The sequence below is a fragment of the Pinus tabuliformis genome, chromosome 4_1 (genome assembly GCF_031772625.1).
Source record: "Pinus tabuliformis cultivar Carrire ecotype Pingquan chromosome 4_1, CPIR1, whole genome shotgun sequence".
Taxonomy (NCBI): Eukaryota; Viridiplantae; Streptophyta; class Pinopsida; order Pinales; family Pinaceae; genus Pinus; species Pinus tabuliformis.
Window position 1 is genome coordinate 518,193,146 of NC_142303.1, and position 72,089 is coordinate 518,265,234.

The window sequence follows — 72,089 nt, forward strand, 5'->3', positions numbered from 1 at the left end:
ACTGCCAAAGATTAAAGCCATGGGCCCCCCCGAAAGCCTTTGCTTTATCCCCCGTGCAATTCCCTCACTCGACTCCCGTTTGATCATCACCCCCCTCATCCGACAACCTACAACCATATCAGCTGAACCCGATCGCTGACCTTTATCCGCCTGATAAAGCAGTTTTCCCCGACCCCTCTACTGCTACGTGTCGCGCTCTAAATCACATTGGATGACCCCTCCCAAATATTTCCCCCTCCATAAAAGTGGTGCTATGGCCAAGAAAAATTGCTTCCCCGCTTAACCGAAAAAACCGCCAACTATTCATTCATAAATGAACCTAGCAAAAATAATCGTTTTCTTTTATAAAATTCCGCAAAGCCCTCTTTTCCCCCTTTTCACTCATTTTTCTCTGTAAACTCTGAAAACCTTTGTGACTCCTGCAAACGCCGAACTTGCCAACAGACCTCCAAATTCACTCCAAAAGATGTTGCAGACAACCTAACTAACCTCTCATTCTGTACCAGAACCGTACAAACCTCTACAACTACCGTGAACCATCAACTTGAAGCCAATTCGCCCAATTCCAGGTATTTCACCATAGAACATAACTCCCCATTCAAAATTGAAAATGTTCAGCCTGTCAAGTATTTTCATTAAGTAAAATTAATTGAAAAATAGCTTAAATTTGAAAACCTGCGGCCAAACCCTTTGATAGTTTCCAACTTCCATTTAAAACCTTTGAATAAACGCCCAGTGCCTAATTCAAATCCAAAAGAATTGAATAATGGCTGCCCCTATTGACTTGGACATTAGACCTATCACAACTCCCCATTTGGACCTTGACCACCTTCCCTTGGCTGACAGGGACTTCCAAATTAAGGATACATCTACCCAGGGCCACCTGCTTAAAATCCATTGTCTAAGTAGGGACAGATACCTCAATCATGCTAATGATATTGGCCTTTGGGAGTCAAATTTTCCCAAATATCAGTTCCCCCAAGTACATATCTTCCCAGAAATTGTTCATATGTGCCATGCATGCTACATTCCTAGCCATAGAGCCATAATGTCTCATGACCAAAAGGTGTTGTTTACTATCACAGCTGAATCCATCAATGAAATGTTACAACTCCAACCAGGACCAAACCTGACTCCACTCTCAATTGGAGATTTGTTAGATCAATATTCCAAATTAAGTCCCTCTAGACTGGCCCAATTGTTCCAAGATTTCATTGTTGAGGAGCAGTACATTCCTAAATTCCCCCCCATATCTTTATGCCATGTTCTCTGAAAGGGGAAAACAAATCATCACCATGATATCATGTGTCCTAGGCTGTTCCGCTGATGAATTTGTTAATGAACTTGTCCTAGATGTCATGTCAATATATACCCCAGGACAACCTCCTGCTATTGTGTACAATTATGTTGAGTTCATAGCTAAGAGAATGCATGAATAGTTCACCAGGAGGAACAATGAAAGAGTGTTGAAATACTCATATGTCCTCTACCATATGTTCTTATATTATCAGCTAGACAGATTTCCTTTTCCCCTCCAGATACCAAAGGCCAGCCCAGGTCTATCCTTTTTTGGACCCCACTGTTCCATAAGTATGACTCACCATATACCTATTCAAATCTCATAGATTCTTTTGTTCATCGAGTCATGACTATGCTAAAAGGATGCCCTCCACCCAGGATAAGTCCAAAGATCAAAAGGGTCCTTCAGTTGTCTAAACAGAGCAAAGTGGGAGATTGATACCTTTACCAAAACCACACAGAGATAAGGATTTATGGTTGCTAGTTTGCACCATATAAACTACCCAAGTACCTCCCCATGAGGTTATTTGCTCTAGAGTACTATAGACAAATAATTAACTTTGATGAGATAAATTTTTTCTTGGCCAAGAAAAGATCACAATTCAAAGTAAAAAACTAGTTAGGCCCCTTCATCTGCAATTCTAAAGAGGCAGGGAAGAAGGCAAACCAAATTTTGCAGCAAATGAAGTTCCAAATGAGTTTCATGTGGAGGTATGACCCTCAAGAAATTATGACCAGATTGAGAAAAAAGGCCATGTTGGGACCTTATATTCACCACCCCATACCAGAGATAGAAAGATATGCAAATCAATCCGAGTGGGTGGAAAACACTCTTGTAGACAGAGACAGTACAAAGGTAGATGTAGAGAATGTCTTATCTGACTTAGAAATACAGTTTGATGAGAGCTCATTTCTGCAGGTACCTGAACAGCAAGAGCCAGCCATGAACACCCCTCCTATCATGTAGAGTCCCCAGAATGAGGAAAATAACCCCAAAAGGACCAGGGAGGAACTCTCAAGTTCAGGATTGGGCACATCAAATATACAGTATGAGACCAGTCAGAGCAAAATGCCAAGGCTAAATCCTGTTACAGAACAGTAAGACACAGAAGGCTCAATAGAAATAACTGATACTGAGCTAGACAGAAGTAAAGGCACAGCTCTATCTGAGGAAACACATGGGCCATCTATATCACAGACCCAAATCTTGGAAAGACAGCTAAGTGTAGAGGTATCCTCATTCAGTAGGCCTGCTGATAAGGATGAGGATATAAAAGATAGGCACAAAGACATTAAAATGAGGAATGAGAAGCTCAAAGCTCATACATATGCTTAATATCTAAAAATCACTCCCACAAATCAAATAAGGCTTATGTCAGCTTTTGACATCAAGGAGGGAAAGCTTCAAATGTCCTTTATTAGAGCTACAGCTCAGCAGCCCAAGACATCATCAGACTTCAAGAGGGTTAACTTTGAAGTATTGGCATGGGATATTCATCCCATAGACCAAATAGAACTACATAAACAGACTGGAGAGATGATATACTCCACAATTACAGGTAAAGCCATAACTTCCCATCAGCTACAAAACTCATCAAATAATATCTCGGCACAGTTTCAGTTGGAGAAGGCCTTCCCACAGGCCAAGGATACTAGGATTAAGTCTTTGGAAGACTTAGCTATTGATTTGGGACATGATCCCAAAGATATTAAAGCTACAGAGCAGCTCATAAAGAAGAAAAACGATGATATTGTTGCACTTAAGAAGCAATTGAAAATACCCCAGCTGCAACATCCTCAAACACAGGAGATATTAGAAATCCAAACCGGACATGGAGAGTTGATGGATTTGGTATTAAAGCTTAATGATCAGTTAAGGGAGACATAGAAGGAATTAGACACTTTAATTCAATTGAAGAAAAGTGATATTGCCACTACATTGGCAAATGTCATCCCAACAAAATCTACAGTAGCCCCTTCCACACTAGCAGCTTCACTAGCACCTACAGCTCCACTGCCACAACATTTCCACTCACAGCAGAATCTACAATAGAAGGTACATCAGAAGAAGAGGCAAACAAATTAATCAGAGCCATGAATGAAATGTCAATCCAGGCTACAGAAATGAACAAACTAAGAGAAAAGGTGGCAAGTTTAGAAACTGACTGCAAACTTGCCCAAATAATGCAAAAGGAAGAGGCACAAAAGGCCATTAGAATGAGTGAAAGAGTCAAAGCAATGGAGAAAGACCTAACATTGGAGAAACCCCTTGGACAAGCCAAGGAGCTATTATGGGCCAATATCATTGACTCTGTCAAGGATATTTGGCCATCTATTCAAGTTATTTTTATGCAGATAGAATTGATAAAGATAGCTACAGAAGCTATCCAAAAAGTCAAGGAGGAATTGGGAGACATGCCTGAGGATGCTAATAAACTCATCCACTTCCTTAACAGCAAAAACAGGTATGAGCTTCATGAGCTGGATATAGAAGACAGAACTGAAACCATTTTGGAAATAAGGAAGGTCCTTTCCAAGAGAAACCTAATGCTAAACTTGGAAGAAAAGTGCCAGAACATGTAGGTAGCCATTGATAGATTCATGGCTAAGTTCCAAATTTTGAGGGAGAAAGGATTGCCCATTCCATTGGTCATTAATGACAAACTTATGACATAACAGGACTATGATAAGAGACTCAGGAAGTTGGCTAAAGAACAAGCTAGCACTTTAGCAATAAAAGCACTGCCAACAGGCAAAGTTTTGTATAATACATTTGAGAATTTGTTTTTTCTCCAGCATGAGATAAAACACTTGTTCATCACCAAGCCCAATTTTTCCAAGTATACCGAGGCTGATGAGATATATAGGCGAATGATGAATTTCAAGTTACCTGATAATAAATGGTGGGAAAAGATGACTGATTTACTATAAGAAATTTACAGTAAAAAGGTTATTGTACAGTAAAAGTAGAATAGCTAGGTAAAAGATGAAAATAGGTCAGCATGCCAAAGTGTATCAGTGTCAAAGAGTATCAAGTGAAAGTTAAAAGTTAAAGAAGATTCTAGCATAAAAGACCACAACAACAAGCTATCATAAAGGGCTGCAAACCTAACTATAAAGGCCAGTTGTGCCAAAATAAAAGGGACAACATGAAAACAGTTCAATAGCTGTCTCTATCTTCTTGCAAGAAGATATTTGTATTTCCTAGATTAAATCTCAAGTTAGTTTGAGATATTTTGTAATAAACTTTTGTATAAATACTTCACAATTCGAAGTATGTAGGGTGGATTCTTAGACATTTCTATAGAACTTTTTGATCAAAAGACTGTAAAGCTATTGTATCACTAACTGGACCAGCAAGCTGGATTGATGAATAAAGATAAGATATTTCACAGGATTCATGTGTAGAGCGAAGTGCAGACAAGTATTTTCTCATGTTGTTGTCATTTTTCTTAAAAGTTTTTCCACAATCTTTAATGTATATCTGAATCTGAATGCTATAACATGGAATGATACCTCAGAATTTGCTTAATTGCACTCTGTTTTAACTGTTATACATTTAAATGTTTTCTATTGATTATCTAAGTTAAGGAATTCTTAATTGCTCCTTACTTTAGGTTGTCTCTCTGTAATCTATAGCAAAGGATTCTTAATTGCTCTTTGTTTCTGATTATCCCCTGTTCCTCGTTTTAATCCTGGTCTGAGAATTCTTAATTTCTCTCTCACCCTGGTTAAGAACATTTCACCCCTCTAGCCCAAAGACCTGCACTGTACTCTACTATCTTGCCCTTTGAACACTCCCTTTAGTGAGTTAATTCCAATTTTTCTACCCTTCTGTTGACTCCATTGCCCAATGGTCCAAAGACATCATTCCATCCTTCTATTTTATGGATTCCACCATCCAATCTTCAATACAAATAAAAAAAAAAACCCAAACCTTCAGAACTAGCCTGAAATCCTACAAAACAAAGCTAGACCATATAGAGAGAGCCTTCTCTGAGCCATAGGTTGGTTAGATCCTATGCTTAAAAGTTGGTTTGTGGTTACCTCGGTCATTTTCTTTCTTCTGATAACTTCTAGAGAAAATTCTAAGTGATAACAATATCAACCAGCATTGTTACATAGCAAGGCCTTGACTAAGAGCTCCTTATCTCCACAAGATCTGAGCTCAATACTAGCGAGACTGATGACTTATAGACACCCTCATCATTTTCTCACTCAGAACATCCTTGCTTGAGTACTCAAGGTGTGTTGCATGAGTACTATTCTTACCTTGGACTCCTCAGCCCTCAAAGAATATCGGTCCTCCATGACTACTCTTCCAGTGGATTACCTAGTTCATCCCCAAAGAGTATCAGATGCCAAATGATTACCCTATCCTCCATTTTATCTTCCCAGGCGAAGAGAAGAATGGCATGTCTATCTCTCCCTCTCAAATAGGGAGGATAGTATTCCAATAAAGGAATGTACTCATTCCTACCGAAAAGGAATGTACCTAAGTTCCCACTTGGCTTAGGAATTTCCAAGTTTCTTCAAAGTAAGAAATTTCTTTTCCAGGCTCCCTCTTAACTAGGGACCTATAGTAGCTCCTCATGTGGAACAACCAACTGCCTGAAGAACTCCTCTCTTCTTTGATGTCATCAATTTCTTTAGTCATGGAGTCTTCATCTTTTGGGGACTTCTTCATAGGGCACATACAATCCATCACTTTCATCCATGAGTTAGTCATGCCCTTATCTCATCAAAAAGTGATCCATCAAATTTCCATCTGGATTTGCTTCATCTCATTTAATTTCATGCCATATTTTCTAGAAGGATCTTACATCCTTTAATATTGTCCTCTTGGAAGTCATCTACAGATATTCCCTTTGGCATTCCTACGTAAGCCCATCCAAATATTAGTTCAAAAGTAAGAAATGAACATTTAAATCAAAATTACCTTAGTGATGGTCTTTCATCATGACATATTCCTGTAGGTATCAGCATCCTGCATACATGTTGACACATCTCCCAAAGATATTCAATGTCAAGGGTCTCCATCTTTTTCCGACTCCTATCAGAGTCTTCATATCTTTCTGGGAGATATTCTATACAACTCTTCTTGGTCTCGGATGTTAAATACCTTTACCATTGTTGCATATCTCATGATCTCTTCCTTCCTTTCTTCATACTTTTCTTTCCCTGGAGCTTCCAGTCAGAGTTTCTCAATTATAGTCAACCACCTAATACTTCATATGAGGACATATTATTTTGATTTCATCTAGTGTGACTCATGCCTTCCGACATTATTTCATAGCAGGATATTCCTTTTCTTTGATCATGCTTCTAAAAATAGAAGTAGTGATCCATGTTACCTGCAACAATATGACATGACATTATAACATTAAATACAAGCATACATACCTCATTTACCTTTAGGTCATATAGGCTTCTTTTAGCGGCTTCCTTGATTTAAAAGATCTTCAACCCCTTGATTTGCTTCATCTCTCATGTCATCATGCCATCATCCCATGAACTCCACAAGTTGGAGTTCTTTATGAAACACTTGCTTCCTCTCTATATCAGCGAATCCTCCAATGAGGATTCCATCTCGCATATCCTTATTCTGCATATATTTCCCTTTTTAAATTGATGTGTGATGAGACTTGTCGTGGATGACTTCTTCCTTTGATCTTTCAATGAGGTCACAAAGAGTTATATCCTTCAAAGTTTACTATTAGATGTCCGTCATGTTTCCTAGGGTGATGTCACAAGATCTTGTTTCTAATGCTTCCATGATGCCACGATGCATCTTATTATTTATTATAGCCATATCCTATAACATAAGATTTAGAAGCTATGTCAAGCCCCTTTTTGAGGGAGACTATCTGAGACATAGTAGAGATCTCTTACTTCCTCTTTTCTTGGACTTCTTATTTTGAGCTTCCTCCACTTCTTCCATGATATGGGCTTCTTCTATTCTTTTTATTTATTCCCTTTAAGACAAACTTTTCTGAATGTCCATAATTTTACATTCATAGCATTGAATCTCAGTTATGCCCTTCTTTCTTTTTCCAAGGAACAAATTTTCCAAAATTCCCTTTTCTTTCTGCAAATGTTTGAGTCCTTTAACCTTCAACATTTTTCCCCTCAACTGGTCTTCTTCTATCTTGCATAGAAACCACAATTTTTTGAATGAGGTAACTTTCTTATCCTCGTGGATATTTGTTACCTTGTTCATCAATTAGTGCATTTAGAACAATGATGATTATCTTCTTATCATCTCATCCGGATCTTGTAGTTGAGACCTTATGAAGATATCCTTCATTCTTTGATACCTCCAATTTTGTGTAGATCAAATCTAATTCATGTGACCTTATTTATCATATTTTCAAAGGATATTCTTACGAGCTTCTATATACATCTCTTTGATGTCTCCAATATTGCTATATGAGGGGACCTTTAATAAGAATCCATTTCCATCAATTCAGAGGAGAGATTTTGATGTGTTCAATGACTTCACCTTCTTTGAGGACTATGTCTATACTCCTTTTCATGCAAGGAATTTCGATGACCCAACCAACTTATAGATCTCCTTGCAAATACGAAGTCATTTTACCAAATTTAATTAAATAATGAAAGATACTTAGTTGAAAAGTGAAGATGAAATATTCATCTTAATCACTTTGGTGATGGTTGAAGAAGATATATTGGTTCTCCTTTTGGATGATCTTCTTCCAAATGAAAAATCATTTCTTCAATAAAGAAGACAATGCCTTTTGATCTAGATCCTTTTGATGATGGTGATTGATGAGGATTTCTTTGTTGCTTCCTTGGATGATCTTCTTCAAGGGAAAGGATATCATCCTTGCTTCAATGAGAGGGAACTTGCCTCATAGCTTTGAATATGATGATAATGTCGTCTTTCTTTCAAGATACTTCAACTACTTTGGTAGTGAATGAATGCAAATTAGAATTACTTCGAGGGTTTCGATTTTCTTCCAAATGATGTGATCTTCATATTTAAATTCCTTCGAGCTACCTTGCTTTGTAGATAACTTGATGAGGGTTTTTGTGGTCTTTTGATGATTATTATAAGATCCAAAACTTTTGTTGTTGTAGACTACTTCTTCGATCTAAGGTTTTATCCTTCAATGTAGATCTTGATATTTTGCTTTGATAACCTTCGACTTGCTTTGATTCCTTTCTTGAAACTCAATCCTTGAGTGTCTCTTTGATTAGATGCCCTTCCTTTGACTTCAGCACCTTAGCTCGGATACCATGATTAGAAATCTAGGGCATTAGCATTAGGAGATTTCTCTAGTATTAGTGACTACTTGTGAATGTTTTTTCCTTGTTTGTATTAGGATCTTATTTATGTTAGTTCTAAGTGTTCTTATTCATCAAATAATAACCAATGCATGAACATAAAATACAAGAGACACAACATGTAGGCTATGAGCCAAGGCCAAAACCTCCCACTCTTTGAGAGGAAAACCCACACAAATCATTCTTATAGAGATTCCAATTGATAAATACCAAGACCAACACCCTTGAGCTAGTAGCATCTCCAATATCAAGACACAAGTCCTCTTGACATTCCTTGTCATATACTATTGATCTTCTTCCAAGATCATCATTGTGGTATAGCATCGAGACAGTGAGGGGATGTCACTATGATATCATGAAAATATTTCCAAGTTTCTCTGCTTCAACCTGAAATATGACCTCTGCAATTACACTGAAATAGAGAGAGACCCTTCTTGTATTTATATCGAACTGTGATTATTGTAGTCTTCCCCGAATTTACTCCTTGTTATATCGAGAAAGAGTTTCACCTTTGTCACTGTAATATGAACTTGTTGTTCTTCTTTGTCACTGTGATGTATCAATCCGAACTTGAAAAAAAGGACCCAAACTTCTGTTGACTGAGATTAGTCTTCTTCATCTCTTTGTTGTCCCTTTCATCGAACCTGTCTTTTGTGCTACCCATTGGAAAAACTCAAAGACATGACCGAAATTTTGTCCTTTTGAGCTGGGTCGAGGTTGTTATTTATAGTGGTTTGTCTATCATATATAAGCCGACATGAGATAGTTAACCGTTGTGTCTGACATGAGTTAGTTTCTATGACTTGAAGCCGACATGAAGTGAAGAGGATTGTGCTTGTCTTTGGAGGGATTTCTAGACACTTAATTGACTCATATACATTTTACACATGCTCAAGTTGATCTGGATTTAAACAGGAATGCAACAAATTACAGATATAACCATAAATACAGAGGTGTAGTAGAAATAATACTTCATTTCATTACTGTAAAATGCGGAAATATGCTTACAAACAGAAATGGAAATAAACCAACTACGGCAATGATAGCTTATCTCTGAGAAGAGATGTGGTGGCTACATGCCTCTGAACTATGTTACAATGAGGCTCGAAGGCCTATTTATTGTTGAGAAACAATGGAAAACCCTTAACATCCCAAAACCTAACCGTAGAAGATGAAACACCAAATTGTGGGCCCCATTTGGGTAAGTTGGTACATCAACTTCCCGGGTTAGTAACTTTGGCACTCGATCTTTGTTTGACGCGTACAATAGCTCGTTAGAAAAATCTATCCGAGCACTACAACTTTGGGAAGATTTCCCATGTTGCTCCCAGATTTCCCAAAAAACATCGTTTAGGGCCTCAAAACGGCTCCAAAAGTTCAGGACCCAAAAAACTGTTAAAAATAGTAAATTGTGCTACAATTACGGAAACTGAAAAACTGAAAGAGACAGTTGTGGGGGTCCAAGTGGGATAGGTGGGTGGCCACCAACATCCACCTGGATCATTCTGGATCACAAGTAGATCTCTTCATACATGACATTAACTATTTGGCCTTAATGACAAATCCTAAGACTCTTAATGGGAGCCATCTAAAATAAAATTCACTTGCTCATGAAACCCATGAAGAAAGGCTTACAAAAATAAATTGATTTTCTTCATTACATCATTTACAAAAGTCACAATAACATGTCACTATGTAGACCAAACCTAGTTACACTTTTCAACAATTTTATCATATTTCCAAGTTAACTTCTATTAGATTTCTTTTATCTATTTCTACAATGTTTGATTTTGAAGTAGAGCATATGGGTGTGAAGACAACATTCCTACATGGGGATCTTAAATAAGAAATCTTTACATGAAGAAGCCAAATGGATTTATGGTGAAGGGAAAGAAACAACTATCATATAGGTTAAAAAAATCCCTATATGGCTTAAAGCAATCACCAAGGATGTGTATCAAAAAATTGATACTTGTATATTGGAACTTGGCTTCACAAGGAGCAAAGAAAATCGTTGTGTATATTTCAGATTAGTTGGTGATCGTATTATTTATTTATCTTGTATGTGGATAATATGTTATAGGTTGGAAATGATGAGGAAATCATCAAAGAAGTGAAAACTTAATTGTCCTCTAATCTTGACATAAAGGATCTTGGTGCTGCAAATTTACTTTTGGACATGGAGATTAAATAAGATTGGGAAAACAGGAAACTCTAGTTAAATTGGAGAAAATATGTTGAGATAATATTTCTTAGGTTTAATATGAAGGAATATAAACCAGCAATGGTCACTATTATTGTTGGTTTAAATTTATTTGTAGAACAATGTCCCAAGCCACGGGAATAGGAAGATGACATGTTTCGTTCTCCATATACTAGTGTGGTTAGAATTTTGATGTATACAATGCTTTGTACTAAACTAAACATTACACATGCAGTGTGAGTATTGAGCAAGTTTATGTTAAAACTATGGAAGGAGAATTGAACAATAGTCAAGAGGGTTTTTAGGTATTTGCATGGCACTATTAGTTATGGATTGTGCTACCAAGGAACACCATGATTTTATAGTGTTGGACATACATGGATTTATTGATTTGGATTGGGTTGGAGATATGGATAATAAAAATTCTAGAACAATGTGTAGTGGAACTCTCAACTACAGAAGCTGAGTACATGGCAATTACTCATATACACAAGGAAGCGATATGGTTACAATGATTTTTTTCAAGTATTCGGTTGGTATAGTGAGTTGTGAGGATAGATTTCGATAGTCAGAGTGTATCATTCTAAGACAAATCATATTTATGTTTAGTATCACTTTGTGAGAGATATGATTGAAGAAAAGGTGGTCTTGCTAATGAAGGTGGACACTTTGAAGGATGTTTTAGATTCATTAACAAAATATGTGAGCACTGAGAAGTGCTCTTGGTGTAGAGAAGCAATGAGCATTATTGCTCTGGATTGTTGATCATGTACTACTACAACCCCTTGTGTGCAAATAAAAACAAGTGGGAGAATGTTGGGTATGTGATATACTTTGTGCATGAACACCACCATCCACTTTATGTTGTGATGGTCGCAGCAAGAGGGTTAAAGAGGGGTGGAAACCCCCCCCTGTCGAGGGGCCGCAATGGGGAAACCCCCTCATTTGCACCCTTGCGAAAAAATTTGGGTGGTTTTTGTATTCATTTTTGGTGGTTTTCGGCACATGGTTTTCACTTTTATTGTTTTTGTGGTGCATAGCGGTTTAGCCCATGGTTTTGTAGTTTCAGTTAAGGAACTATGGTTGCATTGTAATCCAAGGTAAATGGATTGTCATTTATATTGTATTGTAATATTGTAAAAGATTGATAATATTGAAAAATAGTATATTTTAATATTGTACATATTAATAATATCCAAAGAAAAAAATTTGTTTTCCGAGTTTAGGTTAAAATCTCTTTGTTAAAGTGCATGCGTTCCATTGCATCTTTTATATATTATTAAGAAATGGTTTGCAACAACTAATAGTACAAGGTTAAAACTTACATCCTCCTTTGTTATGCTCACAACTTGCCTCTCAAATGGTTTGTTGAACCATGGAACAAGATACAATGCTAAAGAATGGAACCCCTTCTCCTCCTAGTGACTCGATATTTAACATAGTCCAATAGTCATCTAGGGGTAGGGTTTTGACTTCCTCAACCATCAATTATGATAAGGTTTTGGGCCTTTTAGAATATTTTAGGATGTTCACATATGGCTAGCCTCACATGTGTGAGTAATGGGCAGCTATGCGACATCCACTAGTACCATGGTGGTGAACAAGGTATGTCAAGTTGGCATGGTTGTAAAGGTCTCAACGTGTAGATCAACGTAGAGGGTGCCGCAGACATTCTAGGCATTACAATTCCAAAAAATGTTATTAGATATCTCAAAATAGCTCAAGAAGGTTCCAAATCTAATTTTCTAAACTGGGACGTGCCATAAATTGGGACTTGCATGCAAATTCCTTCAATTTTTCTACCTAAAATGCATTAAGATAGATGACAAATTGTAATTATATAATAACCCAATCTTAAGTCAAAATGAAAAATAATGTTGAGTGGTGAGGCGACCATAATTACATGGCCATTTAACCCCTACTAACTTTATAAAACCTATCCATCTAAACTCTTATAAATGCAACTAAAAGCACATCACCATCACCCAAGATCTCATACACATGCACTCTTTAAAAAAAACACCAATAACGCATTTCAAATGCTTTTCACTCCATGTTAGTGGTTCATATTTTTACTTAATTAGCTACAATGATATTAATTAGGTCAAAATATATGGTTAGGAGGAAGTTAATGATGAACAATTCCCTTTGTCTCGACGTAAAAGCAATCACTTGGTGTAAGACATGGCAATACTATGTTGCTTTATTGACTACTAGGCCCTATGTCCCAAGCCAAGAAGGAAGTAGTGTCCATCTAGAGATGACTTTGGAAGATTACGTTAATTGTATTCCTTAGAAACTTGTGCAAACTCAAGTTTCATGCAAGTCCGAGTATATTGATAATCACCCTACATTCTTTAATGGGCAACAATCCATGATGTTAGAGGTGTGATTCAAACCAACCCTCTGAAAATGAATGTGAGGAAAATATATATTTCCCGAGAGTATATTTATCTTAACATTGTATCTTATGGAATGCATTCATGTATTAGATAATGGGATTGTCACCAGCTTAAAATAAAATGAGTGTTCTATTCATATACTCATACTCACAGACATCTTTCCATTTGTACAGAGGTTCATTTCTATTCTGCTCTTTCCATTCAAAACGTCTTCTATTTCTATTCTGCTCTTTTAGCAGCAGCCCAACTGCAGAGCTTGCGTCTCAGGCCGTCTGTGTCCAGTTTAGATGGCATGAGGACCTGTAAAAACCATGAGGCATATTACAACGATGCAGCTGATTATCTGATAAAACGAAGGTGAATTCTAAAGCCTGCATTTACTTTTTGATCAATCGTTCATATACTTAATGTAACTGTACACTTAGGAAAAATATATGTGCCTTTACGTGATGAATACTACTGTAGAGAGAGAAAAGTGAACAGCCATTTGCAATCTGAATTCAAATCCAACTTCAACTAATATCTATTCTAAAGTTGTGATGATTTTCAAATCTAAATTTTTTCAGTGGGGGAGAGAATCCCCGCCAAAGAATCATAATACATATTATATCGCCGAAGCGAGCAGATTCATCATACAATATCGCCGAATCTAGCAGAATACGTCATCATAAACATTAAAAATAGATCTAATATAGAGAATAGATCTAATCATTAACTTATATATAAAGAATAGATCTAATAATTGAAAGCTCTGCACTAAATTCAATCTTTATAAACGTTAACTACCGTTATACAAATTTAGATCTTCATTTTGACTATCATATTTGCATGTGCATGTATGAGTATTATAATCCAAAATTACGTAGACGAACAAATTTCGCTACCATTACGTAAAATTATGCATGTGCATGTTAAGTGATATAGATGTGTGAAGTATCAGATTTGAATTTCAAAAAAAAAAATATTTAAAACTAAATGGATCTACACAACAAACCAACAAACCGATGTTTCTTATTTGAAAAAATAATGAATCTACCTAACAGATTGCTACTGCAGAAATATTAGAAGCACAGACCTAACTTACTACTATCCTTTTTATAGTTAGAAGCCCAGATATGACTGACTACTGTGATCTCTTTGTAGTTGATATATTGAATTTCCAAAACTTCTTAAATTAGTAAATAATATATTTGTTGAACTTAATTTAATTGTAGTTTTAAGAAATATTTCAAAATCTAGTTTATTTTAATTTAAATTAAGATAAAAAAAAATACCATATTTTTGTTTATTAAATTCTAAAATATTCTCAAAATTTATAATTAATATTTTCATACTTTATAATTAACAAAAATATTTTCATAATTTATAATTAACCTATAATTTATAATTAACATAAAAATACTTGGAAGGAGAATTAACATAAAAATACTTGGAAGGAGAATCACTATGTTAAACCTAGATAGTATAAAGAATTGGCTCTAAAATATTGTCACTTAGATGGTATGAAAAATTGGCACTTGAATAGAGAATCCATTGATATAGAGGACATCCAGATTTTTCGTCCGGACATTTTCACTTATTAGTCATTAATCTGGACAATTTCACCTATAAGTAATATCTATAGTCAATATCCATGAAAATTAGTTGCCAGCGATGGATTTCTCATTTTTTTTAACCATAGACTTAACGCTTATGGCTTTGAAAAGGTGGGATAAAATTTATGGTTTTAGTTACTAAAATTTCTTAATTAAGATTTTGTTAGATTTTTTAACAATAATATTGGATTTTCAAAAACTAGTTATTTAATATAACTATTATCTATTAATATTTTAATGAAATATTATTATTAAATATTATTCAAAACTTAATTTATTTAATAATATTTGTTTTAATGGATTAATAAATTAATATTATGATTTAAATATTATTGTTCAAATATAACGGTTATTTGACATTATTTCTCTATATTGCTCTCTATTTAAGCCTATGCCATGGTCTGCCTCTTCATCTGATCCTGATGATGAACCACACTTGTTGATTCAAAAAGTCTTGGCCAAAAAATTCTCCTATGTGATTTCTACTGAAAAAACGTCCAGATTCTCCTCTTCCGGTACCTCAAACAACTTTGAGGTAAGATGTGTAGAACGCTTGAGAGTGATGATTATGATCAAAAGCTGATCCGACCCACCTGGTTGCTCGATTCTCACTGCTGGTAAATTCAACGGCTACCCATCAGTTGAATCAATTGACTCCATGCGTTCATCACTGGCGTTTTTCTCAGTCCCTTTGATATCCAATGCCGAAGCGTCCTTGGAGCCACCATCGCCAAATGGTGTTGAAATTATTTGAGAAGAGGGAGGAGTTGGAACCACCATTTGTTTTTGCAAAAATAGAAAGAAAAAAAACATAGGGAGCAAACCGATTTCATCGATAGATTACTATGAAATTCAAATACAATGAACTTGACAAAGATTGCAGAGGCTAAAAGTTTCTAATGCTTCCATGATGCCACGATGCATCTTATTATTTATTATAGCCATATCCTATAACATAAGATTTAGAAGCTACGTCAAACCCCTTTTTGAGGGAGACTATCTCAGACATAGTAGAGATCTCTTACTTCCTCTTTTCTTGGACTTCTTATATTGAGCTTCCTCCACTTCTTCCAAGATATGGGTTTTTTCTGTTCTTTTGATTTAGTCCCTTTAAGACAAACTTTTCTGATGTCCATAATTTTACATTCATAGCATTGAATCTCAGCTATGCTCTTCTTTCTTTTTCCAAGGAACAAATTTTCCAAACTTCCCTTTTCTTTCTGCATATGTTTGAGTCCTTTAACCTTCAAAACTTTCCCCTCAACTTGTCTTCTTCTATCTTGCATAGAAACCACAATTTGTTGAATGTGGTAACTTTCTTATCCTCGTGGATATTTGTTACCTTGTTCATCAGTTAGTGCATTTAGAAAAATGATGATTATCTTCTTATCATCTCACCCAGATCTTGCAGTTGAGACCTTATGAAGATATCCTTCATTCCTTGATACCTCCAATTTTGTGTAGATCAAATCTAATTCATGTGACCTTATTTATCACATCTTCAAAGGATATCCTTACGAGCTTATTATATACATCTCTTTGATGTCTCCAATATTGCTATATGAGGGGGGCTTTCATAAGAATCCATTTCCATGAATTCAGAGAAGACCTTTTGATTTGTTCAATGACTTCACCTTCTTTGAGGACTATGTCTATCCTCCTTTTCATGCAAGGAATTTCGATGACCCAACCAGCTTATAGATCTCCTTGCAAATACGAAGTCATTTTACCAAATTTAATTAAATAATGAAAGATACTTAGTTGACAAGTGAAGATGAAATCTTCATCTTGATCACTTTGGTGATGGTTGAAGAAGATATATTAGTTCTCCCTTTTGGATGATCTTCTTCCAAATGAAAAATCATTTCTTCAATAAAGAAGACAATGCCTTTTGATCTAGATCCTTTTGATGATGGTGATTAATGAGGATTTATTTGTTGCTTCCTTAGATGATCTTCTTCAAGGGAAAGGATATCATCCTTGCTTCAATGAGAGGGAACTTGCCTCATAGCTTTGAATATGATGATAATGCCTTCTTTCTTTCAAGATACTTCAACTACTTTGGTAGTGAATGAGTGCAGATGAGAATTACTTCTAGGGTTTCGACTTTCTTCAAGATGATGTGATCTTCATATTTAAATTCCTTCGAGCTACCTTGCTTTGTAGATAACTTGATGATGGTTTTTGTGGTCTTTTGATGATTATTAGAGGATCCAAAACTTTTGTTGTTGTAGACTACTTCTTCGATCTAAGATTTTATCCTTCAATGTAGATTTTGATCTTTTGCTTTTATAACCTTCGACTTGCTTTGATGCCTTTCTTGAAACTCTATCCTTGAGTGTCTCTTTGATTAGATGCCCTTCCCTTGACTTCAGCACCTTAGCTTGGATACCATGATGAGAAATCATTAGCATTAGGAGATTTCCATAGTATTAGTGACTGCTTGTGAACGTTTTTTCCTTGTTTGTATTAGGATCTTCTTTATGTTAGTTCTTAGTGTTATTCTTCATCAAACAATAACCAATGCATGAACATAAAATACAAGAGACACAGCATGTAGGCTGTGAGACAAGGCCAAAACCTCTCACTCTTTGAGAGGAAAACCCACACAAATTCTTCTTATAGTGATTCCAATTGCCAAATACCAAGACCAACACCCTTGAGCTAGTAGCATCTCCAATATCAAGACATAATTCCTCTTGACATTCAAAATTATCCTTCTCTCCTCTTCCACTTCAATCTTCTTCATATCTAGACCTTCTTCATGAGATAGTATCGAGACCTTGTCATATACTATTGATCTTCTTCTAAGATCATCACTATGGTATAGCACCGAGATAGTGAGGGGATGTCACTATGATATCATAGAAATATTTCCAAGTTTCTTTGCTTCAATCTAAAATATGACCTGTGGAATTACTCTGAAATAGAGAGAGACCCTTCTTGTATTTATATCAAACTGTGATTATTGTAGTCTTCACCAAATTTACTCCTTGTTGTACCGAGATAGAGTTTCACCTTTGTCACTGTAATCCAAACTTGTTGTTTTTCTTTGTCACTGTGATGTATCAATCCAAACTCAGAAAAAAGGATCCAAACTTTTGTTGACTGAGATTAGTCTTCTTCATCTCTTCGTTGTCCCTTTCATCAAACCTGTCTTCTATGCTACCCATTGGAAAAACTCAGAGAAATGTGACCGAAATTTTTTCCTTTTGAGCTGGGCCGAGGTTGTTATTTATAGTGTTTTGTTTGTCATATCTAAGCCAGCATGAGATAGTGAACTGGTGTGTCTGACATGAGTTCGTTTCCATGACTTGAAGCCGACATGAAGTGAAGAGGATTGTGCTTGTCTTTGGAGGGCTTTCTAGACACTTAATCAACTCATATACATTTTACACATGCTCAAGTAGATCTTTTCATACATCACATTAATTATTTGACCTTAATGACAAATCCTAAGGCTCTCAATGGGAGCCATCTAAAATAAAATTCACTTGCTCATGAAACCATGAAGCAAGGCTTACAAAAATAAATTGTTTTTCTTCATTACATCATTTACAAGAGTCACAATAACATGTCACTATGAAGACCAAACCTAGTTACACTTTTCAACAATTTTATCATGTTGCCAAGTTAACTTCTATTAGATTTCTTTTATCTATTTCTACAACATTTGATTTTGAAGTAGATCATATGGATGTCAAGACAACATTCCTACATGGGGATCTGAAATAAGAAATCTTTACATGAAGCAGCCATATGGATTTATGGTGAAGGGAAAGAAACAACTCACATATAGGTTAAAAAAAATCCCTATATGACTTAAAGCAATCACCAAGGATGTGGTATCAAAAAATTGATACTTGTATATTGGAACTTGGCTTCACAAGGAGCAGAGAAAATTGTTGTATATATTTCAGATTAGTTGGTGATCATATTATTTATTTATCTTGTGTGTGGATAATATGTTACAGGTTGGAAACGATGAGGAAATCATCGAAGAAGTGAAAACTTAATTGTCCTCTAATCTTGACCTAAAGGATCTTGGTGTTGCAAATTTACTTTTGGACATGGAGATTAAATAAGATTGGGAAAATAGGAAACTCTAGTTAAATTGGAGAAAATATGTTGTGATAATATTTCTTAGGTTTAATATGAAGGAATATAAACCAGCAGTGATCACTATTATTGTAGGTTTAAATTTATTTGTAGAACCATGTCCCAAGCCACAGGAATAGGAAGATGACATGTTTCATTCTCAATATACTAGTGTGGTTAGAAGTTTGATGTATACAATGCTTTGTACTAAACTAAACATTACACATGCAGTGGGAGTATTGAGCAGGTTTATGTTAAAACTATGGAGGGATAATTGAACAATAGTCAAGAGGGTTTTTAGGTATTTGCATGGCACTATTAGTTATGGATTGTGCTATCAAGGAGCACCATGATTGTGTAGTGTTGGACATACATTGATTTATTGATTTGGATTGGGTTGGAGATATGGATAATAAAAATTCTAGAACAATGTGTACTAGAACTCTCAACTACAGAAGCTGAGTACATGGAAATTACTCATATACACAAGGAAGCGATAAGGTTACAATGATTTTTTTCAAGCATTGGGTTGGTATAGTGAGTTGTGAGGATAGATTTCAATAGTCAGAGTGTATCATTCTAAGACAAATCATATTGATGTTTAGTATCACATTGTGAGAGATATGATTGAAGAAAATGTGGTCTTTCTAATGAAGGTGGACACTTTGAAGGATGTTTTAGATTCATTAACAAAATATGTGAGCACTAAGAAGTCATCTTGGTGTAGAGAAACAATGAGCATTATTGCTCTGGATTGTTGATCATCTACTACTACAACTCCTTGTGTGAAAATAAAAAACGAGTGGGAGAATGTTGGGTTTGTGATGTATCCTTTGCATGAACACCACCATCCACTATATGATGTGATGGTCATAGCAAGAGGGTTGGAGAGAGGGGTGGAAACCCCCCTTGTCGAGGGGCCGCAATGGGGAAACCCCCTCATTTGCACCCTTGCGAAAAAATTTGGGTGGTTTTTGTATTCATTTTTGGTGGTTTTCGGCACATGGTTTTCACTTTTAGTGTTTTTGTGCTGCATAGCGGTTTATCCCATGGTTTTGGAGTTTCAATTAAGGAACTATGGTTATATTGTAATCCAAGGTAAATGGATTGTCAGTTATATTGTATTGTAATATTGTAAAAGATTGATAATATTGAAAATTAGTATATTGTAATATTGTACATATTAATAATATTGAAAGAAAAAAATTGGTTTTTTGAGTTTAGGTTAAAATCTCTTTGTTAATGTGCATGTGTTCCATTGCATCTTTTATATATTATTAAGAATTGATTTGCAAGAACTACTAGTACTAGGTTAAAACCTACATCCTCCTTTGTTATGCTCACAAATTGCCTCTCAAATGGTTTGTTGAACCATGGAACAAGATACAGTGCTAAAGAATGGAACCCCTTCTCCTCCTAGTGACTCGATATTTAACATAGTCCAATAGCCATCTAGGGGTAGGGTTTTGACTTCCTCAACCATGAATTGTGATAAGGTTTTGGGACTTTTAGAATATTTTAGGATGTTCGCATATGGATAGCCTCACATGTGTGAGTAATGGGTAGTTGATGCGACATCCACTAGTACCATGGTGATCAACAAGGTATGTCAAGCTGGCATGGTTGTGAAGGTCTCAATGTGTAGATCAACGTAGAGGGTGCGGCAGGAATTCTAGGCATTACAACTCCAATAAATGTTATTAGATATCTCAAAATAGCTCAAGAAGGTTCCAAATCTAATTTTCTAAACTGGGTCGTGCCATAAAATGGGACTTGCATGCAAATTCCTTCAATTTTTCTACCTAAAATGCATTAAGATAGATGACAAATTGTAATTATATAATAACCCAATCTTAAGTCATAATGAAAAATAATGTTGAGTGGTGAGGTGACCATAATTACATGGCTGTTTAACCCCTACTAACTTTATAAAACCTATCCATATAAACTCTTATAAATGCAACTAAAAGAACATCACCAGCACCCAAGATCTCATACACATGGACTCTTAAAAGAGAACACCAATAACGCAGTTCAAATGCTTTTCACTCCATGTTAGTGGTTCATATTTTTACTTAGTTAGCTAAAATGATATTAATTAGGTCAAAATATATGGTTAGGAGGAAGTTAATGATGAACAATTCCCTTTGTCTCAATGTAAAAGCAATCACTTGGTGTAAAACATGGCAATACTATGTTGCTTTACTGACTATTAGGCCCTATGTCCCAAACCAAGAAGGAAGTAGTGTCCATCTAGAGATGACTTTGGAAGATTACGTTAATTGTATTCCTTAGAAACTTATGCAAACTCAAGTTTCATGCAAGTCGGAGTATATTGATAATCACCCTATATTCTTTAATGGGCAACAACCATGATGTTAGAGGTGTGATTCAAACCAACCCTCGAACAAATAAAAAGTTTGAAAATGAATATGAGGAAAATATATATTTCCCAAGAGTATATTTATCTTAACATTGTATCTTATGGAATGCATTCATCTATTAGATAATGGAATTGTCACCAGCTTAAAATAAAATGAGTGTTCTATTCATATACTCATTCTCACAGACATCTTTCCATTTGTATAGAGATTCATTTCTATTCTACTCTTTCCATTCAAAACGTCTTCTATTTCTGTTCTGCTCTTTTAGAGCAGCCCAACTATAGAGCTTGCATCTCAGGCCGTCTGTGTCTAGCTTAGATGGCATGAGCACCTGTAAAAACCATGAGGCATATTACAATGATGCAGTTGATTATCTGATAAAATGAAGGTGAATTCTAAAGCCTGCATTTACTTTTTGATCAATCGTTCATATACCTTTTTTTTGGTAAGTAAGAGACAAACCTTCTATTAATCAAAAAGAATTACATAAAGTACAGAAAGCCCCAGACAGCAGGGGCGGCAAAGAAGCAAGCAGGACCAAAACCCCCAGGTCAAAGAGGTGCTAACAGCAACCCAACGGAGAGTCCATTAAGAAAACGGGTACGAGACCCATGCGCAGAAAACCGACACTCTGAACCAGCAGCCAACAAACAACAAGCACAGTCAATCCCCACCATTGATGACAAGGTCCCGAACCAACGGCTAGTGCAGAAATCGCAAGGTCAAGAAGCTCGGGGGATAGTTGCGCGATAAGAGCGGTTTCCTCACAACCCTCAATGCCACGCATCCCCCCTGACAGGAATCGCTAACATTTACCCAAAACCAGAAACCAACAAAGTGTCGTGCGATAACCATTCAAGGAAATGTAATTTGGTTTTGCGGAGAGCCAGGCCCACAGAGGGACCCACCGTGGACCATCGGGTCCGAAGCCTTGAGTAACTCACCCGACAAATCCCAGTCGTAGAAAGGAGTGGCCCAATCCAACGCCCCACGGAGATATCACATGACCTAGATGCACGGAGGTTAACCGCGCAATGAGAGTGGTTTCCTCTCTCATCATGATGCCACGTGTAACCCTCTGAGTGGAATCGCGTGCTCCTTCCACTAAACCAGAAACCATCTGAAGCCCACACGATATACCACTCATGGTTTTGCATTCATGGTTTCGCCAAATGAAGGCCGTCCATCCAATCCCGCTGAGCCAATTGTATATCGGCATACCAATCTATGTCAATGCCCGACTCGAAGCCTTCATCCATCCTCCAAAAGCCATGAAAGACGTATTAGGTGATGTTATCCTCACCCCTATCCTTTGGTTCAGCACTTTCCATCCATGCATCCCAATCTACATTTGCCAGCGTGACACAATCCTCTCGAAGCTTTCCGGCAAGAAGCAACTCCCATGGGTGCCAAGAGTCCCTGTCCTTATTGGCCACTCCTTCATTGGCCAACCTGTCTGCCAGCATGTTTGCTTTCCTTCTGACATGAACAAATCTTAAAGTTTTGAGGATTTGTAAGTGTGCTTGGATGCGGTTAAAAACCTGCAGCAGCTTCTAGTGCTTTGACACTTTATCTGGCGAGGTACCATTTTGTATCTTCTTGGCTGCTTTGATGACCAATTCCGAATCTGCTTCAATGATAACATTCTGTAAATTTGTCTCCACCAGGATCTCCAAACATTGATCTAAAGCCAAAAGTTCAGCCATGTTATTGGTACCCTTCTCCAGGTGGCCATGGAAAATGAATTTTGTGTGACCCTCAAATCCCTAATGGCACCCCTGAAGCTAGCTTCCCTAGGATTTCCCTTAGAGGCTCCATCAATATTTACTTTGAAGAAGCCCTGAGGAGGTGGCTGCCAACCCCTGTCCCCAGAGTTTGTTGCTCTCACTTCCTTCTTTAATCCTTGAGGGTTGATGGACTGAAGACCCAAATTAATAATAATGTGTTCCTCATGAGGCAGAGGAGGATTCGAGGGAGTTGTTCTCAGAATGCTCCTAACTATTTCCTTGAGCTGTTTTGAAATCTGATTGATGATAAGCAAGGGCTCCCTGGCTCTATTTTTGAAGATCCGCATGTTGCATTCTTTCCAAATATTCCATATGACAAAGCCTAGTAAAAGCATCTAGGCTTTGTTGATGATCTCATTTTCTAAGAAATTCTTCCTCCATTTTGATAAAGTGTTGGATATGCTAAGCCTGTCCCTCTCAGTCTGTCTGAAGCTTGAGGCCACCCAATCCCAAATTTTAGCAGAAAAGGAACAAAGATTTAGAAGGTGTTCAATCGTTTCCTCATGAGAGCCACAAAGGAGACATTTAGAGGGGCCAATGAAACCTTTCTTAAGAAGGTTTTCCCAAGTTAGGATTTTCCTTTGATGAACTAGCCAAATAAATAATTTTATTTTCATCCAATGAGGAGTTTGCCACAACTCCTGCCAGACTTTCTCTGCATTTCCAAAGTTAAATCCTGTGATTGCCTATTTGGCCTCTTTGAGGTTATAGTTGCCTTCATTATTCTTTCCCCATCTTAATTGGTCAGGTGAGGAGGAAACTAGAATCCTTCTTTGCTCTAAGTCCATGGCAAGAACCTCTGCCATGGCCTTCAGAGGGCTCTCTTCATTATAACTTAGATCCTTCCATTTCCTCCATTTTTCCTTATCCCTTCCCTGATCCCAGAAATCTTTTACTAATGAAAGACCTTTGTTGTCTGTGTCTCTCTTGAGGGCTGCTAGTTCGTTCCTGTTCAAGATGGGTTCCTGTTGCCAACTGTCCTCCCAGAAGCGAGCCCTGTCCCCTGCTCGAATTTCCCAAAAACAGTGTTGTTGAACAATCCATTTGTTCTCCCATGCAAGGTTCCATATGTGTGAGCCCCTGATTTGACCTGTCATTCTAATGTGATCCTGTTCCTGCCAGTGCTTGGCGTACTTTTGTGTCCAAAGCTTGGCCCAGGGGGCATTTGGCTTCTTGATCCATTGCCACCAGAGCTTTGCTCCCGAAGCTTGACTCTGAGTTTCCGGATCATGCAGCCCCAAACCACCATGGCTTTTTGGCTTGCAGAACTTGTCCCAGGAAACAAGAGCCCATTTATTTTTCTCTTCCCCTCTGCCCCACAGAAAGTTTCTTTGAATGCTTATTATTTGCTGCTTAATACCTTGAGGAGCAGGGATAGTTGCAAACATGAAAATGGGAATGGCCTGCAATACCGCTTGAGTAAGCACAAGTCGCCCTGCAAAGTTTAAAGCCCTGCAAGTCCAATTGCTGATTTTGTCCTGAAGTTTGTTTAAAACAGGTTCCCAAATTTTCTTACTCAGAGGTTTGTCTATAAGAGGAATGCCAAGATATTTGGAAGGCAACTGGTCCCTTTGAAAACCAAGAATCCTGGTGATATGTCTCTGAATAGCAATATTAGTGTTAAAGAAAAAACTTTGGACTTGTTTTGGCTTACCTCTATGCCTGCTGCCATAGTGAAATCGTTTAAGATGTCTTTGATTGCCTTTGCTTCCCTAACTGTGGGAATGCCCTGCAGCATAGTATCATCCACAAATTGTTGATGCGTGTTAGCCTCACCATCCGGGGTGAGCTTGATCCCTTGAATCCTACCTTCAACATTTGCTACTTTGATTTCCCTACCAAGCCCTTCCATCATGAGGACAAAGAGGAAGGGGGAGAGCGGATCACCTTGTCTGAGCCCTCTGGAAGGTGTAAAAGTGTTAGAGGGAGCTCCATTAAGCAGAATGGAGAAACTGGTCGAGGTGACTAGAGCCATAACCCATCTTATCCAGTTATGGTCGAAGCCATAGGCTTTTAGAATGGCTCTAATGTAAGACCAGTTGAGTTTGTCATAGGCTTTCGCAAGGTCCAATTGAATGATCATACCTGCTTGCTTGTTGCTTTTGAGAGAGTGTACCACCTCATGTGCTTGGATGATGTTGTTCAGAATCTGTCTTCCTTCCACATAGCCTGTTTGCTCTTCTGAGATGAGAGTAGGAAGCAGAGGCTTGAGTCTGTTGGCTATCACTTTGGAGATGATTTTATACACCACATTACATAAGGCAATGGGCCTAAACCCATCCGGAGTCATAGCATTTTCCTTTTTGGGGATTAAAGCTATAAAGGTCGCATTCAGTGCTTTCAAAACCTTTTTGTGTTGTCTTGAGTCTTCCACAACCTCGAGGATATCCTATTTGACTGTATCCCAGCAGGCTTTGAAGAAATCAACATTGAAACCATCTGGGCCTGGTGCTTTTCCACTTTGCATTTCCTTGATAACCTCACTGACCTCCTCTTCCGAGACTGGCCTGTTGAGATTGTGGTTGTCCTCGCTAGTGACTAACTTGGGAATGTGCTGGGTGAACTTATCAATGAACTTGGATCTATCTTCCAATGGCTCCTTTGCAATGTTAGAGAAGTGTTGTACTAGGGTTGATTCCATGTCCTTGTGAGTGACAAGTTCAATACCTTGAGAATCCTTTAGCTTTGTGATTATGTTATGTGCCCTGTGGGCCATAGTGGATTTGTGGAAGAACTTAGTATTCCTTTCTCCCTCTTTTATCCATTGAATTTTGGATTTCTGTCTCCAAAATGTTTCCTCTTGTAAGCAACGCTCCTCCCATTCTTCCTGCAAGGAGTCAATCAGTTTTTGCCTTTCCTCATTGAAGCCCTCTGTGATTTTCATCTGATTAATTTCTTGGAGTTTCTACTCAGTGCTCATTCTAGCCTTGATGATATCGCCAAATTCCTTTTTTTTCCACTCCTTAAGTTTGGATTTAATGTGTTTCAGTCTCTGCTGGAGCATGTACATCTTAGTGGCCTGAATATTCAAATCCTCCTTCCACCATTTGGCAATGTTACTGGTGAAATTGGGGTGAGAAATCCACGCATTTTCGAATCTGAAAGACCTATTTCTCGGAGTGCTCATAAAGGAGGCTTCTAGCTGGACTGGCCAATGATCTGAGCCTCCAAAGGGCAGAATGGATGTAGTGATGGCTAAACCTGCAAGGAGGAGATCCTCAGAGATGATAAACCTATCTAGTTTTGACGCCACTTGGGAAACCCCTCCTCTTTTGTTGTTCCAAGTGAAGGTTCCATTTATAGTCTCGGTATCCACAAGTCCCATGTTCATGAGGAAATCTTGGAAGCCTTCAGAGTCTCTACCAAGCTGTCTAGTGCCTCCTTTTTTTTCCGAGAGAGATCTTATCATATTGAAATCTCTTGCAAGTATCTAGGGTATATTGGGATAGCGTGCTCTGAGACCTTCCAAGGAGGTGAGCAGCTTGAGTTTATCAGCCTGTTGTTGAGGGCCATATACATTAGTTATCATGTAAGTTTCTTTGTCACCTACGGGACTACACACCATAGAAAGATAGTTCCTGGACGCTTCAGCATCCAGGATTCCCAATTTCTGTGGATCCCACAACGTGAGAATCCCTCCTGCAGAGTTATTAGCTTTAACTTCCAAATAATCATACTTGATTAACCATTTATTATGAACTTTTCTTATTTTCTCCATAGAACATTTTGTCTCCTGAATAAAGACCATATCCGGTTTTACTTCTTTTATTCTATTGTTAAGATTTCTCTGTTTCCTTCTACTACCTAAACCCCTAATATTCCAGGTTGTAAGCTTCATTAAGAAAGGTTGGTAAAAGAGTAGCTGGTAAGGTCTTTCATCTTACCTAAGTTAATTAGTAGTTTTCCACATTTTGTTAGCAATTCATTCTGTCTTTTCCTTCCTCTTTTCCTTCCTGGGTTTTTTGGAGATAGTGTCTGCAGGTTCTCCATCATTTTGACCCCACTTTTCTCATGGCTTTCATGGCTTCTTTTGACTCCAGTTCCCTTCGTTTGTGCCCTCCATAGATAGAGTTGTTGTACTCGATCATAATCTTCTTTTGGCAATGATTCCACTCCTTTGTTCTTTCCTTGTTCCAAAAATTGTTCTAGATCGATATTTTCCCTATCTAGAATCTCCTGCAGTTCATGATCCTCTGTGCCTGCCTCACTTGGGGTCATCTCTTGGTCCTTGCTGATCTCCATGCAGCTCTGTAGTTCCTCTATCTGCTGGTTGTTTGTTGGGATGTCCTCCGTTTCAGTTTCCATATCCTGCTCCTTGGGAACGTTCTCCTTGACTTGGGTTGTCTCCTCGCTCTCCTCCCCTTCCTCTAGGATTTTGAAACTATTATGTCTTGTTTGTATGTCTTCACTTGGCTTCTTGTGTGATCTTCTACCCCCTTTCCCTTTTCCCCAACCTTGGTAAAACCCTCATGATCTTTGTTCACAGAGGTTTTCCCATTGCTTTCCACATTGTTTGTGGGGCAGTCTCTAAATAGATGGCCATGTTCATGACATTTGCGACATCTGAATGGAATGTGCTCATAGTCTACCGTTTGCACCCATTCTTCATCATATACTTCTAAGATAATTGCTTCTGGAAGGGCACCAGATAGATCCATTTCCACACATATTCGGGCGAAGGAGGTATATTTACCTTTGAGAGTTGCCTTTGATATTTTGAGAAAATGCCCCAGCTTATTGCCTATAATTTTCAAGGACTCTGGTAGCCAGTAATCCAGAGGTAAAGAGTATAGCCTGATCCATACCGGTACTAATGTGAATGTTTCACTTTCCAACACAAATTTCACCGTCCAAGGATGCATGTAGAGTCCTGCTGCAACATAGAAGTAGGGTCCCCCCTCAAACACCCTATCTTTGTCCTCTAGGCTCGCAAACACCACCGTGAAAAAGCCCTTAGATCCCAGATGCAAATGTATTTCTCCCTTGGGCTTCCAATGGCTCCTCATCCAGATGTATAAAGCCCTCTCCGTTGGCCATAACCCCATGAACTTGCAGATGATTGCATGTTCTCTCATATGGTCCAAGCGCATCGCAGGATCACTCAATATGACCCAGGGAATGATGTTCGATTTGGGTTTACAGACTCCCGTAGTTCTTGTGGAAGTCGTTTTTCCGCTACCACCTCCCTTCTCCTTTTCTTTACTTGTTTCCTGTTGATTCCCTTCCTGATCCTGAGATTCATTTCTTCCAACTATATCCTTGCCTCCTGCTTCTAAAATATTTCCCGATGGTTTTTTGAAAAGCTTCCCTCCTGCTTCCTTGCCTCCTTCTGTGACTACCTGACTATAGGAGGGAGCGGCATTCCCCCCTGCGCTTCCCGCCATGGAACCCTAATACAAAACCCTAGCATCAACTTCAATCCTTGTTCAAGTCGCCAACCTTATTTCACTTTCAATCCAATCGTTCATATACTTAATGTAACTGTACACTTAGGAAAAAGATATGTGCCTTTACGTGATGAATACTACTGTAAAGAGAGAAAAGTGAACAACCATTTACAATCTGAATTCAAATCCAACTTCAACTAATATCTATTGTAATTTAATATCTATTCTAAAGTTGTGATGATTTTCAAATCTAACTTTAACTAATATATAGAGAATAGATCTAATAATTGAAATCTCTGCACTAAATTCAATCTTTTATAAATGTTAACCACCGTCATACAAATTTAGATCTTCATTTTGACTATCATATTTGCATGTATATGTACGAGTATTATAATCCAAAATTACGTAGACGAACAAATTTCGCTACCAATAAAATATGTTAAAGTGATATAGATTTTTGAAGTATCATATTTGAATTTCATTTTTTTTTTATTTAAAACTAAATGGATCTACACAAGAAACCGATGTTTCTTATTTGAAAAAATAATGAATCTAAGCTTTTGTGGAAGTTTTTTGTAGTGTCATGATCCGGATTATCCACAGTTTCTTGTTCATTCTGCCGACATTTCAAACCCCAAAGGGGGTCCATCATCAGGACTAAATCAAACTGTGGATAATCCGGATCATGACACTACAATAATGAATCTACCTAACTGATTGCTACTGCAGAAATATTAGAAGCACAGACCTAACTTACTACTATCCTCGTTATAGTTAGAAGCCCAGATATGACTGACTACTGTGATCTCTTTATAGTTCATATATTAAATTTCCAAACTTCTTAAATTAGTAGATAATATATTTGTTGAACTTAATTTAATTGTAGATTTAAGAAATATTTCAAAATCTAGTTTACCTTAATTTGAATTAAGATAAAAAAAAATTACCATATTTTTGTCTATTAAATTCTAAAATATTCTTATAATTTATAATTAACATTTTTATAATTTATCATTAGCAAAAATATTTTCATAATTTATAATTAACATATTTTCATAATTTATAATTAACATAAAAATACTTGGGAAGGAGAATCACTATAGTAACCTACATAGTATAAAGAATTGGCTCTAAAATATTGTCACCTAGATGGTATAAAAAATTAGTCACCTAGATGGTATAAAAAATTGGCAGTTGAATAGAGAATCCATTGGTATAGATGACATCCAGATTTTTCGTCCGGACATTTTCACTTATTAGTCATTAATCTGGACAATTCCACCTATAAGTAATATCTATAGTCAATATCCATGAAAATTAGTTGCAAGCATGGATTTCTCATCTTTTTTTAACCATAGACTTAACACAAAGACTTAACACTTATGGCTTTGAAAAGGGGAGATTGAAATTATTAAATAAAATTTATTGTTTTAGCTATTAAAATTTCTTAATTAAGATTTTGTTAGATTTTTTAACAATAAAATTGTAATATTTTTGTTAAATTTTTATTGGATTTTCAAAAACTAGTTGTTTAATATAACCATTACCTATTAATATTTTAATGAAATAATATTATTATTTATATATTATTTTTCAAAACTTAACTTATTTAATAATATTTGTTTTAATAGATTAATAAATTAATATAATAATTTAAATATTATTGTCCAAATATAGCGGTTACTTGACATTATGTCTCTACATTGCTCTCTATTTAAGCCTATGTCATGGTCTGCCTCTTCATTTAGTCCTGATGATGAACCACACTTATTGATTCAAAAGGCCTTGGCCAAAAAATTCTCCTATGTGATTTCTACTGAAAAACTTTGCTTAACCATAAAATTGTGATATTATTGTCAAATTTTAGGTTTAGATTTTTACTAGATTTTTTAACAATAAAATTGTGATATTTTATTAAATTCTTGGTTTAGATTTTTTTTAGTCAAATTCTTGGTTTAAATTTTTGTTGACTTTTGATATCGAAATACTCATTCTTTTTTAAGAATATTTCAAAGTCTAATTAAATCTATTAAAAATATTTAAAAATATTTTCCATTAATTTTTTTTGAAATATTTTCACAATCTACAATTAATTTTACAATTTACAATCTACATGTTCATGGCTAAGAATCACTACCTTGACTTGGATGGTATGAAGAATTTTCTCTTGAACATAGAATCTATTGACATGGAAAACGTCCAGATTCTCCTCTTCCAGTACCTCAAACAACTTTGAGGTAAGATGAGTAGAACGCTTGAGAGTGATGATTCTTATCAAAAGAGGATCCGACCCACCTGGCTGCTCGATTCTCACTGCTGGTAAATTCAACACCTTCCCATCAGTTGAATCAATTGACTCCATGCGTTCATCACTGACGTTTTCCTCAGTCCCTTTGATATCCAAGGCCGAAGCATCCTTGCAGCCACCATTGCTGGATGGTGTTGAAATTATTTGAGAAGAGGGAGTAGTTGGAACTACCATTTGTTTCTGCAAAAATAGAAAGAAAAAAAATATAGGGAGCAACCGGATTTCATGGATAGATTACTACGAAATTCAAATACAATGAGCTTGACAAAGATTGCAGAGGCTGAAAACATAGAATAAATTTAAAATTAAAAATAGAATGAACAAGATCTTGTTTCTAATGCTTCCATGATGCCACGATGCATCTTATTATTTATTATAGTCATATCCTATAACATAAGATTTAGAAGCTATGTCAAGCCCCTTTTTGAGGGAGACTATCTCAGACATAGTAGAGATCTCTTACTTCCTCTTTTCTTGGACTTCTTATTTTGAGCTTCCTCCACTTCTTCCATGATATGGGCTTCTTCTATTCTTTTGATTTAGTCCCTTTAAGACAAACTTTTCTGAATGTCCATAATTTTACATTCATAGCATTGAATCTCAGCTATGCTCTTCTTTCTTTTTCCAAGAAACAAATTTTCCAAACTTCCCTTTTCTTTCTGCATATGTTTGAGTCCTTTAACCTTCAACATTTTTCCCCTCAACTTGTCTTCTTCTATCTTGCATAGAAACCACAATTTGTTGAATGAGGTAACTTTCTTATCCTCGTGGATATTTGTTACCTTGTTCATCAGTTAGTGCATTTAGAAAAATGATGATTATCTTCTTATCATCTCACCTAGATCTTGTAGTTGAGACCTTATGAAGATATCCTTTATTCTTTGATACCTCCAATTTTGTGTAGATCAAATCTAATTCATGTGACCTTATTTATCACATCTTCAAAGGATATTCTTACGAGCTTATTATATACATCTCTTTGATGTCTCCAATATTGCTATATGAGGGGGCCTTTCATAAGAATCCATTTCCATGAATTCAGAGAAGACCTTTTGATGTGTTCAATGACTTCACCTTCTTTGAGGACTATGTCTATCCTCCTTTTCATGCAAGGAATTTCGATGACCCAACCAGATTATAGATCTCCTTGCAAATACGAAGTCATTTTACCAAATTTAATTAAATAATGAAAGATACTTAGTTGACAAGTGAGAATGAAATCTTCATCTTGATCACTTTGGTGATGGTTGAAGAAGATATATTAGTTCTCCCTTTTTGATGATCTTCTTCCAAATGAAAAATCATTTCTTCAATAAAGAAGACAATGCCTTTTGATCTAGATCCTTTTGATGATGGTGATTGATGAGGATTTCTTTGTTGCTTCCTTAGATGATCTTCTTCAAGGGAAAGGATATCGTCCTTGCTTCAATGAGAGGGAACTTGCCTCATAGCTTTGAATATGATGATAATGCCTTCTTGCTTTCAAGATACTTCAACTACTTTGGTAGTGAATGAGTGCAGATGAGAATTACTTCTAGGGTTTTGACTTTCTTCAAGATGATGTGATCTTCATATTTAAATTCCTTCGAGCTACCTTGCTTTGTAGATAACTTGATGATGGTTTTTGTGGTCTTTTGATGATTATTAGAGGATCCAAAACTTTTGTTGTTGTAGACTACTTCTTCGATCTAAGATTTTATCCTTCAATGTAGATTTTGATCTTTTGCTTTGATAACCTTCAACTTGCTTTGATGCCTTTCTTGAAACTCTATCCTTGAGTGTCTCTTTTATTAGATGCCCTTCCTTTGACTTCAGCGCCTTAGCTTGGATACCATGATGAGAAATCTAGGGCATTAGCATTAGGAGATTTCTATAGTATTAGTGACTGCTTGTGAACGTTTTTTCCTTGTTTGTATTAGGATCTTCTTTATGTTAGTTTTTAGTGTTCTTCTTCATCAAACAATAACCAATACATGAACATAAAATACAAGAGACACAGCATGTAGGCTATGAGACAAGTGCAAAACCTCTCACTCTTTGAGAGGAAAACCCACACAAATTCTTCTTATAGAGATTCCAATTGACAAATACCAAGACTAACAACCTTCAGCTAGTAGCATCTCCAATATCAAGACACAATTCCTCTTGACATTCAAAATTATGCTTCTCTCCTCTTCCACTTCGATCTTCTTCATATCTAGACCTTCTTCATGAGATATTATCGAGACCTTGTCATATACTATTGATCTTCTTCTAAGATCATCACTATGGTATAGCACCGAGACAGTGAGGGGATGTCACTATGATATCATAGAAATATTTCCAAGTTTCTCTGCTTCAATCTAAAATATGACCTCTGCAATTACACCGAAACAAAGAGAGACCCTTCTTGTATTTATATCGAACTGTGATTATTGTAGTCTTCACCAAATTTACTCCTTGTTGTACCGAGACAGAGTTTCACCTTTGTCACTGTAATCCGAACATGTTGTTATTCTTTATCACTATGATGTATCAATCCGAACTCGAAAAAAAGGATCCAAACTTTTGTTGATTGAGATTAGTCTTCCTCATCTCTTCGTTGTCCCTTTCATCGAACCTGTCTTCTATTCTACCCATCGGAAAAACTCAGAGACATGTGACTAAATTTTTTTCCTTTTGAGCTAGGGCGAGGTTGTTATTTATAGTGTTTTGTCTATTATATATAAGCCGACATGAGACAGTGAACCGGTGTGTCTGACATGAGTTAGTTTCCATGACTTGACGCCGACATGAAGTGAAGAGGATTGTGCTTGTCTTTGGAGGGCTTTCTAGACACTTAAATAACTCATATACATTTTACACATGCTCAAGTAGATCTCTTCATACATCACATTAATTATTTGACCTTAATGACAAATCCTAAGGCTCTCAATGGGAACCATCTAAAATAAAATTCACTTGCTCATGAAACCATGAAGTAAGGCTTACAAAAATAAAGTGATTTTCTTCATTACATCATTTACAAAAGTCACAATAACATGTCACTATGAGGACCAAACCTCGTTACACTTTTCAACAATTTTATCATATTGCCAAGTTAACTTCTATTAGATTTCTTTTATCTATTTCTACAACGTTTGATTTTGAAGTAGATCACATGTATGTGAAGACAACATTCCTACATTGGGATCTGAAATAAGAAATCTTCACATGACGCAGCCATATGGATTTATGGTGAAGCGAAAGAAACAACTGGCATATAGGTTAAAAAAAATCCCTATATGGATTAAAGCAATCACCATGTGGTATCAAAAAATTGATACTTATATATTGCAACTTGGCTTCACAAGGAGAAGAGAAAATTGTTGTGTATATTTCAGATTAGTTGGTGATCGTATTATTTATTTATCTTGTATGTGGATAATATGCTATAGGTTGGAAATGACGAGGAAATCATTCAAGAAGTGAAAACTTAATTGTCCTCTAATCTTGACATAAAGGATCTTAGTGCTGCAAATTTACTTTTGGACATGGAGATTAAATAAGATTGGGAAAACAGGAAACTCTGGTTAAATTGGAGAAAATATGTTGTGATAATATTTCTTAGGTTTAATATGAAGGAATATAAACCATCAATGATCACTATTATTGTAGGTTTAAATTATTTGTAGAGCAATGTCCCAAGCCACGGGAATAGGAATAGACATGTTTCGTTCTCAATATACTAGTGTGGTTAGAAGTTTGATGTATACAATGCTTTGTACTAAACTAAACATTACACATGCAGTGGGAGTATTGAGCAGGTTTATGTTAAAACTATGGAAGGATAATTGAACAATAGTCAAGACGGTTTTTAGGTATTTGCATGGCAATATTAGTTATGGATTGTGCTACCAAGGAACACCATGATTGTATAGTGTTGGACATACATGGATTTATTGATTTGGATTGGGTTGGAGATATGGATAATAAAAATTCTAGAACAATGTGTACTGGAACTCTCAACTACAGAAGCTGAGTACATGGCAATTACTCATATACACAAGGAAGCGATATGGTTACAATGATTTTTTTCAAGTATTAGGTTGGTATAGTGAGTTGTGAGGATAGATTTCAATAGTCAGAGTGTATCATTCTAAGACAAATCATATTGATGTTTAGTATCACTTTGTGAGAGATATGATTGAAGAAAATGTGGTCTTTCTAATGAAGGTGGACACTTTGAAGGATGTTTTAGATTCGTTAACAAAATATGTGAGCACTGAGAAGTCATCTTGGTGTAGAGAAACAATGAGCATTATTGCTCTGCATTTTTGATCATCTACTACTACAACTCCTTGTGTGAAAATAAAAAACGAGTGGGAGAATGTTGGGTATGTGATATATCCTTTGCATGAACACCACCATCCACTATATGATGTGATGGTCGCAGCAAGAGGGTTAGATAGAGGGGTGGAAACCCCTCTGTCGAGGGGCCGCAATGGGGAAACCCCCTCATTTTCACCCTTACGAAAAAATTTGGGTGGTTTTTGTATTCATCTTTGGTGGTTTTCGGCACATGGTTTTCACTTTTAGTATTTTTGTGGTGCATAGCGGTTTAGCCCATGGTTTTGTAGTTTCAGTTAAGGAACTATGGTTGTATTGTAATCCAAGGTAAATGGATTGTCAGTTATATTGTATTGTAATATTGTAAAAGATTGATAATATTGAAAAATAGTATATTGTAATATTGTACATATTAATAATATCGAAAGAAAAAAATTGGTTTTTCGAGTTTAGGTTAAAATCTCTTTGTTAATGTGCATGTGTTCCATTGCATCTTTTATATATTATTAAGAATTGATTTGCAAGAACTAATAGTACTAGGTTAAAACCTACATCCTCCTTTGTTATGCTCGCAAATTGCCTCTCAAATGGTTTGTTGAACCATGGAACAAGATACAATGCTAAAGAATGGAACCCCTTCTCCTCCCAGTGACTCGATATTTAACATAGTCCAATAGCCATCTAGGGGTAGGGTTTTGACTTCCTCAACCATCAATTGTGATAAGGTTTTGGGCCTTTTAGAATATTTTAGGATGTTCACATATGGCTAGCCTCACATGTGTGAGTAATGGGCAGTTGATGCAACATCCACAAGTACCATGGTGGTCAACAAGGTATGTCAAGTTTGCATGGTTGTGAAGGTCTCAAGGTGTAGATCAACGTAGAGGCTGCGGCAAACCTTCTAGGCATAACAATTCCAACAAATGTTATTAGATATCTCAAATTAGCTCAAGAAGGTTCCAAATCTAATTTTCTAAACTGGGACGTGCCATAAAATGGGACTTTCATGCAAATTCCTTCAATTTTTCTACCTAAAATGCATTAAGATAGATGACAAACTATAATTATATAATAACCCAATCTTAAGTCATAATGAAAAATAATGTTCAGTGGTGAGGCGACCATAATTACATGGCCATTTAGCCCCTACTAACTTTATAAAACATATCCATCTAAACTCTGATAAATGCAACTAAAATCACATCACCATCACCCAAGATCTCATACACATGCACTCTTAAAAAAGAACACCAATAACGCATTTCAAATGCTTTTCACTCCATGTTAGTGGTTCATATTTTTACTTAGTTAGCTACAATGATATTAATTAGGTCAAAATATATGGTTAGGAGGAAGTTAATGATGAACAATTCCCTTTGTCTTGATGTAAAAGCAATCGCTTGGTGTAAAACATGGCAATACTATGTTGCTCTATTGACTACTAGGCCCTATGTCCCAAACCAAGAAGGAAGTAGTGTCCATCTAGAGATGACTTTGGAAGATTACGTTAATTGTATTCCTTAGAAACTTGTGCAAACTCAAGTTTGATGCAAGTCCGAGTATATTGATAATCACCCTACATTCTTTAATGGGCAACAACCATGATGTTAGAGGTGTGATTCAAACCAACCCTCGAACAAATAGAAATTTTGAAAATGAATATGATGAAAATATATATTTCCTGAGAGTATATTTATCTTAACATTGTATCTTATGGAATGCATTCATGTATTAGATAATGGAATTGTCACCAGCTTAAAATAAAATGAGTGTTCTATTCATATACTTATTCTCACAGACATCTTTCCATTTGTACAGAGGTTCATTTCTATTATGCTCTTTCCATTCAAAATGTCTTCTATTTCTATTTTGCTTTTTTAGCAACAGCCCAACTACAGAGCTTGCGTCTCAGGCCATCTGTGTCTAGCTTAGATGGCATGAGGACTTGTAAAAACCATGAGGTATATTACAACGATGCAGCTGATTATCTGATAAAACGAAGGTGAATTCTAAACCCTGCATTTACTTTTTGATCAATCGTTCATATACTTTTTTTTTTTGCTAAGTAAGAGACGAACCTTCTATTAATCAAAATAAATTACATAAAGTACAGTGAGCCCCAGATAGCAGGGGCGGCAAAGAAGCAAGCAGGACCAAAACCCCAGGTCAAAGAGGTGCTAACAGCAACCCACCGGAGATTCCATTGAGCAAATGGGTACGAGACCCATGTGCAGCAAACCGACACTCCGAACCAGCAGCCAGCAAACAACAAGCACACTCAATCCCCACCATTGATGACAAGGTCCCGATCCAACGGCTAGCGCGGAAATCGCAAGGTCCAGAAGCTCGGGGAATAGTCGCGCGATAAGAGCGGTTTCCTCGCAACCCTCAATGCCACACGTCACCCCCTGACAGGAATCACTAACATTTACCCAAAACCAGAAACCAACAAAGCGCCACATGATATCCATTCAATGAAATGTAATTTGGTTTTGCGGAGAGCCGGGCCCATAGAGGGACCCACCGTGGACCATCAGGTCCGAAGCCTTGAGTAACTCACCCGACAAATCCCAACCGTAGAAAGGAGCAGCCCAATCCAATGCCCCACGGAGATATCGCGCGACCTAGATGCGCGGAGGTTAACCGCGCGATGAGAGCGGTTTCCTCTCTCATCACGATGCCACGTGTAACCCTCTGAGTGGAATCGCATGCTCCTTCCACTAAACCAAAAACCATTCGAAGCCCGCATGATATACCACTCATGGTTTTGCGTTCGTGGTTTCGCCAAATGAAGGTCGTCCATCCAATCCCATTGAGCCAACTGTATATCGGCATACCAATCTGTGTCAATGCCTGACTCGAAGCCTTCATCCGTCCTCCAAAAGCCATGAAAGACGAATTAGGTGATGTTATCCTCACCCCTATCCTTTGGTTTAGCACTTTCCATCCATGCATCCCAATCTGTATTTTCCAGCGTGACACAATCCTCTCGAAGCTTCCCGGCAGGAAGCAACTCCCATGGGTGCCGAGAGTCCCTGGCCTTATTGGCCACTCCTTCATTGGCCAATCTGTCTGCCAGCATGTTTGCTTTCCTTCTGACATGAACAAATCTTAAAGTTTTAAGGATTTGTAAGTGTGCTTGGATGACGTGAAAAACCTGCAGCAACTTCCAGTGCTTAGACACTTTATCTGGCAAGGTACCATTTTGGATCTTCTTGGCTGCTTTGATAACCAATTCTGAATCTGCTTCTATGATGACATTCTGAATATTTGTCTCCACCAGGATCTCCAAACATTGATCTAAAGCCAAAAGTTCAGCCATGTTATTGGTACCCTTCTCCAGATGGCCATGGAAAATGAATTTTGTGTGACCCTCAGGATCCCTAATGGCACCCCCGAAGCCAGCTTCCCCAGGATTTCCCTTAGAGGCTCCATCAATATTAACTTTGAAGAAGCCCTAAGGAGGTGGTTACCAACCCTTGTCCCCAGAGTTTGTTGCTCTCACTTCCTTCTTTAATCCTTGAGGGTTGATGGACTAAAGACCCAAATTAATAATAATGTGTTCCTCATGAGGCAGAGGAGGATTCGAGGGAGTTGTTCTCAGAATGCTCCTAACTGTTTCCTTGAGCTATTTTGAAATCTGATTGATGATAAGCAGGGGCTCCCTGGCTCTATTTTTGAAGATCCGCATATTGCGTTCTTTCCAAATATTCCATATGACAAAGCCTGGTAAAAGCATCTAGGCTTTGTTGAAATTCTCATTTTCTGAGAAATTCTTCCTCCATTTTGATAAAGTGTTGGATATGCTAAGCTTGTCCCTGTCAGTCTGTTTGAAGCTTGAGGCCACCCAATCCCAAATTTTAGCAGAAAAGGAACAAAGATTTAGAAGGTGTTCAATCGTTTCCTCATGAGAGCCACAAAGGAGACATTTAGAGGGGCCAATGAAACCTTTCTTAAGAAGGTTTTCCCAAGTTCGGATTTTCCTTTGATGAACTAGCCAAATAAATAATTTTATTTTCATCCAATGAGGAGTTTGCCACAACTCCTGCCAGACTTTCTCTGCATTTCCAAAGTTAAATCATGTGATTGCCTGTTTGGCCTCTTTGAGGTTATAGTTGCCTTCATTATTCTTTCCCCATCTTAATTGGTCAGGTGAGGAGGAAACTAGAATCCTTCTTTGCTCTAAGTCCATGGCAAGAACCTCTGCCATGGCCTTCAAAGGGCTCTCTTCATTATAACTTAGATCCTTCCATTTCCTCCATTTTTCCTTATCCCTTCCCTGATCCCAGAAATCTTTTACTAATGAAAGACCTTTGCTGTCTGTGTCTCTCTTGAGGGCTGCCAGTTCGTTCCTGTTGCCAGCTGTCCTCCCAGAAGCGAGCCCTGTCCCCTGCTCAAATTTCCCAAAAACAGTGTTGTTGAACAATCCATTTGTTCTCCCACGCAAGGTTCCATATGTGTGAGCCCTTGATTTGACCTGTCATTCTAATGTGATCTTGTTCCTGCCAGTGCTTGGCATACTTTTGTGTCCAAAGCTTGGCCCAAGGGGCATTCGGCTTCTTGATCCAATTCCACCAGAGCTTTTCTCCCGAAGCTTGACTCTGGGTTTCTAGATCATGCAGCCCCAAACCACCATGGCTTTTTGGCTTGCAGAGCTTGTCCCAGGCAACTAGAGCCCATTTATTTTTCTCTTCCCCTCTGCCCCACAGAAAGTTTCTTTGAATGCTTCTTATTTGCTGCTTAATACCTTGAGGAGCAGGGATAGCTGCAAACATGAAAATGGGAATGGCCTGCAATACCGCTTGAGTAAGCACAAGTCACCCTGCAAAGTTTAGAGCCCTGCAAGTCCAATTGCTGATTTTGTCCTGAAGTTTGTTTAAAACAGGCTCCCAAATTTGCTTACTCAGAGGTTTGTCTGTAAGAGGAATGCCAAGATATTTGGAAGGCAACTGGTCCCTTTGAAAACCAAGAATCTTGGTGATATGTCTCTGAATAGCAATATTAGTGTTAAAGAAAAAAACTTTGGACTTGTTTTGGCTTACCTTTGTGCCTGCTACCATAGTGAAATCGTTTAAGATGTCTTTGATTGCCTTTGCTTCCCTAACTGTGGGAATGCCCTACAGCATAGTATCATCCACAAATTGTTGATGCGTGTTAGCCTCTCCATCCGGGGTGAGCTTGATCCCCTGAATCCTACCTTCAACATTTGCTACTTTGATTGCCCTACCAAGCCCTTCCATCATGAGGACAAAGAGGAAGGGGGAGAGCGGATCACCTTGTCTGAGCCCTCTGGAAGGTGTAAAAGTGTTAGAGGGAGCTCCATTAAGCAGAATGGAGAAGCTGGTCGAGGTGACTAGAGCCATAACCCATCTTATCCAGTTATGGTTGAAGCCATAGGCTTTTAGAATGGCTCTAATGTAAGACCAGTTGAGTTTGTCATAGGCTTTCGCAAGGTCCAATTGAATGATCATACCTGCTTGCTTGTTGCTTTTGAGAGAGTGTACCACCTCATGTGCTTGGATGATGTTGTTCAGAATCTGTCTTCCTTCCACATTGCCTGTTTGCTCTTCTGAGATGAGAGTAGGAAGCAGAGGCTTGAGTCTGTTGGCTATCACTTTGGAGATGATTTTATACACCACATTACATAAGGCAATGGGCCTAAACCCATCCGGAGTCATAGCATTTTCCTTTTTGGGGATTAAAGCTATAAAGGTCGCATTCAGTGCTTTCAAAACCTTTTTGTGTTGTCTTGAGTCTTCCACAACCTCGAGGATATCCTATTTGACTGTATCCCAGCAGGCTTTGAAGAAATCAACATTGAAACCATCTGGACATGGTGCTTTTCCACTTTGCATTTCCTTGATTACCTCACTAACCTCCTCTTCCGAGACTGGCCTGTTGAGATTGTGGTTGTCCTCGCTAGTGACTAACTTGGGAATGTGCTGGGTGAACTTATCAATGAACTTGGATCTATCTTCCAATGGCTCCTTTACATTATTAGAGAAGTGTTGTACTAGGGTTGATTCCATGTCCTTATGAGTGACAAGTTCAATACCTTGAGAATCCTTTAGCTTTGTGATTCTGTTATGTGCCCTGTGGGCCATATTGGATTTGTGGAAGAACTTAGTATTCCTTTCTCCCTCTTTTATCCATTGAATTCTGGATTTCTGTCTCCAAAATGTTTCCTCTTGTAAGCAACGCTCCTCCCATTCTTCCTACAAGGAGTCAGTCAGTTTTTGCCTTTCCTCATTGAAGCCCTCTGTGATGTTGATCTGATTGATTTCCTGGAGTTTCTGCTCAGTGCTCATTCTAGCCTTGATGATATCACCAAATTCCTTTTTGTTCCACTCCTTAAGTTTGGATTTAATGTGTTTCAGTCTCTGCTGGAGCATGTACATCTTAGTGCCCTGAATATTCAAATCCTCCTTCCACCATTTGGCAATGTTACTGGTGAAATTGGGGTGAGAAAGCCAGGCATTTTCGAATCTGAATGGCCTATTTCTCGGAGTGCCCATAAAAGAGGCTTCTAGCTAGACTGGCCAATGATCCGAGCCTCCAAAGGGCAGAATGGATGTAGTGATGGCTGAACCTGCAAGGAGGAGATCCTCAGAGACGATAAACCTATCCAGTTTGGACGCCACTTGGGAAACCCCTCCTCTTTTGTTGTTCCAAGTGAAGGTTCCATTTATAGTCTCGGTATCCACCAGTCCCATGTTCATGAGGAAATCTTGGAAGGCTTCAAAGTCTCTACCAAGCTGTCTAGTGCCTCCTTTTTTTCCGAGAGAGATCTTATCATATTGAAATCTCCTGCTAGTATCCAGGGTATATTGGGATAGCGTGCTCTGAGACCTTCCAAGGAGGTGAGCAGCTTGAGTTTATCAGCTTGTTGTTGAGGGCCATATACATTAGTTATCATGTAAGTTTCTTTGTCACCTACGGGACTACACACCAAAGAAAGATAGTTCCTGGACGCTTCAGCATCCAGGATTCCCAATTTCTGTGGATCCCACAACGTGAGAATCCCTCCTGCAGAGTTATTAGCTTTAACTTCCAAATAATCATACTTGATTAACCATTTATTATGCACTTCTCTTATTTTCTCCATAGAACATTTTGTCTCCTGAATAAAGACCATATCCGGTTTTACTTCTTTTATTCTATTGCTGAGATTTCTCTGTTTCCTTCTACTACCTAAACCCCTAATATTCCAGGTTGTAAGCTTCATTAAGAAAGGTTGGTAAAAGAGTAGCTGGTAAGGTCTTTCATCTTACCTGAGTTAATCATTAGTTTTCCACATTCAGTTAGCAATTCATTCTGTCTTTTCCTTCCTCTTTTTCTTCCTGGGTTTTTTGGAGATAGTGTCTGCGGGTTCTCCATCATTTTGACCCCACTCTGCTCTTGGCTTTCATGGCTTCTTTTGACTCCAGTTCCCTTCGATTGTGCCCTCCATAGATAGAGTTGTTGTACTCGATCATAATCTTCTTTTGGCAATGAGTCCACTCCTTTGTTCTTTCCTTGTTCCAGAAATTTTTCTAGATCGAGATTTTCCCTATCTAGAATCTCCTGCAGTTCATGATCCTCCGTGCTTGCCTCACTTGGGGTCATCTCTTGGTCCTTGCTGATCTCCATGCAGCTCTATGGTTCCTCTGTCTGCTGGTTGTTTGTTGGGATGTCCTCCGTTTCAGTTTCCATATCCTGCTCCTTGGGAACGTTCTCCTTGACTTGTGTTGTCTCCTCGCTCTCCTCCCCTTCCTCTAGGATTTTGAAACTATTATGTCTTGTCTGTATGTCTTCGCTTGGCTTCTTGTGTGATCTTCTACCCCCTTTCCCTTTGCCCCCAACCTTGGTAAAACCCTCATGATCTTTGTTCACAGAGGTTTTCCCATTGCTTTCCACATTGTTTGTGGGGCAGTCTCTAAATAGATGACCATGTTCATGACATTTGCGACATCTGAATGGAATGTGCTCATAGTCTACTGTTTGCACCCATTCTTCATCATATACTTCTAAGGTTATTCCTTCCGGAAGGGCCCCAGATAGATCCATTTCCACACATATACGGGTGAAGGAGGTATATTTACCTTTGAGAGTTGCCTCTGATATTTTGAGAAAATGCCCCAGCTTATTGCCTATAACTTTCAAGGACTCTGGTAGCCAGTAATCCAAAGGTAAAGAGTATAGCCTGATCCATACCGGTACTGATGTGAATGTTTCACTTTCTGGCACAAATTTCACCATCCAGGGACGCATGTAGAGTCCTGCTGCAGCGTAGAAGTAGTGTCCCCCTAAAACACCCTATCTTTGTCCTCTAGGCTCACAAACACCACCGTGAAGAAACCCTTAGATCCCAAATGCAAATGTATTTCTCCCTTGGGCTTCCAATGGCTCCTGATCCAGATGTATAAAGCCCTCTCCGTTGGCCATAACCCCATGAACTTGCAGATGATCGCATGTTCTCTCATATGGTCCCTATGCGCTTGAATCGCAGGATCACTCAATATGACCCAGGGAATGATGTTCAATTTGGGTTTGCAGACTCCCATAGTTCTTGTGGAAGTCGTTTTTCCGCTACCACCTCCCTTCTCCTTTTCTTTACTTGTTTCCTGCCTCCCTTCTCCTTTTCTTTACTTGTTTCCTGTTGATTCCCTTCCTGATCCTGGGATTCATTTCTTCCAACTGTCTCCTTGCCTCTTGCTTCTGAAATCTTTCCCGATGGTTTTTTGAAAAGCTTCCTTGCCTCCTTCTGTGACTACCTGACTATAGGAGAGAGCAGTGCTCCCCCCTGCGCTTCCCGCCATGGAACCCTAATACAAAACCCTAGCATCAACTTCGATCCTTGTTCAAGTCGCCAACCTTATTTCACTTTCAATCCAACCGTTCATATACTTAATGTAACTGTACACTTAGGAAAAATATATGTGCCTTTACATGATGAATATTACTGTAGAGAAAAGTGAACAACCATTTACAATCTGAATTCAAATCCAACTTCAACTAATATCTATTGTAATTTAATATCTATTCTAAAGTTGTGATGATTTTCAAATCTAACTTTAACTAATATATAGAGAATAGATCTAATAATTGAAATCTTTGCACTAAATTCAATCTTTATAAACGTTAACCACCGTCATACACATTTAGATCTTCATTTTGACTATCATATTTGCATGTGCATGTACGAGTATTATAATCCAAAATTACGTAGACGAACAAATTTCGCTACCAATAAAATTTGTTAAGTGATATATATTTTTGAAGTATCATATTTGAATTTCAATTTTTTTTATTTAAAACTAAATGGATCTACACAACAAACGATGTTTCTTATTTGAAAAAATAATGAATCTACCTAACAAATTGCTACTGCAGAAATATTAGAAGCACAGACCTAACTTACTACTATCCTTGTTATAGTTAGAAGCCCACATATGACTGACCAATGTGATTTCTTTATAGTTTATGATGATGATGATGATGATGGTGGTGGTGGTTAACGTCCACTGAGACCAAATTGGTCTATCAGACCTACAATTTTCTTAGTTTTTAATTATCTGGCTCCTCGTCTTTCTTGGCGAGATTGGTGCTATAGCTTTCTTTTTTTTCTCTATGGTCTTCCAACTTCCTTTATCTTGCATCTCCTTCATCTCTTCTGGTTCTTGGGACATTGGTGTCTTAGCTTCGTGATCTATTGTGTTCGTCCTTTTGAAGATAGTCGGAGAAGAAGTTTGGTCTAGGAGATCTGCTTTGCTGTTAAATGAAGATTTATTTTGTGCAGTATTCGAATCCTCATAGCTGTTGATTTGTTGGGCGGGGCTTTCTCCCTGCTTGTCTTGAGAGTTGTTTCTTTCTTGCCCGATTTCTTGTGATTCAGAGTTTTCTCTAGAGTATTCTTCTTTGATGACAGTGTAGTGTTCTTTTTGTGCTCCTTCCCACCATGTAGATTTGTGGTGGTTTTTCTAGCAGAATTTTTCTGGGAGGTTTTTGGGCAATTTTTGGCTAGATGGCCTGTCTCAAAGCAAGATCGACATCTGAAGAGGACACTTTCATAATCGAGTTTTTGGTTCCACACATAGTCTTTACTTGTTAGGTTTATTTCAGCTAGGAATCCGGCGCTGAAGTCCATTTCCACACAAATGCGTGCATAGGTGGTTCTGACATATTCCTCTGTTGCTGGGCACCTACAGTAAAATTTCCCAATTACATTTCCAATGGCTTTTAGCGAGGAGAGATTCCAGAGATGCAAGGGTAGGCTTGGCAATCTCACCCAAACTGGTGTTGAGGTTATGACTGCTGTAGAGGGATCGAATGATGGGTTCCATGGCTTCATGAATAGGCCTGATTTTTCCCAAAACCAAGGGCCGGAATCTAGAATACATTGTCTGCTTCCAGGATTTTCAAAATCTACTATAAAGAAACCCCTAGCACAGGGGTAGATATTAATTTCATCAGAAATGACAGGCTTCCATACCTCTGAGATCCAATTGTGGAGAGCTGTCAGCCGCGGCCAAAAACCATTGAACCGGCAGATTAGGGCACTTTCGGAAAACTTCAAAGCCTCATCGAGTGAGGCTTGGACCACCTGGACAGTTGGAGCTGGGGCTTCACTGACGATATGGGCAGGAGCTTGCCCTCCAGAAGCGGATGAGCCAACAGCTATTTTCGCGAAGCTGAGAGCCATATTTTACTTGCTCGTAGACCCCAGCCACAAAGAAATAAGGCAGAAGATAAGATTAGATCTAGATCTAGCCGCAGAAGATTAGATCTAGAACTTAGCCGCCTAGATCTAGATCTAGCCGCAGAAGATTAGATCTAGAACGCAAAATGTGCAATCTCACCTAAATAGCGAGTGCAGATCAGAATTATTAAGAACCAGATGCCTACTTAATGGATCGGGGATGCCCACAAGCCGTTCACAACTCTGAAAATCCCCACTATAATTCTCAGGAGCAGGCCGCCAAAAGGACAACGTGTTGTCTCTGAATCATTCTTCGCCGATCCGGCGATCTTTGTGCTCCGCGAAATACCCAATCAGGTCGATGGATCACGCAATCAAGCAATGTATGCACGCCGATCACTCACACAAATGGCAGAGAGGATTCGCATTAGCGGAAATACCCTGCATAACCAGTCACTCATCACTTGCAGATCTCAGCCTGAGGTGCAGAGCCGCAGAGCGTGAAGCCGCAGCCGCAGAGCGTGAAGCTGAATAGCGTGAAGCCGCAGTCACTCATCACTCGCAGATCTCAGCCTGAGGTGCAAAGCCGCAGAGCGTTGGTAAATAATATATTTGTTGAACTTAATTTAAATGTAGATTTAAGAAATATTTCAAAATCTAATTAAAAAAATAAAATAAAAATAAAAATTACCATATTTTTGTCTATTAAATTCTAAAATATTCTCATAATATATAATTAACATTTTCATAATTTATAGTTAACAAAAATATTTTCGTAATTTATAATTAACATATTTTCATAATTTATAATTAACATAAAAATACTTGAGAAGGAGAATCACTCTAGTAACCTACCTAGTATAAAGAATTAGCTCTAAAATATTGTCACCTAGATGGTATAAAAAATTGGCACTTGAATAGAGAATCCATTGATATAGAGGACATCCAGATCCTGGACATATTCACTTATTAGTCATTAATCTGGACAATTCCACCTATAAGTAATATCTATAGTCAATCTCCATGAAAATTAGTTGCAAGCGACGGATTTCTCATCTTTTTTTAACCATAGACCTAACACTTATGGCTTTGAAAAGGTGAGATTGAAATTATTAAATAAAATTTATTGTTTTAGCTATTAAAATTTGTTAAACAATAAAATTGTGGTATTTTTGTTAAATTTTTACTGGATTTTTAAAAACTAGTTGTTTAATATAACTATTATTTATTAATATTTTAATGAAATAATATTATTATTTAAATATTATTTTTCAAAACTTAATTTATTTAATAATATTTGTTTTAATAAATTAATATTATAATTTAAATATTATTGTTCAAAGATAGCAGTTACTTGACATTATGTCTTTACATTGATCTCTATTTAAGCCTATCCCATGGTCTACCTCTTCATCTGGTCCTTATCATGAACCACACTTGTTGATTCAAAAGACTTTCGCCAAAAAATTCTCCTATGTAATTTCTACTGAAAAACTTTGCTTAGCCATAAAAATATGATATTTTTGTCAAATTTTTGATTTAGATTTTTGCTGCATCTTTTAACAATAAAATTATGATATTTTTATTAAATTCTGGGTTTAGATTTTTTTAGTCAAATTCTTGGTTTAAATTTTCGTTGGCTTTTGATATGGAAGTACTCATTCTTTTTTAAGAATATTTCAAAGTCTAATTAAATCTATTAAAAATATTTTCAAATCTTTTCGATTAAATTTTTTGAAATATTTTCAGAATCCACAATTAATTTTACAATTTACAATCTACATGTTCATGGCTAAGAATCACTACCTTGACTTGGATGGTATGAAGAATTTTCTCTTGAACGCAGAATCTATTGACATGGAAAACGTCCAGATTCTCCTCTTCCAGTACCTCAAACAACTTTGAGGTAAGATGAGTAGAACGCTTGAGAGTGATGATTCTGATCAAAAGCTGATCCGACCCACCTGGCTGCTCGATTCTCACTGCTGGTAAATTCAACGGTTGCCCATCAGTTGAGTCAAATGACTCCATGCGTTCATCACTGGCGTTTTCCTCAGTCCCTTTGATATCCAAGGCCGAAGCGTCCTTGGAGCCACCATTGCTGGATGGTGTTGAAATTATCTGAGAAGAGGGAGCAGTTGGAACCACCATTTTTTCCTGCAAAAATAGAAAGAAAAAAAACATAGGGAGCAAACCGATTTCATAGATAGATTACTATGAAATTCAAATACAATGAGCTTGACACAGGTTGCAGAGGCTGAAAGAATAAATTTAAAATTGAAAATAGAATGAACAACACTTCTCATTATTGAGTAACTTTAAAATTGGAAAGGGAAGGAACAACTCTCAAATTCAAAATTGGAAATAGAAAGAACACGCTCCATCAGGAAAATGCTGAGACAAACAAAGTCTGTAAAAATTTGTAGGATGATTTTCCTTTCCAGGTGCCTAGTGCCTTCTTTGATGGAGTTGAACAAAACAATATCTGTGGTTGCAGTGTTCATATTGTCATGGAGGATAGCTTACAATATTTTCTATCTTGGTATGGAGGGCAGGGCTCAAACAGTATGGCCGAGGCTAGGGCCCTATCAGGGCTTCTTGCTTTTTGTGACTTTCTTGACATCCAAGATATTTCAGTATACGGCGACTCAAAATCTTTGATAGATCATGTTAATGGGGATGGCCTCATTAGCAGTCCTCACCTTCTCGGCTGGCTAAGCAGAATTATGCACTTTCGGAACTCTTTCAAGCAGTTTTCAATCCAGCATATCCCCCGTTCCAGGAATGTCCAGGCTGACCTCCTCTCCAAGGAAGGCCTTGCGATGGAGCCGGGATCTTGGTCTTTGAGAGTTCTTCATGATGGATCTTCCTTTTTTATTCAGGATCATAGAATCAAGGGAATGTGATTTCTTTCAATTTTTGGCTTATGTAGCTCTTCCTGCATCACGGGATTGTGTCTTTCTTCAATCTGTTTCATATGACTTGCATTTTAGTATTGGGTTATATCTGTCCATGATGTACAACCGCTCAACTTTTCAATACTTGAGCATATTTTTGAGATTTTGGGTCTGATCTCTTGGGGATCTTTCAATTCTGTTTCTATATGCTTTTATAGCCTGGCAGTTTCCTACTGTCATATGAAAATGTACTGCGATCTTTATATTATCTTAATATAAATCTATGATGATTTTTCTGTCTGAAAAAAAACACTCTTTACATCATTAATTTCAAAATTGGAAATAGAACGAACAACTCTTCTCATTTTTGAGCAATTTCAAAATTGGAAATAAAACGAACTCTTTTGAGCATTAAGTAACTGCTAAATAAATTATATAAAAGACAAAGAAACAACAGCAATAAATATAAATAATTAAAGTAAACATCAAATAAACTCCTGAATTCAAACTAAATATAACCTCTAATATACAAAGAACATATCGATTGCTAATTCCCCAAATATCCAGAATCAGAAAGACATAAGCGGCATCAATTATTTGACCACGCCCAATGTCCGATTCCCCAAGAATCAAACAATCAGCAAGGGGCATAGAAACTGGGGACAGTGAAATTAATGCTCTCTTACATAAGCTCAGGGCATAGAAACTGGGGACAGTGAAATTAATGCTCTCTTACCTGATTGGGCCGGGGTAGTATGGATCGAAGTATTTCGAACATGAAATCCATCTGTATTTCTCTCAGAAGAGAATTTCTGAAACTTTTCTTGCGCAGGAATTTAGTTTTCACATATCTTCTTCGCCGCAGCTTGTGACATGCCATTTGTAAAGTCTGTATAATAATTCTCCCGAGCAAAGTCGATACGTCTACTCAGCTCGAAAAATATGTGGAGTCGGTAGCAGCTTGTACCTTGTCTTACTCAGCACACGAGATTCATGCTGCTTAGGGTGAATGGATTCTTTTGTACGATGACATATTAAATCAGCTGTCTGACGCTGGTCCAACTGTGACGAGAAATTGTGAAACCATGAGCGACGTGAAACGTCTGGTTTTCCATAAGAGAAACGTGAAGGGTTTTGACAAGATTTTCCAAGGAAGTATGACAACTCACGTGTATACACACACAAAGGTCTTGTAATGTGATTCCAATGGAGTGTGGCTCAAGAATTTTGATCTTATTTAGTTTGGTAAGGAGTTGTCTATAATGCGGTTTTTTTGGAGATTTCGTGAAGGAATCTGGCAGAAAAAATTGAGGTTAAATTTTGATTTGTATTATTTAAAATGGTTTTTTAACTGTATATTTGGATTCAGCACCCCTGGGACGCTTTGATTGTGCAGAAATTAGCTATCAAACTTGCGATTCCAACCGAATTTTGACAAAAAAAACCCATCGAAAAAACTTCAAAAAATTGCATTATAGACAACTGTGTTTGGTAAACCATAGGATACGTGGCACATTTTGATGGATCCAATAACCAAATCAGATGTGACTGAGATTTCGATAGGAATATTGACTTTTGTCCCACTCTATCCCATCCTCGTAAAAAAGCATGACGAAGCTCTCATTGATTTAACATTGACAACAAGGTGAAGAGGTATTTAACTTACTACAATTAACTTTTAATTATTTTGCTAAAAAAAATAAAGATTTTTTTTATATTTAAAAGTTAGAGTAATTATTTTTTTAAATATTTTAATGGATTATTGTGGAGTTTTAAAATTTCATAAGTGTAATAGCTAATTTAATATTTATGGTATATAATGATGTTTATGGAGAAGAAGAGGGATTGAAATTGGTGGATACTAAATATATATTATTAATCATTATTTTTTAGGTTTATTGTAATATTTTTGTTTGATTCTATGAATGTAAATAGCGTGTATATGTGGAACTAGGCTAGTGAGTCGAGACATTAAATAGGTTGTTGAGCAAAAGGTTGTTTCAGGGTCATGGTGTTCATGTGTGATTTAGGTGGATATTGATGGTCACCCACCTATTCCATTGACTCGCAACATAATTTTCCTATTTTGCCAGTTTCAGGTCCTGAACTTCTAGAGCCGTTTTGAGGCCCTAAACTGTGTTTTTTTGGGGAAATGAGCATTGATTATTGTTTGCGGACGAAAGTTGTTATCCTCATATAAACCTTTCTCACAAGCTATCATGTGTGTCAAACGGAGATCGTACGTCAAAGTTACAACCCTTGGAAGTTGACATTGCAACTTACCCCGCCGAAGCCCATAAGCCTTTGGCGCTTCATCTCGTAGACTTAGGGTTTTGGATGTTTATGATTTCTCATTGTTTCTTCATGATAAAAGGTTCTTTAAGCCTCATCATAACACAACTCAGGAAGGAGAGTAGCCATCATATCTCTTCTCGGAGATAAGTTACCACCGCTTAAGCTAGTTTATTTTCATTTTGCATGTAAACAACTCTAGCATTTTCTATTTATTAATTGAAGTTTAGTTTCATTGTATCTTTGTGTTTTTGTTTTAAATTTGTATTTCATTTCGTTCCTTCATAAATCCATATTAGTGATATTAGAGTGGTCTAATCTTTCTCTATTTTTCTATGCATGTCCCCAATAAGGTCGGGGTATAAAGAGTTGGGACTCAAACTGCTTGAGCCCTTGCAAGACCATCGTCGCTAAACCTAATGACCTCCCATGGTAGAAAAAAAAAGGATGAGGGAGCAGGAGATCTTATCAAATTGTTGCTCAAAGAAGCCATCAAGCAACAGAGGAATGAAATGATAGATAACTTTTCCTAAATCCTTGGCAGATACAAATATGGGATGCATCTTCATCCAGTAACCACTTTAGAGGCACCGCCCCCTTTAAGGTACAAGTCAATTTTGATATTCCTATATTTGAAGGCAAAATAGATGCAGATGCTCTAAATAAATGGTTAAATCTACTAGAATGATATCTTTCAATCCATAATTTTTTCAATAGAGAGAGGATTACTTTTACACTACTTAAAGTCACCCCGCATGTCAAGGATTGGTAGGAAGCTTACTATGAGAAAAGGGTCATAGAGGAGTTCGCATTATTTTCAATTGCACCCTCTTGGAACTCTTTTAAGGATGTTGTTAAGGAACAATATTACCCCGTTGGAAGCTACAAAGACAAATATATAATCCAGATCACACTATGGAAGCAAAGGAACCCATAAGTGCCAAATTTCACGAATATATTTCATACCTTGTGCACGAAGTTGGATATCAAGGACTATGAACAACATTTGGGGCTCACGTATCATGGTTGTTTGCATAAATACAAGTAGACATAAATGGAGTCCCTAGACATCTCCTCGCTTGGTGCAACGTACCGATATGCTACTAAAATCGAGAAAAAAATTAAAGAGAAGAAACAAGACTTTGGATCTACGAATTTGAAGCAGGGTAAGGGCACCCCCAAACCGTAGAACAAAGGACAAAGACAAGGTGGAACAACCCATGACAACCCATCGAAGCCGAAAACAAAGAATAGCAATGGGAAGGCAAAGAAAGACATGGGAAAGTGGTGTGAGTTCCACAAGAGCCCCACTCATAACATAAATGAGTGTTTTGCAAAGCAGTCACTGGTGGCTGAGATGAAAAATTTAGAGTCAGATACAGGTTCCACTCTAAACCAGACCCCAAAAAGGGGAACATATCATCCATGCAGAACCCAGTGCCATTGTTTCTACCACTAAGGTCTAGCAAAGTGAGCCTAAATATCTGGAGGAAGGTAAGCGTCTCTTCCACTCTCAAATGTGTGTGAAGCATGCTCCATTATGTTTTTCTATTGATAGTAGGAGTCAAAAGAACCTCATCTTAGAAAAGATCAATAAGTAGTTGGGCCTACCAACAATAGCACACTTGCATCCATACCCCATCCGATGGCTCCACCAAGGGGGAGATCTTTGTGTTAGCCAACAATGCTGCCTGCCCTACAACATCAAGTATTTCACAGATGAGGTATTATGTGATGTTGCTCCCCTTGGAGTGATGTTTTGATGAGCCAACCATAGTTTTGGAATAATCTTGTTGTGTATGAGTTCACACCTCGTATTGTTATTATTACTTTGGGAAGAAAATTGTATAGGATACTCGAGGTAGCTCTGCCTACTTCCATTTCTTTGATCTTTGCTTCGCAATGAAGTAATATGATCTCCCGGACTGGGAAATTTTTCTTCCTCCTAATTCACTCTCAAAGTAAGGGGAAGATTGTGGCCACATCCATGGCCTCCACACAGTGCTCCTCTGCGCGGCAAAGGCAAGTGCATAAGGTCATGGAAGAGTACAGGTACATCTTCTCCTAAACCACATGGGTACTTTTGCACTGTCAAGTCAAGCATTCAATTGATCTGACTCTCAGTGCAATGCTACCCACTGCGTCAATCTACCGTTGTCTCTTTAGGAAAATGAGGAAATCAAGAGACAATCCAGGAGCTACTACAAAAAGGGCACATCTAACCAAGTTCCCCACCTTGTGGTAGTCTAATTGTACTCATGTAGAAGAAGGATGGGACTTGGAAAATTTGCATTGATTATTAGGCCCTGAAAAAAATCACAGTCAAGAACAGGTACCCAATTCCACAGATTGATGACCTTCATGACTAACTCAAGGGGGAAAAGTACTTTAGCAAGATTAATTTAAAGCCTGGCTATCGCCAAGTTCCAATAGTACCCACATATGTGTGGAATATTACTTTCAAGTCCAAGGAGGGAATTTTTGAGTGGTTGGTCATGTCCTTCGGTTTGAAGAATCACCTCGCAACTTTCATGAGGTTGATGGATGACATATTGCGGCCTTTCAGCACTCGTTCATGGTTGTATATCTTGATGATATCCTCATCTTCAACGAGAGTTAGGAAGAGCACCTGCAACATATTCAACATGTCCTTCATACTCTGCGACAACACAAGCTATGTAATAACTTGGAAAAATGCTCCTTTAGCATGGAAAGGGTCTAAAATTTGAGTTACATTATTGATGAGAAAGGTGTGCATGTGGATCTAGTGAAGATCCAAGTCATTCGATGTTGGTCGGCATCGACGACTCTCACAAAGCTTCATAGATTATTGGGCCTTGCTAATTTCTACAAAATATTCATGTTGGGGTTCTCTAATATCACTTGGTTCTTAAGTCAAGTTACCAAGGGTGGAGCTAAAGAAAAACAAATTTTTTTGAGTCACATCAAAAGGAATTCATTGAATTGAAACATCATCATTTGTCTACACTAGTACTCATCTTGCCAAACTTGGAATAGCCATTTGAGATTGAGATATATGCCTCTTACTATGCTATTGGTGCAGTCCTCACTCAGCAAGGGCATTCAGTGGCCTATCACAATGAAACACTCTCTGATACAATTTCATCCCTTAACAAAATTACAGTCAAGAATAAGTACCAAATTCCACGAATTGATGACCTTCTTGACCAGCTCAAGGGGGGCAAGTACTTCAGCAAGATTAACTTGAAGTCTAGTTATCACCAAGTTCCAATAGAACCCACATATGTGTGGAAGACTAATTTCAAGTCCAAGGAGGGTTTTTTGAGTGGTTGGTCATGCCCTCCAGTTTGAAGAATGACCTTGCAACTTTCATGAGGTTGAAGGATGGCATCTTGTGTCTTTTCAACAACTCGTTCATGGTTGTATATCTTGATGATATCCTTATCTTCAACAAGATTTGGAAAGAGCACTTGCAACATATTCAACATGTCCTTCATACCCTTTGATAGCACAAGCTATGTGCTAACTTGGAAAAATGCTCCTTTTGCATGTAAAAGGTCCAATATATGAGTTACATTATTGATTAGAAAGGTGTGCATGTGGATCTAGCTAAGATCCAAGTCATTCGAGATTGGTTGGCACCGACAACCCTCACAAATTTTCGTAGCTTCTTGGGCCTTGCTAATTTCTACTAAAGATTCATGTTGGGATTCTCTCATATCACTTGCCTCTTAAGTCAAATTACAAAGGGTGGAGAAAAACCAAAAAATAATTGGTCTAAGTCAAAACAAAAGGCATTCATTTAACTGAAACATCGCCATTGATCTACACCAGTCCTCACCTTGTCAAACTTGGAATATCTATTTAAGATTGAGATAGATGACTTAGACTATGTTATTGGTGCAGTCCTCACTCAGTAAGGGCACTCAGTGGCCTATCACAATGAAACACTCTTTGATACAATTCTAAGATATACCACCTATGGTAAGGAGATGTATTCCATCGTGTAGACTTGTTGGCAAGGGAAACATTATACTATGGAAAAGGAGATGATCATCCACATAGATCACCGACCTCTTCAATTTATGGAGACACAAGGGAAGTTAAAGAACAATCGCCATCATAACTGGTCCACATATCTACAACAATTCCATTTGAACATTAAATACAAGAAGGATAGCACCAATGACGTTGTAGATTGCCTCTATCGGCCCCTGGTTGTGATACTGACCACTATTCTCAACTCTTGTGGGAATGCGAACTCTAGATGGTCATAGCTATACAAAAGTGATCCATAATTCACCACCACATACTATATGATGATGAAAGGAAATGTTACATCCCTGGTTAAAAATCTGTCTAATAAATTAATACAAGCAAAATAAGACCAAGGTCATGGGACATGTATTCCAAGCTTAACGTTGGGAAAAACATAGTGATGGGGATCACTTGTGATTAATAAATGGCTATGGAAATTCGCAAAGGAAAAGTGGTATTAATTGGCATTTTATCTATGAAAATAATGGAAAATAGAAGAAAAGGAAGGCGAAATGTCATAGGTTGCATGTGAAGAAGAAATTGAAGGAAAATAAAGAAAAATGAAGAAAATAGAGGCCTCAATGATAAAAAGGCTTATGAGGATTAGTTCACAGATTTTTTACATTGTTATGGTGGAGCTCTCTATTCTATTCTTTTTCTCTCATACTCTTGCACACCTAGATTTTTCTTGGAACACTCTTAGAGCATTGTGGCATACCTTGGATTTGGAGCAATAAAGTGCAAGAGGACAGCAGGATTAGTAGCTACAACGATTTTTCTTGCAAGTACCGAGTTGCATTTATGATTTCCTTGCTAGTTTTGTCATGCATGATGTATGTGTGTGGTTATTTGGCTATGATTTGTCACTGGCATGGAGGATTACATCGATTGACAGGGATTTTGCCTAGACTTGCCATTTTCTAGATAGTCATGGTGTTGGGGGTTTTCCCTTTTGTTTTCTTATTAGTGCGCATGTTCCTTATGGTTGTGGGTTGAGTTATTATTTCTTGGAGACTTAGTTGGACAAACTCTCTGGAAGCATTGGAATAGCTTTGGTTGAGTTATTATTCCTCGAAGCCTTGGTTGGAAAAGTGTTATAGATCCCTTGGTGGGTTGAGTTACTAGTCCTGGAGCCTTAGTTGGACAAACGCTCTAGAGCCCTACAGCCGTTGTGGGTTGATTTACTAGTCTTGGAGTCGGGTTGGAACAATCACTCTAGAGCCCTGGATAGCTTGGGTAGAGACTGATCTAATGATGGTTACTGATTTCCGACCGTGAGGTGGAATCACTAGTTGAGGGTTGAGGTGGTTTGACCTCTGTAAGCCCTGGTTTTGATTTGATTAGTTTATTCCATGAGATCTCATATTCATGCTTGGAATATGGTGTGGGGTGATTGGTTGAAAGAGAGATTTGGTTCAGCCTAATCTATGGTCGGGTAGTACATGGAAATCCCTGACTTGGTTGGTTTTTTTCATATGTTAATTAGAGTTCTTTTTCCCTTGTATTTCATGAGTAAATGTATTTTTTATTCTGTGGCTTTGATGGTTTTTCTATCATTGTTATGATTCTAGTTATATGTTGGTTATAAGCATGGTTTTATGATAGACTTGAGTTATGGCTCTCATCGTGTTTTGGTTAGTAAATGAAATCTTAATTAATGTATGACCCAATAGATGATAATGCAGTTATTGTGAGAGGGAATCAGACCTTCTTGGCAATTCTTAGTTAAGTATGAGGACCCTATTCTCATATGTGTATTTATGACCTACACATTACATCGTCATGATGTGTTTGACAAAAATTTTGTCATGGTTAGGATGGGTCAGGTTAGGTCCTTGTTGATTTTTTGCATTAGAGGCCTTGGCTCCTTGTTATTTATTATTTCTGAGAGTTTCATTAAGTTCTGGGTAGAGGCTTGGGTCCTAGCACTGAAAAATTGGTTCAAATCTCGGGTCTGCTCACACAGAACTGAGTGAAAAATTCTACAGTCGCTAGGATGCAAGCTCATGAGAGTGACTTAAGGGTCTCAATCATTGGCTTACCTTTTCATTGAAGCAACTGAGAGCCTAGGTTAGTGAAAATCTAAGTTAACTCAAGGATTGGGCACCTATAGTGGTTGGTTAGCTCATGTGGACCTTATAGCACCTGAGGAGGTCAGTAAAGTTTTGGTTCATCAATTCCACTTCCTTATTTGTACTTAGTGAGTTGAATCATATCATAGTAACTCTTCATCACATATTTACCCTGATGGACCAGTAAGCTTGGGTAAGTGTGGGAGGAGGGTGTTACAGAGTGGTATCAAAGCATGGTTCAACCCTTAGACTAGATGGGTGGAATGTGTTTTTCATGCATGCATGAAGGTTGTATATGTGCTTGTTATGTATGCATGGTGGTAGTCATTGTTATAGTTGTGTTGTCATGTAGAAGTTGATGAAGTGTTGTTGGGATGTGTTTGTCATGAATGCATGTCGGTTGTATATGTATTTGTTATGCATGTCGGTGTCTATATGTTGTTATGCATGCATTGTATGGGCATGGTTGTCATGCATGAGGTCATGGTATGCAGTTGGTGTTTTCATGCATGATGTTGGCATATTGATATGATTATGTTTATACATGTATTGTGCTAACCTGGATTTATTTTGCAGAAGAGATAGACTCCCCTAAAATTCACTGAGGTACGTTTGATTATGTTTATGTTTGGTTTATCTAACATAGTATGTTTGTTGGAAGAAGATCAATATGACAAGCAAAATGGTGGACTACAGTTCACATGGATCTCTCAACAAATCAGATGAGAAGCATGGTGACGAGTACTCCCCTCACATAGCAGACACTTTGAGAAGTTTGAAGGAAGAGATAAGAAGTTTTAAAGTAGATAACAACAAAATAATTTAGTGACAAGAGAGACTTGCTAGGGCACAGGAGAAACAAGTAGAGGTCAACGCAATTATCCTTCATAGTTTGTTAGACTTGTAGAGACAAGGACCATTTAGGATCAGTCATGGACAAGAAGACAAGACTAATGGAGCATATGGTAGCAGGTCTCATGGTGGGCACAGGTTTGATAGAGATGATACCATTAGATATGGAAGGTTCTTGGATACATCTAATAGATGAGGCAATGGACATGGGCTTTACTCTAGTTTTGGTTCAGATAGGTACCATGGTCATCATCACTATCATCCTTACAGGAGGAGTGACAGGGATATTTTCCAAATGATTTCAAGAAAGCAAAGACACCTACATTTGATGGAGAAATAAAGAAGTCACGGGATGAAGAAGCGTGGTTGCTTGGAATGAATAAGTTCTTCCAGTTGCATGATTACTCAGAGAACATGAAGGGAAAAATAGATACATTCAGTCTTAAAGGAAAAGTAGACATTTGGTGGGAAGATGTAAAGAATGTGAGAGGTATTTAGGAAGGGGAGTTGAATTGAAGTGAGTTCGAGAGACTTTTCAGGAAGAAGTATCTATCAGAGAGATACTATGATGATAAGGAAAAGGAGTTCTATGAGTTGAAGATGGAATCTATGACCAACGAGGAATATACTAGCAGGTTCTTGGATTTGTTGAGGTATGTGCCTTATCTAAAGGAGGAGAAAGCAAAGATTCAGAGATTCATCAGTGGGTTGTCGGTAGCATTCAAGGACAAAATTGAGTTTGATGAGCCTAGATCATTGGAGGAATCCATTAGAAATTTGAAGCATTTCTATGAGCAATTGAAGCGTAGGTCTGAATCTAAACATGATTGGAAAGGTAATGATAAGAATAAGGGAAAGTGGGATAAGAAGCAAGGAACAAAACATGACACAGGTAACAAAAAGAATGAAGCACCACACAAGAAGTTCAATGCATCTAACAGAGGACAAGGATTTCAGTATGAGGAGCAGAACAAGGGTGATGGCAGGAAACCTTTACAGTGTTGGACTTGTGGTGGAGAGTGTCGTAGGAGAGATTGTCCACAGTATCAAGGTGGCATACTGCAGATATACAATGCTCAGAGAGGCACAGACAGTGGGGGATGTTGGACAGAGTATTCTGGGATATATGCAACGTTGGATAATAGGCAGGCAGATCACCAGGAATCTATTATCAAGATGGAAAGGAAGCTTTGTGACCAAGTTGTTTCTAGTTTGATTGACCCTAGATCTAATTATAATTATGTTAATCCTGACCTGGTGGATAAGTGTGGCTTGAATAAAGAAGTGCACGTAGAGTCTTAGTTATTGCAACTGGCTACACTACTAAGAAAAGAGTTCATCATTGGGTCAAAGATTTTGTATTTGAGTTAAATGGTATGACTACATTTGGGCATCTGAATGTGCTTCCGTTGGGATCATATAGTATGTTGTTGGGTATGGATTGGTTGTATCTTCACATAACCAAGGTGGATTGTTATGAAAAGGAAGTTGAGTTCCTGGATGATAATGGAGAACAAATAATATTGCAAGGTAAGAAGTAAGCAACATCAGCGAGGATGGTTACAGCTATGTAGGCCAAGCATAGTCACAAAAAAGGATGTGTATTGTTTGCAATTCATATTTCTAGTGAAAAAGGTAAGGAATTTGAGGATGTGGATGTCTTGAAGAAGTATTCAGGTTTGCAGTAGTTCCAAGATGTATTTCTAGCAGATTTCAGATGTTCCGCCTCACAGGGAAGTGGAATTTTCTATTGAGTTGGTACTATGGGAAACACCAACGTCAAAGGCACCATACAGGATGAGCACACCAAAGTTAGTGGAATTGAAGTTGAAGTTGAAGGAAATGATTGAAAAGGGATACATTAGGCCAAGTGTGTTGCCTTGGGGTGCACCAATATTGTTTGTAAAGAAGAAGGATGGTACTCTTACCTTGTGCAATGATTACAGGAAGATAAACAAGGTAAGCATCAATAACAGGTATTTGTTGCCAGGGATTGATGACTTGTTTGACCAGTTGAAGGGAGCAATGGTGTTCTCAAAGATTGATTTGAGATTAGGATACCATCAAGTATGCTTCAAAGAAGATCATATTTACAAGACTTCTTTCCAGATTAGGTATGGGAATTATGAGTTTATTGTAGTTCCTTTCGGTTTGGCTAATGCTCCAGCTATTTTTATGTGCTTGATGAATAGTGTATTACATCCTTATCTGGACAAGTTTCTTATTGTATTCATTGATGATATATTAATATATTCTAATAATGAGGAATATCATGTTGAACACTTAGCATCGGTATTGAGATTGCTAAGAGAGCATCAATTGTATGCCAAGCTTAGTAAGTGTTGTTTCTTTTAGACAGAGGTACATTACTTGGGGCATGTGGTTTCCAAGGAAGGCATAGCAGTGGATCCAGAAAATATAAGAGCTATCATCGAATGGGAAACTCCTAGGAATATGGATGAGGTCAGATCATTCATGGGATTAGTATGCTATTACAAGAGGTTCATCAGGAAATTCTCACAGATTACCTATCCTATTAAATCATTGCAGCAAAAAGATAATAAATTTGAATGGAAAAAAGAACGTGCAGCTAGTTTTAAGCAATTGAAGTAGTTGCTTACAAATGCTCCAGCTCTAAATATCATAGATCCGAACAAAGAGTTTGTGGTGTGTACAGATGCTTGCAAAAAGGACTTGGTGGGGTTCTGATGCAAGAAGGACATGCAGTGTGCTATGAATGAAGTAAATTGAATGAGAATGAGAAGAATTATGTTACACATGATCTTGAGTTGGCAGCGATCATACATGCATTGAATATGTGGAGACACTATCTTCTTGGCAAGAGGTTTGTATTGATGAGCGATCATAGTAGGCTGAGGTACCTATTTGAACAAATGAATTTGAATGTTAGGAAAGCAAGATGGTTCACCATTATTAGTGAGTTTGACTTTTTAAGGGTAAAGAGAACAAGGTTGTAGACGCTATTAGCATAAAAGTGCAGGTAAATCATGAGGCAGATATGAGCTCATATGGGACAGACTTACAGGATCAGATCTTACAGGTAGTACAATAAGATGACAAGTATAGGGGTCTTAGACACGGGTTATAGTAGCAGGGTATAGGTGAGCAGGATGTGGATTATCATCTCACAGTAGATGGTTTGGTCATATTTAGGGACATGATATATATGTCGGACAACAGTGAGCTCAAGAAGCCAATCTTGAGGGAATTTCATGTTAAGTTGTATACAGGTCATCTGAGAAATCAGAAGACATTGAAAATGGTGAAGAAAATCTACCATTGGCTGAATTTGAAGAAAGAGGTGGCAAAGTTTGTAGTGAGATGCTTGGATTGTCAACAGTAAAAGAAGAGTGTAAACATCTAGGTGGATTACTACAGCCGATTTTGATTCCAGAGTGTAAATGGGAGGTCATTTCTATGGATTTCATTACGGGTTTATCGAGTACCTCTAGATAGCATGACTCTATTATGGTTGCGATTGACAGGTTGACTAAGGTAGCTCACTTGATTCCAATGAATTATATGAATTCAGCTAGTGAGGTATCATAGGTCTTCATCAAAGATATAGTGAGGTTGCATGGTGTACCGAAAAACATTGTATCAGACAGGGATGCTAAGTTCACTTCTAGGTTCTGGAAAGAAATGTTTGCAGGTTTGGGGACAGATTTGTCCTTAAGCACAGCTTATCATCCATAGACAGATGGACAAACGAAGATGATCAATAGGATTTTGGAGGACATGTTGAGGATGTATGTCATGCATCTGTAGCGAAAGTGGGAAAAGTATCTTCCACTTGTAGAGTTTGTGTATAACAATGGGCACTAGGAATCTCTGAAGATGAGTCCGTTTGAGGTGCTTTACCGGCAGAGTTGTAGTTCTCCTATTAGTTGGAGTGATCCAGTGAACAAGGTATTGATTGGAACGAATATGTTAGAAGAGATGGAACATAAAATGCAAGTAATCAAGAAAAAACTAAAGGTAGCACAGTATAGGAAGAAGAGTTATGTAGATTAGCACAAGGTGTTTAAGGAGTTTCATGTTGGGGAACAGGTGTACTTGCGCATCAATCCCAAGAAGAGCTCCTTGAGGTCTGGATCATGTGCCAAGTTCACACCTCACTCTTGTGGTCCTTCTAATATTCTTGAGAGGATTCGATCAGTAGCCTACGGACTTGCACTGCCTCCGATAGCGAAATTCCATGATGTTTTCCATGTATCATTGCTTAAAAGATATGTGAAAGATGTTGATCATGTTATTGATTAGTTTGTATTGAAAGTGGATCTAGAAGGAGAATTCCAGCCGAAACCTCAACTCATTTTGTAGTGAAATATGCTCATTCTCCAGAACCGAGCAATCGAATAAGTTAAAGTGTAACGGAAGCACTTTAGGACCAATGAAGCTACATGGGAGATAGTTGATCTATGGTCTATGTAACCTTCTTTATTGGCTAGTTGAGTGGATGTCTTTTGGTATATGTTCTAATGTTATGTTTTGGTTATGTCTATATATGCATATGCCTGTAAATACCGCATCGAGCTATGTTATAAAGCTCCAATAAGTGATATGGTGTTCATGATATGTTGGTTATGATTTAGAAGATGATATGACGTAAATATTGTATTGAGCTATGTTATAAAACTCCATTAGCAGCATGTGTTGGCTAGTACATAAGTGTCATTGAACATCAAGCACGGTGTTCCCCCAAGGGGGAGGGTTTTGTAACAGCCCTAGTTAAAAAACCAAGTAATAAAGTTAATAAAGGGAAACTAAAACCAAGGTCATGGGACATGTATTCCAAGTTTAATGGGAATCACTTGTGATTAATAAATGGCTATGGAAATTGGCAAAGACAATGACAAAGGCAAAGTGGCATTAATTGGCATTTTATTTATGAAAATAATGGAAAATAATGGAAAATAAGAGAAAAGGAAGGTGAAAGGTCACAGGTTGCATGTGAGGAGGAAATTAAAGGAAAATAGAGAAAAATTAAGAAAATAAAAGCATCAATGATAAAAAGGCTTATGAGGATCAGTTTACAACTTTTTGATAGTGTCATGGTGGAGCTCTCTATTATATTCTATCTATATCATACTCTTTCACACTTAGAGTTTTCTTGGAGCACTCTTGGAGCATTGTGGTATACTTTGGATTTGGAGCAATAAGGAAAAGGAAGAGAAAGAAAGTGGAAGAGGACAGTGGGATTAGTAGCTACAACGAGTTTTCTTGTAGGTACCAAGTTGCATGTATGATTTCCTTGCTATTTTTTGCATTCATGGTGTATGCATGTGGTTATTTGGTTATGATCTGTCATTTTGGCATGGAAGATTGCCTGGATTGATAGTGCTTTTTCCTAGCCTTGCCATTTCATTGATAGCCATGGTGTTGGGGTTTTTATCTTCTTCTTTTTTCTAATTGGTATTCATGTTCCTTATGATTATGGGTTGAGTTATTATTTCTTGGAGCCTTGGTTGGACAAACTCTCTGGAAGCCCTGGAATAGCTTGGTTTGAGTTATTAATCCGGGAAGACTTGGTTAGAAAACTGCTCTGGAGCCCTTTGTGGGTTGAATTACTAGTCCTAGAACCCTTGGTGGGTTGAATTACTAGTCCTGGAACCCTTGGTCGGTTGAATTACTAGTCCTGGAACCCTTGGTGGGTTGAATTACTAGTCCTGGAGCCTTGGTTGGACAAACATTCTAGAGCCCTGCGACATGTGTGCATTGAGTTATTATCCTGGAGTCGTGTTGGAACAGACGTTCTAGATCCCTGGTGATGCTTAGTGATGTTTGGTGATGGTTAGTGATGTCTGACCATGAGGTGGAATCACTAGTTGAGGGTTGAGGTGGTTTGGTCTCTTGAATTCCTAGTTTGGTTTTGATTAGTTTATTCCATGAGATCCCACATTCATGCTTGGAATTTGGCGTGGGGGTGATTGGATGAAAGAGAGATTTGGTTCAACCCAATCTATAGTCAGGTGGTACATGGAAGTCCCTGACTTGGTTGGTTTTTTCATATGTTAATAAGAGCTATTTTTCCCTTCTATCTCATGAGTAAATGTATTTATTATCATGTGGCTTTGATGGTTGTTCTATCATTGTTATGATTCTAGCTATATGTTGGTTATAAGCATGGTTTTATGACAGCCTTGAGTTATGTCTCTCATCATGTTTTGGTCAATAAATGCAATTTTAATGAATTTATGACCTAATAGATGATAATGCAGTAATTATGAGAGGGCATCACACCTTCTTGACGATTCTCAGATAAGTATGAGGCACTTATGCTCAGATGTGTATTTTTTATCTGTGCATTACATGTTCATGATGTGTTTGATGGAATGCTTGTCATGGTTAGGATGGGTTAGGTTAGTTCCTTTTTCAAGTTTTGCATTAGAGGCCTTGTCTCCTTGTTATTTATCATTTTTTAGAGTTTCATTAAGTTCTGGGCAAAGGCCAGGGTCCTAGCCCTAAAAAAGTCGCTCATATCTTAGGGTCATTGGCACAAAAATGAGTGAAAAATTCTATAGTCGATCGGATGTAGGCTCATGAGAGTGAATGAAGGGTTTCATCCATTGATTTTCTTTTTCATGGGAGAACTGAGAGCCCAGGTGAGTGAAAAGCTAAGTTAACTCAGGGGTTGGGCACCTGGAGTGGTTGGTTAGCTCCTAGGGCTCTTGTAGCACTTGAGGGAGGTCAGTAAAGTGTTGGTTTGTTTGTTCCACTTCCTTAAATGTACTTAGGGAGTTGAATCATATGATAGTAACTCTTTGTCACATATTTACGCTGGTGTATCGATAAGCTTGGGTAAGTGTGGGAGGAGGAAGTTACAGGCAGGAAAGTTCCATACTTCTGCCTCCAATATGGGATGTTGTGCTACTTGGGACACCTTTATGTTCCTTCAAGCGAGTGTTCCAAGCTAATTTTGGAGGTGCATTGCAGTCAAGTAGTAGGGAACTTTGGTGTAGAGAAGACAATGGTGGTACAACATAAGTTTTTTATTAGCCGAAAATCTAACAGGATGTTTGAAAATATATTAGTTCCTACACTTCCTGTGCCATTTCCAAACCAACCATTAAGAATTAATTCTTGTACACCCCTCTACCTACTATTAGTTATACTTGGTAATCCATCTTAATGGACTATATGTCTAGCCTTCCTTCTACCAAGAATGGTAATGACTATGTCTTTGAGGTCAGTTATAGATTTTCTAAGATCAGTATCCCCCCATCACCATCACCACTTTGTTATAGACCTTACACCATCACCAAGGTTTTGGTTGATAACTCATTTGAGATCAGTATCCCCCCATTCCTTGGCCTGCACCAATTGTTCAACGTGGACAACCTTTAGCCATACTTTCCACCATTATTAGATACATCAGAAATTGCAGAGCGACTAACATCAACATAGGTCAACCCAGATTGCATTGAATAGGCCACGAATGATCAGATATGGAAAAACATATTAAGAACACCCACTAATATAAAATCCAACTATATCGGGGTTTCAAAGCAAGCCAACACCTACACCAAGGTAAGTGGCTCACCAAGGACTAAATTTAGTAGAAGTTTCCTCATCTCATATAGACACTTAACAAAATGGATACCATTAATTTCAAAGGGGGGAGAACTAGGCCAAGTGTATATTGGTGGCCACCCACCTATTCCACTTGCTCATAGCATAATTTTCCTATTTTGGCAATTTTATATTTTTAGAATTTTTAGGTCCTGAACTTTTGGAGTCGTTTTGAGGCCCTGAGCAATGTTTTTGGGGGAAACGTGCAAACACAAGCCTTTGATTGTTTTGTGTAGATGAATTTTTTTTCCTCAGATAGACCTAACTAATGGGATATCGTGCACACCAAATGAATATCGTATGCCAAAGTTACGACCTCAGGAAGTTGGTGTTCCAACTAAACCCATTGAGGCCCATAAGCCTTTGGCGCTTCATCTCATAGGCTTAGGGTATTAGGTGTTTATGGTTTATAATTGTTTCTTCATGATGAAAATTTCTTTAAGTCTCATTGTAACATAGTTTATGAATTTGAGTAGTTGTCACATTGCTTCTCAAAGATAAGCTACCATTGCTCAAGCTAGTTTCCTTTCATTCTGCATGTAAATAGTTTCAACCTTTGTTATTTATTAATTAAAGTTTACTTTCATTGTATATTTTTTTTTTGTTTTAAATATGTATTTAATTTCATTCCTTCATAAATCCAGATCAATTTGCATGTATATATATGTGTTATGGAAATTATGTGTCTTGGGGCTCGTATATCCATGTACAAATGTTTTAAATTTTGAGGCTATAAGAATTGGTAATGTAATCATGTAACACATGTATATTAATAAAATAAAATGGCCTGGGTGAATTCCAATTGGAAAAAACAACAAAAATGGGTCACGAAGATGTTGTGTTATGAATTTGAAATTATCTACAAAAAGGGAAAATAAAATATTATGACAAATGCACTCTCAAAGAAAGAGGAAAACACAAATGGTTTTCCATACACTATTTCCATTCCACAATCTGACTGGGTGGAAGAAGTAAGGATAGAATGATAGCAAAATCAAACAATATGCAAGATCATTCAACAAATATACAAGGACCCTAGTGCAATAGAAAATTTATGTGGATAAATGATTTGTTATCGTATCAAGATCACTTATGTATATGTAATAATTCTCAACTCAAATAGAAGGTCATTTTGGAATTACACACTTCTCTTATAGGAGGACATTCAAGGTTCTTGAAGACATACCATAGTGTTTATTTTTCTTAGGATATATTCTTTTTGCTTTAGATAATTGCATTTCATTATTTACACATTGAATTCACCCCTCAACATCATATGATTATTCAACAACATATGTAATCATATAGAAAGAACAATATCATCATAGTTGCAACATAACATAAAGGAACATAGAAGAAAAAAATTCACACATAGAGACACCTGAATTAGTCGGAGACCAGGGAAAAACCCCACAAGGGGGAAAACCCTTTTAAATTCTTCTTCTTATTAGATTTCCATTTTATGTTTCAACAAAGAGAGAGTACAATAATCTGATTCTTTATCCACGAGTCTATCCAGAAAAATCATCTAAACCATGTCCAAGATATGAACTCAGTAACATTACTAATCAAAATCATGATTCAAAATCCTGTGGTCGACTATCATCATCTATGGTCAACTATAGAAATCGGTGGTCAACTGGAAAATGAAACCCTAGTTTCCAACCGCATGAAGAGAGTGTATGTGTGTGCGGTTGAAACATTCCAACTGTACGGATAAGCATGTGTGCATGCGGTTGTAACTGAAAATTCTCTGTGGAAACCCTGCAGCTGCAAATCAAAACCCTAGATCACACATGCGAGCTTCGCACCCTGCAATTTCATACTTGTACGAACCAACCTTTGCGAACCACTTTAGACCCGTGTGAGCCAAACTAAAGAAAGAAGAATGATTGATGATATCCAAATGAGGGTCACTTGATTTGTATTTATAAGCTTCCAAGGGTGTCTAAATTCTTCGTAGGTTCGACCTATCCTTTTGTGCACATGTGGGTTTCCATTAAAAATTTAATTTTCCTTAACCAAATTAAATTATTCGAAGGGCTACGAGGAGTTTTTCTTGATGAGGAAGATTGTCCAAAGGAGGGAATTTGTCCCTGAGCTGCCAAAATTAACACTTCCTCTCAACTAGGGATAAATTACCAACTACAACATATGTCCCATCTGAAATATCATCTCTACTCATCTCTACTCATCTTTGCTTACTTCTCATTTTCTGATTTTTGCTCATCTATTCTTATTTTCTCATTTTGCTTATGTTGTTTTGCTCATTATCTCTTGCCCATATGTTGAACACTCTCAAATCTAAAAGAAGAAAAATTTGACATCAGAGGGGAACCCAAGAAACCACCCTCTATTCATCGGGGACCCACTACTACCACCTAGAAAACTCTCTAAGCGGGGGCCCAATCTACAACCCAACAATATTACTAGTAGGTATCCAATTCTATAACCCATAACAACATCAGAGAGCCCAGATCAATCCAGAAAAACATCAAGGATCCTTGCTCAACCTGGAACCACATCAGGGAGCCCATCTCAACCCATTATTGGCAGACAATAGGAATTATATGACCCATTGAATGGTGAGGATGAAATCACTCCTATTGTTAGAACAATAGGAAGTATACTACCCACCGAGAGGTGAGGATCACAACCCTCCTATTATTTGTTAATCTTTCCATCAGGACCCTAAGATTCAAGTGGTAGAACACCTACATCATAATCGATATTGGGTGAGATACTTGACTTACCAAATGTAAGGATCACACATCCCTAATCTTTCTCAACTCGTTGGCCAAACGGGGAGCTACAATCCCAACAAGCCTGTCTTATGGGTATGATGCCAACTAAGGTATAATCTGCTAGACCAAGATATGGGAGATATATCTTCCACCCTATGGATGGCATATAGGGGTGATACCCTATTGTCCATAGATCCCTCAACCCCAAGAGCCCTACATCTCAATTCCTCACCCTATGAGCTTAGACAGGGGGGAAGAGTTGGGTCAATGTTCTCGATCAACCTGGGTCCTTACCTAGGAGGGTCATATCCATCAAACTATGTTGCTTTCTGTATATCCAAAACATATCAACATGCTCATATCTGGTACTGGATTAAACAATTCACTGAAGTGTTCAGTCACTTTGCCTCATACATTACCAAGGGAAACAATCCTTTGATTTTCATGTTCAAGAAGTTTTTCAAATCAAATATTATGTTAGAATAAAAAATATGTCACAAAAGGATACCTTATTCTTCCTTTCTCCCTCTCAAGTAGGTACCAACCACAAGATTATGCTTGTCTCATATAGTAGCACTATCATAATTTTCTACCAATCGCATCCCATTCTTGTAATATATCACTGTCATATCCAGAACCTGCTCAAATAGCTCTCCAAAGAGCTTCGTCAATCAAATTGACCCATATCTAGCTATGCTAGCAACAATGTATTCAACCTTAGTTGTGCTTAAAGCTACAAACCTTATTTCATGCTCATTAAAATGTCATGGTAGATCCCAAGCTAAAGTAGCACCTAGATGTGTTCTTTCTATAAATAATGTTTTCCAGCCTAGTTAACATTAGTGTATCTATGAATTCATACATCTTTGGAAGTATATCTCAAACAAATATTGATCGTCCCATGAGAATAATTCAAAAATGTGCTTGGCGACAACAAAATGTGTCTGAAGTGGCTCAATCATGAATTGACTCAGGTTGTTCTTTGCAAAACATATATCTAGAAGGGTGTTACAAGGAACATAAATGCCTCAATAAATTGTCGGCTTTCTGGTTGGGTTTAGTAATATCTCTGTATAAATTCTTGAAATTCAATTCCATCGGGTGTCCAAGGATTTTTCAAAATCTCTCCAATAACTTCACAATATAATTTTTCTTTTCCAAACTTCAGAAAGTAATTCATCATGCCAAGATTCTTCATCTCAAACTTTAGAGGCCAAATCCCTCTTACTTTTATCATCAGAGGTTCATTACTTGTAAAGAATAAACCGTTAGCATATAAAATCAAAATCAAAGGCATGCCTTGGACCACTTTGAAGTAGAGGTTCATATTGGCACATCTTCCAAGCTTTAGCAAGTAACTGTCAATGCAAACATACCAGGCTTGAGGAGCTTGTTTCAAACCATAAAATGCTTTCTATAAACATAATACCGATCAAACCAATATATTCAGCCTTAAACAAAATAGTATTGTACAATCAAATCAACTAATTCTGCTAGAACACATATAGAAGTCATCAATATCACTATTAAACTTTTCAGTCCAAATCCCCAAGTAGAGATCACATCCAAGTACCAGTCAACAACTTTCATTTACCAATCAATATCAATCCAAACTTCATCAAGCCATCCACATGATCATAATATGAAGTATTTATTTCAGTAAATGTAAATGTAAATGTATACACTGGGGGCAAGTCATATAAGTTTCTGCCATCCATAAAATCATTGCATATTGAATCACAATTGTTTATATTTCAACCAATGTGCTAAATGATGCCAATATAAAATAAATATTGAATATCGAATTTAATGATTGAGATTTACTATGCCTATACTTTCATGTCTCATCAAGGCAAATCACCATTGTCAAGTACCAAATTTGATCAAAACCCTTACTTGTTATCATTGTCAATTCAACCAATCCATAAGCCGAAACATATTTATGAAATATCAAGCATCATGTCAAAATTCAATACTGCTCATCTATATTAAGTCAAGCCAATAAGCCAAATCTTGTCAAACTCTTGCAACTTACTTTTATGAAATAATATCATATACTAGTTCCAATGATCAAATCAAGACAAATAACATATTGTATGCATCTTCCACTCCCCTGCAAACACAAGCTTAGTCTAGACATTCACATTCTCTATAATAAGTCAAACATTATGTAGATCTTAAAAACTTCCATACTCATATACTTATCCATAAACTACTCCATGTTTGTTAGCCTAACATACTCTTGGTGTGCTCCTAATTTTGTGCATAAGGTTTTATTTTTTGTCTCCTACAGGCTCATCGCACCCATAGGCCTTCTTTCATGTAGCTGAGAAGCCTATAGCCACACCCTTAAGACTTTCTCCTAGTGTTTGGGGCATGGAATAGGAGAAACCTTCTCTGCTCAGATCACAACTTGCAAAACAATTTTTCAACTACATCAAATAGTTATTCATGTCCAGATCCTTCCTTCAACATTCAAGTGTCTTCTATTCATTTTCTGTAAATAATAATAGGTGTTGAGATCTCATGGAGAGTTTCTCCCTTAGAATGGGAATATACTTTAGCCATCATTAATCTAGACATCAACTAGTCTATCATAATACTATCTTGCATCCGCAAAACTATCAGGTCATGAAATCATATTATATCAGAGTCTTAGACATATATGCATCATAATCATAACAAATCAACATCAGCTACTTCATTGTCACATTTGATCATGACATCAAAAATTCATCAAGGTTTACTTAACATAATTAGGGTAGATGACAAGTGTATCATCATCCTTCAAGGATCATAATCACAACATCACTTATTTATCACATTACTCAACCATCAAGTCAAGGCATCCATATTTACCACATTGTCTAATTTACTAAGCTTATCAAAAACCTAACCAAGATAAATAAGAAGATCCTTAGTATTAATCTTATTGTTACACTTTTATAATCATGGTTATCATTATTATCACAAGAATTAATAATATTAAGTTACCATATATCAAAAAATCAATGTTTCTAGCCAGTCTTTATAAATCAGGAAATCCACCATGTCTAATAAAATGTAAGATACTTTCCCAATAACAAGTGCACCAACACATCATATGTACCATAAATCAAACTTACTTTCATATGCATATATGAGTCATTCATGAAGGTGATATTCCCATCATACCTTAGGGATTCCACAATTTAATGTTAAGAAACTTGTAGCACTTATTGTTATTGACGGCTGAAGTGCTTTTATTTTGGATTCTACTTTGAAAAATTCCAATAATTTTCATCAGATACCTCTTTCCTTTTCCAACACTAGCTCTTATCTTTCCACACTAGCTCTCTTTTCCTACACCTTAGATGATCCTCAAGAAGGATCTGCTTATCACATCTCATCAGGAGGTTATAAGTATTCAAATACTCAAAATGTGGGAATTATAACCAATAATCAAAACAATAAGTCAAAACAAGATAGTGTCACAAAGAAATAACATAAATCTAAAAGGTACTTATCTTTAACAAGAAGTGATCATCTCCCTCTTGAACTAGTCTTCAAGATTCATTACCATCCATTATCCATATAACAACGTTTCCTTCAATATATCCATCGACTTAATAAATAACCAAGGCCTTATTGAGACTAGCCCAACTAGGGTTATGCTAGAACAATTCCTCATTGATCATGCTAGGGTTTCTAGACTACAAAACTCAAACCTTTATCATATTCCAAGGTTTCTTCCAAACCCTAACCTTATATCATTCATCAAAACCTAATAACCAATTACCTAGGGTTTCCTTCGAACCCTAACATTCTTTTATGTCTCCTCCATCTTCTCTTGCTCCATTTATGGTGTCTTCATAGGGGT

At 37.5% G+C, this 72,089-nt stretch overlaps 1 protein-coding gene across 1 annotated transcript; it reads right to left on the bottom strand.

Moving 5' to 3' along the window:
- Positions 1-12,997: 12,997 nt before the first annotated feature.
- LOC149176851 (uncharacterized) lies at positions 12,998-49,762 on the bottom strand. Its single transcript, XM_089423219.1, has 3 exons — positions 49,394-49,762; positions 47,567-47,917; positions 12,998-13,512 (listed from the first exon to the last, which is right to left on the bottom strand). Exons 1-3 carry the CDS (start codon positions 49,535-49,537, stop codon positions 13,432-13,434), a joined length of 576 nt encoding a protein of 191 aa, XP_089279345.1. The 5' UTR covers positions 49,538-49,762; the 3' UTR covers positions 12,998-13,431.
- Between the last annotated feature and the right edge of the window lie 22,327 nt (positions 49,763-72,089).

What these genes read in the sequence shown, in the direction of transcription:
- LOC149176851 (XM_089423219.1), bottom strand. Translation starts at nt 49,537, where the DNA reads ATGGCATGTCACAAGCTGCGGCGAAGAAGATATGTGAAAACTAAATTC. An exon ending in TACTACCCCGGCCCAATCAG is followed by an intron (nt 47,918 to 49,393) that starts GTAAGAGAGCAT and finishes CTATTTTTGCAG; the next exon opens with GAAAAAATGGTGGTTCCAAC. An exon ending in TTCATACCATCCAAGTCAAG is followed by an intron (nt 13,513 to 47,566) that starts GTAGTGATTCTT and finishes TGGTTTTTACAG; the next exon opens with GTCCTCATGCCATCTAAACT.